This window comes from Bos taurus, chromosome 29 (assembly GCF_002263795.3).
Source record: "Bos taurus isolate L1 Dominette 01449 registration number 42190680 breed Hereford chromosome 29, ARS-UCD2.0, whole genome shotgun sequence".
NCBI classification, from domain to species: Eukaryota; Metazoa; Chordata; class Mammalia; order Artiodactyla; family Bovidae; genus Bos; species Bos taurus.
This window is the reverse complement of record NC_037356.1, coordinates 7,901,243-7,973,331: the sequence shown is the minus strand read 5'-3', so window position 1 is coordinate 7,973,331 and position 72,089 is coordinate 7,901,243. Positions and strand designations below refer to the sequence as shown.

At 41.0% G+C, this 72,089-nt stretch overlaps 1 long non-coding RNA gene across 1 annotated transcript; it reads right to left on the bottom strand.

The window, feature by feature from the left end:
• Positions 1-21,250: 21,250 nt before the first annotated feature.
• On the bottom strand, positions 21,251-64,566 carry LOC132344240 (uncharacterized). The gene is made up of 6 exons (XR_009493420.1): positions 64,419-64,566; positions 63,880-63,992; positions 59,735-59,946; positions 32,027-32,210; positions 24,621-24,694; positions 21,251-21,411 (listed from the first exon to the last, which is right to left on the bottom strand). It is a non-coding gene; the product is annotated as an uncharacterized lncRNA (long non-coding RNA).
• Between the last annotated feature and the right edge of the window lie 7,523 nt (positions 64,567-72,089).

Sequence of the window (72,089 nt, the reverse complement as noted above, 5' to 3'; positions counted from 1 at the left end):
ACTGATCTCCAGTAGCATATTGGGCACCTACTGACCTGGGGAGTTCATCTTTCAGTGTCATCTCTTTTTGCCTTTTCATACTGTTCGTGGGGTTCTCAAGGCAAGAATACTGAAGTGGTTTGTCATTCCCTTCTCCAGTGGACCACATTCTATCCGACCTTTCCACCATGACCCATTAGTCTTGGGTGGCCCTACACAGCATGGCTTAGAGTTACATTGAGTTAAACAAGGCTGAGGTCCATGTGATCAGATTGGTTAGTTTTCTGTGACTGTGGTTTTCAGTCTGTCTGCCCTCTTATGGAGAAGGATAAGAGGCTTATGGAAGCTTCCTGATGGGAGAGACTGACTGAGGGGTAAACTGAGTCTTGTTCTGATGGGCGTGAGCATGCTCAGTAAATCTTTAATCCAATTTTCTGTTGACGGGTGGAACTGTGTTCCCTCCCTGCTATTTACCTGGGGCCAAACTATGGTGGACGTAATGATAATGGTGACCTCCTTCAAAAGATCCCATGCATGTACTGCTACACTCACTGCCTCCAATCCCCCCCCCCAACCCCCCACCCCACAAAAGATCTTCATGACCTAGATAATCACGATGGCATGATCACTCACCTACAGCCAGACATTCTGGAATGTGAAGTCAAGTGGGCCTTAAGAAGCTTCACTAAGAACAAAGCTAGTGGAGGTGACAGAATTCCAGTTAAGCTATTTCAAATCCTAAAAGATGATGCTGTGAAAGTGCTGCACTCCATATGCCAGCAAATTTGGAAAATGCAGCAGTGGCCACAGGACTGGAAAAGTCAGTTTTCATGTCAATCCCAAAGAAAGGCAATGTCAAAGACTGGTCAAACTACCACACAATTGCACTCATCTCACAAGGTAGTAAAGTAATGCTCAAAATTCTCCAAACCAGGCTTCAACAGTATGTGAACTGTGAACTTCCAGATGTTCAAGCTGGTTTTAGGAAAAGCAGAGTAACAACAGATCATATTGCTGACATCCATTGGATTATCAAAAAAGCAAGAGAGTTCCAGAAAAAATCTATTTCTGTAGATTCCTGTGAGATCTACATCTATTTCTCCTTTATTTACTATGCCAAAGTCTTTGACTGTGTGGACCACAATGAACTGTGGAAAATTCTTAAAAAGATGGGAATACCAGGCCACCTGACCTTCTTGAGAAATCTGTGTGCAGATCAGGAAGCAACAGTTAGAACTGGACATGGAACAGTTAGAACAACAGACTGGTTCCAAATTGGGTAAGGAGTACATCAAGGCTGTATATTGTCACCCTGCTTATTTAACTTATATGCAGAGTACATTATGAGAAACACTGGGCTGGATGAAGCAAAAGCTGGAATCAAGATTTCCAGGAGAAATATCAATATCCTCAGATATGCACCTCAGATGACACCACCCTTGTGGCAGAAAGTGAAGCAGAGCTAAAAAGTCTCTTGATGAAAGTGAAAGAAGAGAGTGAAAAAGTTGGCTTAAAGCTCAACATTCAGAAAACTAAGATCATGGCATCTGGTCACATTCAGTTCAGTTCAGTCGTTCAGTCGTGTCTGACTCTTTGTGACCATTTATCGCAGCACGCCAGGCCTCCCTGTCCATCACCAACTCCTGGAGTTTACTCAAACTCATGTCCATCGAGTCGGTGATGCCATCCAGCCATCTCATCCTCTGTCGTCCCCTTCTCCTCCTGCCCCAATCCGTCCCAGCATCAGACTATTTTCCAATGAGTCAACTCTTTGCATGAGGTGGCCAAAGTACTGGAGTTTCAGCTTCAGCATCAGTCCTTCCAAAGAAATCCCAGGGCTGATCTCCTTCAGAATGGACTGGTTGGATCTCCTTGCAGTCCAAGGGACTCTCAAGAGTCTCCTGCAACACCACAGTTCAAAAGCATCAATTCTTCAGCACACAGCTTTCTTCACAGTCCAACTCTCACATCCATACATGACCACTGGAAAAACCATAGCCTTGACTAGACGGACCTTTGTTGGCAAAGTAATGTCTCTGCTTTTGAATATGCTATCTAGGTTGGTCATAACTTTCCTTCCAAGGAGTAAGCGTCTTTTAATTTCATGGCTGCAATCACCATCTGCCGTGATTTTAGAGCCCCCCAAAATAAAGTCTGACAGTTTCCATTGTTTCCCCATCTATTTCCCATGAAGTGATGGGACCAGATGTCATGATCTTAGTTTTCTGAATGTTGAGCTTTAAGCCAACTTTTTCACTCTCCTCTTTCATTTTCATCAAGAGGCTCTTTAGTTCCTCTTCACTTTCTGCCATAAGGGTGGTGTCATCTGCATATCTGAGGTGATTGATATTTCTCCCGGCAATCTTGATTCCAGCTTGTGCTTCTTCCAGCCCAGTGTTTCTCATGATGTACTCTGCATATAAGTTAAATAAGCAGGGTGACAATATACAGCCTTGACGTACTCCTTTTCCTATTTGGAACCAGTCTGTTGTTTCAGTGGTCATGTATGGATGTGAGAGTTGGACTATAAAGAAAGCTGAGCGCTGAAGAATTGATGCTTTTGAGCTGTGGTGTTGGAGAAGACTGTTGAGTCCCTTGCACTGCGAGGACATCCTACCAGTCCATCCTAAAGGAAATCAGTCCTGAGTATTGATTGGAAGGACTGATGTTGAAGCTGAAACTCTGATAGTCTGGCCCCCTGATGTGAAGAAATGACTCATTTGAAAAGACCCTGAAGCTGGGAAAGTTTGAAGGCGGGAGGAGAAGGGGGTGGCAGAGGATGAGATGGTTGGATGGTCTCACTGACTCAATGGACATGAGTTCGAGTAAACTTCATGAGTTCGTGATGGACAGGGAGGCCTGGTGTGCTGGAGTCCATGGGGTTGCAAAGAGTTGGACAGGACTGAGCAACTGAACTGAACTGAACTGAAGTTAAGTGGTTAAGTTCACACACTTGGTAAGTCATAAAGCTAAAGAGTCTTTCTTCTTTACTTTGCTCTTCCATCACATTGGGCTGCCTCTGTCAATCAATTAGACTGGACTATGGGTTAGGGGCAGCTAAGAAGGAACTTCTATGCATAATCCATTGCCATTATGTGGCCTTAAACTAGCAATCACTCTGTTACTAGGCAGCACTAAGAACTTTACATGGATTAATGCATTTTATTTTTGTGAGATAATTGCTACTGGTATCTGCACTATATAAAAACGAACTCACAAACAATACTCAAAGGGAAATAAAATTTGACTCTTTTTTTTTTTTAAGATTTTTGTTTGTTTGTTCCATGTGGACCATTTTTAAAGTCTTTATTCAGTCTATTGCAACACTGTTGTCTTCTGTTTTGTTTTTTTCGTAGCTACCATGTGGGATCTTACCTCCCAAGCTGGGATTCAACCTGTATCCCCTGCATTGGAAGGCGAAGTCTTAACCACTGAGTCACCTTGATTGATTGACTGGGAATTCACCACTGGAAGTCACCGTGATTGACTGATTCAAGGGGAAGTCTCATTGGTTCTTAATTATACCCAGTAGAGACATAACCTGTTGGGAGATAGTTCCAAACCATCTTCCATGTGTTTGTTCATCTTAGGAGAAGAGGCACCGATCACCTCTGTTTTGGACTATCTTTTCCAGCATGTCTGTATGGGGAAGAGTCTTGAAAGCTAGGAATTGTGTCCTCTGAAACAAAAGTCAGGCAGGCTTATTATCTAGCATAGTAAAGTGAGTAAGACAGTGTTTCCCTTTGGATGGAGGGCCAGACAAGCTTACTGCACATTATAAAAGATTTGGGTTCCCACACCCAGAGTCCCTCTCCCGAAACACAACCTGTTGTGTATTCAGGTGTGAACTGACCCTTTTTGAATCACCCCATGGGAATTTGGGCTTAGAGAACTGACAAAAATGTTAATACTCTAACAATTGCTGTTGCTGTGAGTAGTAAATTGGCCTTTGTCTTTGACACAGGAGTCTTATGTGTCATACCAATATCCATTAAACTGTGACCAGCAAACTTACTAGCTTACAAGTAGAGTACAAATCTCTGAACCTTCAGAGCTATATCAAATTCAATTCAGTCTGAGTCCAAAACCCATAGTCTTTACCATTGCACTTTTGTGCTAGCCGTCGTGTGCTCAGAGGTAAAGTGATATAAGCTGAATGATATTATCTTTTCTCCTTCCTCATTGAGCCATCTTTTTCATTCAAAATACTTCCTGAGGAAAACGGCAGTTTTGACTTGTAAGCCAGCTCTGATTCTGTTTTCTTGTCCTTTATACCACTTTTAGAAGATGTTTTAGACTCTGACAGTGAACCCTCTTCAGTAACTAGGTTTGGGGTATGGAGGAAGGAGTCTGTGGTCTTCTGACTCTGTGGGGATAAAATAGGGAACTTAATCTGGGGTCAAGGTGGGGGCAAATACCAAGCAACTTGACACCGTTTTTCCTCATCTTACTTGTCCTTTCAACACACACACACACACACACACACACACACACACACACACACAGAAGGCTCTAAATTACAGTTACTGGCTTATATACCCAGTAGTTTGCAGTTTACTGGCCTATCTCAACTCATCCTATGAGCTGAATTTACCACAGTAGCCTTCATATATATATATATATATATATATATATATATATATATAATTCTTCACCATTAACCAATTACAAAAATTCAAGCATTAGTTGCCTATTTGAGTACAGCAATCATTTTGTAAGGTTCAGAGAGGTTAGGTGACTTACCAAGAGTCATACTGTTCTAGAATTAGAACTTGAACCAGATCTACTGACTTCCTGCTCAGTGTCTTCTCTGCAAAGATTTCTCTCACTGAATTTTTCTTCAGTTCAAATTGGCCTTCATACCCTTTGTAAGGATGTCCATGCTTTAACAAGAAATGAGCCCTCAGCTAATCTCAAATGAGCAACAAACTAGATAATTTCAGTCTACAGGGAAGTGATCAAAATCTTGCCTCTCCAATATTCCAAACTAAAGGAAAGCATGAAAGTGCAATTTGGAGGTCAAGGAGCACACGGTAAGTATTCAATTTGTATTGATTGAGTCACAAATTAATGGAATTTCTCTCCATAGAATAATACATACCATCTCCGTCTTCCACCTTCTTATTATGAGATAAGTATGGATTCCCAGGTGGCTCAGTGGCAAAGAATCTGCCTGCCAATGCAGGCGAGGCAGAAGATGCAATTTCAATACCTGGGTCAGGAAGAATCCCTGGAGGAGGAAGTGGCAACCCACTCTAGTATTCTTTTTTTCCCCCCAAGTTCTGATAGGAAATTCTTCAGTTTAGTTCAGTCGCTCAGTCGTGTCTGACTCTTCGAGACCGCATGAATCGCAGCACACCAGGCCTCCCTGTCCATCACCAACTTCCAAAGTTCACTCAGACTCACGTCCATCGAGTCAGTGATGCCATCCAGCCATCTCATCCTCTATCATCCCCTTCTCCTCTTGCCGCAATCCCTCCCAGCATCAGAGTCTTTTCCAATGAGTCAACTCTTCACATGAGGTGGCCAAAGTATTGGAGTTTCAGCTTCAGCATCAGTCCTTCCAAAGAAATCCCAGGGCTGATCTCCTTCAGAATGGACTGGTTGGATCTCCTTGCAGTCCAAGGGACTCTCAAGAGTCTTCTCCAACACCACAGTTCAAAAGCATCAATTCTTTGGAGCCCAGCTTTCTTCACAGTCCAACTCTCACATCCATACATGACCACTGGAGAAACCATAGCCTTGACTAGATGGACCTTTGTTGGCAAAGTAATGTCTCTGCTTTTGAATATACTATCTAGGTTGGTCATAACTTTTCTTCCAAGGAAATTCTTAGATAACTTAAAACATAGAGACCCATGCACTTCCAACTTAAAATGATTCCAAAGTTACAAAATTTATAAGTAAATCACGGGCAAGCTCTGAACCCCATGTACCATGAGTTCACTCCAGATACAGACCAAAATACCATTAAAGCTGATTCACAGCAACGGACTAGATGACACGTGACAAACGACACCAGCAGAAGACGCAAGAGATGACCTAACTGCATAAGGTGAAGCAACTTCGATAAAAACTGTTGGGTTGCATCACACTGAGCGTCTTCAAGTGCCAGGGCCCAGTTTACATGGTCACGGCCCTTGGTGCAGGTGCACGGTCAGGACAGTGGCTGCAGGGCACAACACTGTCCCCTGCCCTGACAGGGTTGGGAAGTTTTCTTTGGAGTCAGTTCCTGCGAGTCCTGCCAGCTCCACCCTCGGGCTCCTTGGCACCAGCCTGGGAGAAGCAGGTAAATGGACAGGCTCCAAAGGGCTGCCTGCTGATGCGCCCTCGCAGGGTCACATACGTAATCCAGGAACAAGACATTTCTGCCTGGACATGACGCTGGCTCCAGACCCAGAAAAAGATGCTCTTGGGTGGGCACGGACTAGTTCCAGGGCCTAGGAGTTGTCCACCACTGCTTGGCGTCTGCTCAGAAGCCCATGGTCCCCAGGTCAACCAGGTCCTCTTGAAAGCCAGCTTCACACTGAGGACCCTGCAGAAGGTGTCAGCTTTGCCTGTGGAAGGCCGATGGAAAGCCTCCCACCACCGCCTTGCGCCGGGTCGAGACCCCAGCGTCCCAGGGGCGTGTGGGCCGACTAGGCTGTCAGGGGATGGACGCCCTCCTTCCTCTGGCGGCAAGGCAAGGGCGGCGGCTGCACCTCCCGCAGTCACAGGCGGCCCTAGCGCGTCAGGTCCGGGGCTTCTCCAGCTTGTCCCCCGGGCTCTGCCTGTGCCTCACCAGGGCGCGGCCACGGCAGCTGTGGGACGTGCATTCGGCGTCGAGGTGCAGGTCGTGCTTGCACGGCACGTTGACCGGAGCCAGTCAGGCGCCCGACGACGCGTCCTCACCGTGTAGGCACGCAGGTCCTCTCGGCACAGGTGCAGGTGGTGCGCCAGGTCGGGCAGGAGCACACGGCTGCCGCCAAGTGCATACGGGAGGGAGTGGTGGCACAGCTGCCTGTGGTCCCGGGCCGGCCACGGCCACAGCCCCTGAAGAAGCCCCGGTAGAAGCGGCGGCAGCGGTGGTGGTGGTGGAAGCGGGGCGTGGGGAGGGGTGGGGTTGGGGGGTGGGGTTGCGGGCTCGCGAACGCGTCGTTGTCTGCTTTGAGTGGGAACTCGAAGGCCACGTACTCTTCTAGCCAGGCCAGTACGGCCGGCTCCTTGGCCGTGAGGCCCTAGGCGTCATGCAGCCTGGGCGGCAGCAGGTCACCACGCTGGCCTGCTCTGGCTCCAGGGAGTGCCGCTCCTCGTCGCCCAGCCACACACACACGCACGCACTCACACACACACACGTCATTAGAAATTTTATTCCTACCTCATAGGAATGTCAATCAGATAATTTTCAGAGCAAAACTTCCTCCAGATGTGCCAGTGTCTTAAGAAGTTTTCTTTTCTTTTCTTTCTAAATTCCTCAAAACTTTTATGTGAAGGTACTGTTTCAGTGATTGAGGAAATGAGAATGATGAATTAAAAAACCACCTCTTTCATTGAATATTTTGCATTCCTGAGGTGATTTCAGAAATATATGCAACCAGCTCCACCCCTCCCCCCCGCCAAAAAAAAGCATGGAAGATGACCGTTGTAGAGAAAAGGTCAAGTCGTTGTATGGGAACAGATAAATGGAGTCCAGTTAGCACTACTGGTAATGGCTTTATTACAAAGATGTGTTTGAACCAACCGAGTCTTCCAGGGTGGGTAGGGTTTTGGTAGACAGAAGAGACCATTCCTGGCAGAAGGAATAGCATAGACATAAGGGATGGAAAATAAAAGTGAAAACTAAATGAGAGGGAAAAGTAGAATTATGGGGTTTGGGGAAAAATATAATGGACAGTGAAGACAGGAAAGTAGGAGAGGGTTAGAGTGAAGAGTGTTCAATGACGTTTGTGGACACAATGCACGTTGATTTATAGTCTTTGCCGAGTCATTGAAGTTATCTGGGGAGAGATGTAGCATGAATCATACTCTCCACAACACGAATTACATGTGTTGGCTGCATTTTCTAGAAACAGAAATGGAAACTTAGAAAAATAACCTTCCCTATGTCACCATATTGGTGACAAAGGAAAGCTTACAGCCCAAGTCTTTTTCTTACGTGGCAGCCTCCAGCATGGAAAATGACCACTTTTGTAGTCCTTTCCATTACTACTAAGGAACAAAAACAGAATGCTGAAGGTAAATGGCTTGGTATAATTGCAGTGGGGAAAACTGGCAGTCCCTTTTCATTTTCTAATTCAAGGATTCTTAAATTTTAGAGTGCGTACAAATGACCTGGGATTCAGATTCAGGAGGTGTGGGAAATCACCTGAAATTCTGAATATCTAATAAGTTTCCTGGGAATCCTGATGCCTTTGATTCTGGAACCAAATTTTGCACAGCAGGGCTCCCCAATGTGCCTCTTGCCTCCTAGCCCTATATTGAAGACACACATGTACTTTAAATTTCACGCACCTTCCCCAAAATGAGCTCAGTAACATTTCCTTTTGTGTGTTACCCTGCGTGGGTTGTGTCTCTGGCTTGTGAAGGAGAATTGAATTTGTGAAGGAGAATTGACTTTGCAAGAGCCTGGCTTGGCTTGGCTATCCATGTTCTTATTGGAAATCCCTCCTTTCTTTTATAAGGGAGGTCCCCAGCCTTTTTGGCATGAGGGACCAGTTTTGTGGAAATCAATTTTTCCACAGACTGAGGGGCAGGATGGAGCATGCAGCGTAGATCCCTCATGTGGGCAGTTCACAGTAGGGTTCCGTGCTTCTAGATCTGACTGGAGGCAGAGCTCAGGCAGTAATATGAGCTCTGGGAATGGCTGTAAATATAGAAGAAGCTTTGTTGGCTCCCCACCTGCTCACCTCCTGCTGAGTGGCCAGCTCCTAACAGGCCACGGACTGGTACCTGGAGCTGGGGACCCCGGCTCTATTACGTCTACAGCTCACTCTCTTCTCTCAGTGATTCTTTCCAAGTGAAAATATAGATTAATTATTTTAGGGGAAAAAAATCAATGAAAAATTAGGATTTTATTTCTTGTGAAAGAAAGTTCAAATTTAAAGAACTTTATGAATTACCATTTCTAAGCTAAAATCACTTGGTGATTTAGAAGTTCAGAAATTAAGCTATGATGCTTTAGGCAGCTTCTGCTTTGGAAGATCTGAGCCCTGTTCAGAGGAGCCCTGGCCCCCGCAGGTTTCTCTCCACCCTGTATCGTCTCTATGAATTCTGAGAAGCAGGTCTCTGGGCTGACCGTGCCAAGAGCATCACGGGTCTCAGCCTTATTTGCTCTCTGCCGTTAGACTCCATTTCTTCTCCAGTGCCCTTTCTTTTTTCCTCTGTCTCTCTCTCTCTCTGCACTTTGAAGCCCGTCTCATTATTTTTCTTTGATCTCTAGTTTCTCTGACTTCTTTCTATTGTCTTTTTGTTAGTTGTCACGGGAATAGTATTAGTTGAAAGGGCCAAATCACGAGGCTACAGGCAGACCTAGTCTGTACTCAAACATCCATGGAATACTTGTTGCATCTGGAGAAAACTAAGTGATCCCTCATCACTTCTTAAGGCAGAGAACAACAACAATAGCAAAACCCCAAGACTTAGTGAGAAACTGACTTTTTCAGCGAATCTGTCTCCTGACTGATTAGACACATGAACCTTAGCTTATGCACGTTCCTTTATCTTCACTGATACGGAGACGAGGAAGAGCTGACAACCATGGATTCCTTAGAGTGCACCAGATGCTGTGCAAGGTAACTTCCATCTATAACTCCTTTTAGCCTCACAAAAGCTATGTAAAGTGGGAATCACTGTCTCTGTGGTACAGAGGAAGAGACTTAAGTTTCAGAGAGGGTAAGCAGGTTTCTTAGAGCTGCTCAAACTAACCAGTGGCAGAACTAAAATGAAAACTCAAGGCTCTGTAATAACAAATCCATAGGAATGATAAAGACTAAGAGTGGAGATTAATGAAGAACAAGGGAACAAAAAGCAGAAAATATCAACAAAAGAAAAAGTTCGTTCATTAAAAAAAATCAGTGAAATCGGTAAGCTTCAAGCTGGGTGAATCATGAAAAAATAAGAGAAAACACAAATGATTAATATCAGTAATGAAAGAACAGGCATCACTAACAATGCTACATAGACAGTGAATGCATAGTAAGAGACTAGCATACATAGAATGCCCACAAACTGGATACATTAGATGGAACTGCTAAGTCCCTGAGATACAAATTATCCAAACTGACACCAAAATAAGTCCTAAAATTGCCCTGTACTTACTAAAAAATTGATTTCATAGTTAACAATCTTCCCACCAACAAACTCAAGGGCCAAATGGTTTCACTGGTGAATTCCATTGAACATATAAGGAAGAAATAATACCAGTCTTATATGAACTCTTTTAGAAAATATAAAAAGAGGTCCACATTAACCTGATACCAAAACCAACAAAGATTAGAAGAACAAAAGCTACAGACCAATATAACTCATGAATAGGGATGCAGAAATCCTCAAAAATATGTTACCAAATAAAATTTAGTAATATATCAAAGTGATAATACATTAGGAAGAAAATCATTTTATTATGGAAATTCAGGTTTGTTTAATATTTGTAAATAAATCATTGCCATTCAATACATTAAGAATAAAAGACAAAATATCCTATGACCCTGCAATTCCATTTCTAGGTGTTTACCAAACAACAACAACAAAAACTAAAATCACATGATAGGTCAAAATAAAAGCCTTTTGTGCACACAAAAGAATTTGTATATATATGTTTGAAATAGCTTTCTTCATAAGAGCTGAAAGCTGGAAAAAGCCAAGATGTCCATTAATAGGTGGACAGATGAACATGTTGTTGTATATTCATACAATGAGATACGACTCGGTTATAAAATGAAGCAATGTCTGATAAATTCAAGACTGCAGGTGAGTTTCAAACATACACAAAGAGAAGCCAGCTCAAAAAAGAGTACATATGCTTCCATTTCTTTAAAATTCCTGAGTAGGTAAAACCAAGTTACATTGATAGAAATCAGAGCAGCTGTTGCTTCCAGAGAGATATAGTGATTTGCTTGAAGTGACAGGAGGGATCGTTCTGAGATAATGGGATGTTCTCTTTCGATAGGTGTGTTTGTTATAAAAGTATATGTCTCTATCAAAACCTTCCAACCCACATACTTAGGATGTGTGTATTTCACTGTTTGTAATTGATGCCTCAGGAAAAAACCAAATCAAGTTATTGTCAGCTGAAACATGTCACTGGCTATGCAGACCACATCAAACCTGTTAAGGAAAACTCTTACTTTGCTGAAAGGATGAAATACAGTGTAGACTCAATGATAAGCAGATCTATTGAGAGAATTGCTTCCAAAGGTATGAGAAATATGGATGAAAGGGAAGAACTGAGGGAATGGGGGAAAGTTAGACTGCAAAGAGGGAGAAAAGCACATAGTACATGGGACTGAGTAAAGGGCAACTCTAACTGTGGAGAAATTTAACCTTCTTGTTAAATCTAGTCACTCTGGTGACTCAGATGGTAAAGTATCTGAGTTTGATCCCTGGGTTGGGAAGACCCCCTGCAGGAGGGCATGGTAACCCACTCCAGTATTCTTGCCTGGAGAATCCCCATGGACAGAGGTGCCTGGCAAGTTGCAGTCCAGGGGTTGCAAAGAGTTAGACATGACTGAACGATTAAGGCCTTGGACTGCAAGGAGATCCAACCAGTCCATTCTGAAGGAGATCAGCCCTGGGATTTCTTTGGAAGGAATGATGCTAAAGCTGAAACTCCAGTACTTTGGCCACCTCATGTGAAGAGTTGACTCATCGGAAAAGATTCTGATGCTGGGAGGGATTGGGGGCAGGAGGAGAAGGGGACGACAGAGGATAAGATGGCTGGATGGCATCACTGACTCGATGGACGTGAGTCTGAGTGAACTCCGGGAGTTGGTGATGGACAGGGAGGCCTGGTGTGCTGCAATTCATGGGGTCGCAAAGAGTCGGACATGACTGAGTGACTGAACTGAATTGAGCGATTAAGCACACACACACACACCCTCCTCAGGGCTTGCTTCCCAGGTGGCTCAGATGGTAAAGACACCACCTGTCAATGCAGGAGACACAGGTTCAATCCATGGGTTGGGAAGATACCCTGGTGAAGGCAATGACAACCCACTCCAGTATTCTTGCCTGGGAAATCCCATGGACAGAGGGGCCATGGGGTTGCAAACAGTCAGACTCAATGACTAAACAACAACATCCACCACCTCAGGGCTCAGTGACCTGTCTATAAATATAGCATGCTGGGACAGGTGAATCTCCTTTCTCTACTGCGAATCTCATCGTCAAGAAGGAAAGAGGTGATTCATGGGTTCCTCTTGCTCTACAGGCTGGGGGGGTCCTCCCCCAAGATTGTGTTTATTGACGAAGACATATTATAGAGAAGGACATCTACTCACTTAGTAGATGCTTATTGAGCTGCTGGTATATACACAGTGCTTGTCAAGGAGCTGTGGATACAACAAAAACAAATGAGGGAAAGTCCCTGTTCTCATGCTGTGATTCATGGGGTCGCAGAGAGTCAGACACGACTTAGCGACTGATCTGATCTGGATACTCCACTGTGTATATGTACCACAGCTTTCTTATCCATTCATCTGCTGATGGACATCTAGGTTGGTTCCATGTCCTGGCTATTATAAACAGTGCTGCGATGAACATTGGGGTACACGTGTCTCTTTCAATTCTGGTTGCCTCGGTGTGTATGCCCAGCAGTGGGATTGCTGGGTCTTCCGGAAGTTCTATTTCCAGTTTTTTAAGGAATCTCCACACTGTTCTCCGTAGTGGCTGAACTAGTTTGCATTCCCATCAACAGTGTAAAAGGGTTCCCTTTTCTCCACACCCTCTACAGCATTTACTGCTTGTAGACTTTTGGATAATTGCCATTCTGACTGGCATGAAATGGTACCTCATTGTGGTTTTGATTTTCATTTCTCTGATGATGAGTGATGATGAGCATCTTTTCATGTGTTTGTTAGCCATCTGTATGTCTTCTTTAGAGAAATGTCTATTTAGTTCTTTGGCCCATTTTTTGATTGGGTCATTTATTTTTCTGGAATTGAGCTGCAGGAGTTGCTTGTATATTTTTGAGATTAGTTGTTTCTCAGTTGCTTCATTTGCTATTATTTTCTCCCATTCTGAAGGCTGTCTTTTCACCTTGCTTATAGTTTCCTTTGTGGTGCAGAAGCTTTTAATTTTAATTAGGTCCCATTTGTTTATTTTTGCTTTTATTTCCAATATTCTTGGAGGTGGGTCATAGAGGATCCTGCTGTGATTTATGTCAGAGAGTCTTTTGCCTATGTTCTCCTCTAGGAGTTTTATATTTTCTGGTCTTACGTTTAGATCTTTAATCCATTTTGAGTTTATTTTTGTGTATGGTGTTAGAAAGTGTTCTAGTTTCATTCTTTTACAAGTGGTTGACCAGTTTTCCCACCACCACTTGTTAAAGAGATTGTTTTTTCTCCATTGTATATTCTTGCCTCCTTTGTCAAAGATAAGGTGTCCATAGGTGCGTGGGTTTATCTCTGGGCTTTCTATTTTGTTCCATTGATCTATATTTCTGTCTTTGTGCCAGTACCATACTGTCTTGATGACTGTGGCTTTGTAGTAGAGCCTGAAGTCAGGCAGGTTGATTCCTCCAGTTCCATTCTTCTTTCTCAAGATTGCTTTGGCTATTCGAGGTTTTCTGTATTTCCATACAAGTTGTGAAATTATTTGTTCTAGCTCTGTGAAAAATACCGGTGGTAGCTTGATAGGGATTGCATTGAATCTAAAGGTTGCTTTGGGTAGTATACTCATTTTCACTATATTGATTCTTCAGATCCATGAACATGGTATATTTCTCCATCTATTAGTGTCCTCTTTGATTTCTTTCACCAGTGTTTTATAGTTTTCTATATATAGGTATTTAGTTTCTTTAGGTAGACACATTCCTGAGTATTTTATTCTTTTCGTTGCAATGGTGAATGGAATTGTTCTCTTAATTTCTCTTTCTATTTTCTCATTATTAGTGTATAGGAATGCAAGGGATTTCTGTGTGTTGATTTTATATCCTGCAACTTTACTATATTCATTGATGAGCTCTAGTAATTTTCTGGTGGAGTCTTTAGGGTTTTCTATGTAGGGACCATGTCATCTGCAAACAGTGAGAGTTTTACTTCTTCTTTTCCAATTTGCTCTGATTGCTGTGGCCAAAACTTCCAAAACTATGTTGAATAGTACTGGCGAGAATGGGCACCCTTGTCTTGTTCCTGACTTTAGGGGAAATGTTTTCAGTTTTTCACCATTGAGGATAATGTTTGCTGTGGGTTTGTCATATATAGCTTTTATTACACTGAGGTATGTTTCTTCTATTCCTGCTTTCTGGAGAGATTTTTTTTTTTTTTAATAATAAATGGATGATGAATTTTGTCAAAGGCTTTCTCTCCATCTATTGAGATAATCATATGGCTTTCATTTTTCCATTTGTTAATGTGGTGTATTACATTGATTGATTTGTGGATATTGAAGAATCCTTGCATCCCTGGGATAAAGCCCACTTGGTCATTGTGTATGATCTTTTTAATGTATTGTTGGATTCTGATTGCTAAAATTTTGTTAAGGATTTTTGCATCTATGGTCATCAGTGATATTGGCCTGTAGTTTTCTTTTTTTGTGGCATCTTTGTCAGGTTTTGGTATTAGGGTGATGGTGGCCTCATAGAATGAGTATGGAAGTTTACCTTCCTCTGCAATTTTCTGGAAGAGTTTGGGTAGGATAGGTATTAGCTCTTCTCTAATTTTTGGTAGAATTCAGCTGTGAAGCTGTCTGGACCTGGGCTTTTGTTTGCTGGAAGATTTCTGATTACAGTTTCAATTTCTGTGCTTGTGATGGGTTCTGTTAAGATTTTCTATTTCTTTCTGGTTCAGTTTGGGAAAGTTGTACTTTTCTAAGAATTTGTCCATTTTTTCCACGTTGTCCATTTTATTGGCATATAATTGCTGATAGCAGTCTCTTATGATCCTTTGTATTTCTGTGTTGTCTGTTGTGATGTCTCCATTTTCATTTCTAATTTTATTGATTTGATTTTTCTCCCTTTGTTTCTTGATGAGTCTGGCTAATGGATTGTCAATTTTATTTATCCTTTCAAAGAACCAGCTTTTGGCTTTGTTGATTTTTGCTATGGTCTCTTGTTTCTTTTGCATTTATTTCTGCCCTAATTTGTAAGATTTCTTTCCTTCTACTCACCCTGGGGTTCTTCATTTCTTCCTTTTCTAGTTGCTGTAGGTGTAGAGTTAGGTTATTTATTTGACTTTTTTCTTGTTTCTTGAGGTGTGCCTGTATTGCTATGAACTTTCCCCTTAGCACTGCTTTTACAGTGTCCCACAGGTTTTGATTTGTTGTGTTTTCACTTTCATTCATTTCTATGCATATTTTGATTTCTTTTTTGATTTTTTCTGTGATTTGTTGGTTATTCAGCAGCATGTTGTTCAGCCTCCATATTTTGGAATTTTTAATAGTTTTTCTCCTGTAATTGAGATCTAATCTTACTGCATTGTGGTCAGAAAAGATGCTTGGAATGATTTAAATTTTTTTGAATTTACCAAGGCTAGATTTATGGCCCAGGATGTGATCTATCCTGGGGAAGGTTCCGTGTGCACTTGAGAAAAATGTGAAATTCATTATTTTGGGGTGAAATGTCGTATAGATATCAATTAGGTCTAACTGGTCTATTGTTTCATTTAAAGTTTGTGTTTCCTTTTAATTTTCTGTTTAGTTGATCTATCCACGGGTGTGAGTGGGGTATTAAAGCCTCCCACTATTACTGTGTTACTGTTAATTTCCCCTTTCATACTTGTTAGCATTTGTCTTACATATTGCAGTGCTCCTATGTTGGGTGCATATATATTTATAATTGTTATATGTTCTTGGATTGATCCTTTGATCATTATGTAGTGTCCTTCTTTGTCTCTTTTCACAGCCTTTTTTTTAAAGTCTATTTTATCTGATATGAGTACTGCTACTCCTGCTTTCTTTTGGTCCCTATTTGCATGGAAAATCTTTTCCAGCCCTTCACTTTCAGTCTGTATGTGTCCCCTGTTTTGAGGTGGGTCTCTTGTAGACAACATATATAGGGGTCTTGTTTTTGTATCCATTCAGCCAGTCTTTGTCTTTTGGTTCGGGCATTCAACCCATTTACGTTTAAGGTAATTATTGATAAGTATAATCCCATTGCCATTTACTTTATTCTTTTGGGTTCGAGTTTATACACCCTTTTTGTGTTTCCTGTCTAGAGAATCTCCTTTAGCATTTGTTGGAGAGCCAGTTTGGTGGTGCTGAATTCTCTCAGCTTTTGCTTGTCTGTAAAGCTTTTGATTTCTCCTTCATATTTGAATGAGATCCTTGCTGGGTACAGTAATCTGGGCTGTAGGTTATTTTCTTTCATCACTTTGAGTATGTCTTGTCATTCCCTCCTGGCCTGAAGAGTTTCTATTGAAAGATCAGCTGCTATCCTTATGGGAATCCTCTTGTGTGTTATTTATTGTTTTTCCCTTGCTGCTTTTAATATTTGTTCTTTGTGCTTTATCTTTGTTAATTTGATTAATATGTGTCTTGGGGTGTTTCGCCTTGGGTTTATCCTGTTTGGGACTCTCTGGGTTTCTTGGACTTGGGTGATTATTTCCTTCGCAATTTTAGGGAAGTTTATAACAATTATCTCCTCAAGTATTTTCTCATGGTCTTTCTTTTTGTCTTCTTCTTCTGGGACTCCTATGATTCAAATGTTGGGGCATTTAACACTGTCCTAGAGGTCTCTGAGATTGTCCTTATTTCTTTTTATTCGTTTTTCTTTTTTCCTCTCTGATTCATTTATTTCTACCATTCTATCTTCTAATTCACTAATCCTATCTTCTGCCTCTGTTATTCTACTATTTGTTGCCTCCAGAGTGTTTTTGATTTCATTTATTGCATTATTCATTATATATTGACTCTTTTTTATTTCTTCTAGGTCCTTGTTAAACCTTTCTTGCATCTTCTCAATCCTTGTCTCCAGGCTATTTATCTGTGATTCCATTTTGATTTCAAGATTTTGGATCAATTTCACTATTATTATTCGGAATTCTTTATCAGGTAGATTCCCTATCTCTTCCTCTTTTGTTTGGTTTGCTGCGCATTTATCCTGTTCCTTTACCTGCTGGGTATCCCTCTGTCTCTTCATCTTGTTTATATCGCTGAGTTTGGGGTGGCCTTTCTGTATTCTGGCAGTTTGTGGAGTTCTCTTTATTGCGGAGTTTCCTCACTGTGGGTGGGGTTGTACAGGTGGCTTGTCAAGATTTCTTGGTTAGGGAAGCTTGTGTCGGTGTTCTGGTGTGTGGAGCTGGATTTCTTCTCTCTGGAGTGCAATGAAGTGTCCAGTAATGAGTTATGAGATGTCAGTGGTTTTGGAGTGACTTTGGGCAGCCTGTATATTGGAGCTCAGGGCTGTGTTCCTGTGTTGCTGGAGATTTTGCATTGTATGTCTTGCTCTGGAACTTGTTGTCCCTTGGGTGGTGCTTGGTTTCAGTGTAGGTATGGACGCGTTTGATGAACTCCTGTCAATTAATGTTCCCTGGAGTCAGGAGTTCTCTAGTGTTCTCAGGGTTTGGACTTAAGCCTCCTGCTTCTGGTTTTCAGCCTTATTTTTACAGTAATCTCAAGACTTCTCCGTCTATACAGCACCATTGATAAAATATCTAGGTTAAAGATGAAAAGTTTCTCCACAGTGAGGGACATCCAGAGAGGTTCACAGAGTTACATGGAGAAGAGAAGAGGGAGGAGGGAGTTAGAGGTGACCTGAATGAAATGAGGTGGAATCAATAGAGGAGAGAGCAAGCTATCCAGTAATCACTTCCTTATGTGCACTCTACAACTGGACCGCTCAGAGATGTTCATGGAGTTATACAGAGAAGAGAAGAGGGAGGAAGGAGACAGAGGTGGCCAGGAGGATAAAAGGGGGGAATCAAAAGGAGAGAGACAGATCCAGCCAGTAATCAGTTCCCTAAGTGTTCTCCACCGTCTGGAACACACAGAGATTCACAGGGGGTAGGGAGGAGACAGAGGCAACCTGGTGGAGAAAAAGGAGAGTCCAAAGGGGGAGAGAGAGGTCAAGCCAGTAACTTGCTCCCAAGTAAAAATGGGTACTGAAGATTGGGTTCTTAAAGGTACAAAATTGATAACAAATACCAAAAAGCACAGATTAAAAATCTAGAGTAGAGTTTGGAATTTCAAAAATACAATATTAAAGAAAAGAAGAAAAAAAAAAGAAAGAGAAAAAAATCACAAAAATGATAATATATATATATATATATATAAAATTTGCTTTTAAAAAATAGGGTCTTTTTTTTTTTGCAAAGTAATAGTAGGTTATAAAAGTGAAAATTAAAGGAGTAATAGAGGACTTAAAATTAAAAAAATTTAAAAAAAGAATGATCATAAAAATAATAAAAATATATCTAGGACTTTCTCTGGTGTTGTTGTGGGTATTGTGGGGCCAATTCATTTTCAGATAGTTCCTTGGTCCAGCTTATATTTCTCAAATCTATAGGCTCCTTCCCATGTAGTCGGTACTAACGACAGGGTTTTAATCTATTGCACCTGTCACTTCCAAGGGGGTTCCCTCTGTTTTAGCTTCTTCTGTTTGCTGGTCTCTTCAGTGTCTGATTTCCACCCTGACACAAAGGGGGCGGTAGTGGACACTCTTTTAGGCTCACTTGTTCAGTTGTGCTGTGGGGAGGGAGGGACACTTCTTTCAAAGACAATGGGCTGCTTTTCTGGGTGCCTGATGTCCTCTGCTGGCATTCAGAAGTTGTTTGTGGAATTTACTCAGTGTTTAAATGTTCTTTTGATGAATTTGTGGGGGAGAAAATGGTCTCCCCCTCCTATTCTTCTGCCATCTTAGGACCACCCCCTCAATTCCCAATTTTTTTTTTAAAAAGTACTATGATATTTACATTCAAAGCTTTGTTATTTCCTCATTTTCATTGCTGTAGTTATTCTAGGGGGTTGTATTTGTGGAAGGGCAGAAGCTGGCAGGATCCTCTAACAGGTAAGGGCTCTATTAGCAGTGACAAGATAGGAAAACATCCAGGGAGGCTGTCTGGAATATGAAAGGTGAGTATGATAGATGACAAGCTCCTGAGTCTTCGCCAAACATCACTGAGAGGTGGCTGCGGAAGTCAGGGCGAGGTGAGGTCCCCGGGCCATCCATGTCCCTGCTAAATCAATAACTGTCAGGGCCGGGCAAGAAGGATGGAGGTGCTGCAAGGAGGTCGAACTTCTCAAGGTTCCCTGAAGTTTGCAGGCGGAGCTCTCAGCGGCAAGGATGCGTTTTACAACACAAGGACTCAAGGATGCTGGGGAGGGAAGCAGGCAGCATTACGACTTCCTTTCCACCTCCACAGTGGGCTGTAAATGGAGAGAAATGGGGAAAGTGTCCAGGACAATCGCCTCTCCCAGCAGCAAATGTCTAGCCTGGGAAGGGCGGCGGCTGACGACCAGGAGGCTCACATCTGCCTGAGGATGTCCCTCATGGTAACCGCGATTCTCAGATGGGGGAGGGACTTCATCAGGGTGTGGGGTAAGAGGTCAGGTAAAGCCGGAAAACCACACAAGAAAATGACTCCCCCATCCCACTTTCCTGCCCCCTTTCACTTCTTCTCTCCCTTCCCAGCCAAAGGCTTCTCAACACAGTGTTTTCCCAGCCATGCTCTGCATTGCCCTGGGCATCCCCCACTTTGTCTCCATGGCCGTAGGAGTGACAAGTGAAGCACGGGGAGAAGCCAGGATGGCTCCACCATCACCTATCACCAAACAGAGAAGCTTCTTTTTGGTTGGTTTGTGTTACCTATTATGGGTTACGGTTCTGAGGTTTCATTTGCAAAAATGCCTTTTGTTCTTCAACACCCATCTCCCAACAAATCCAAACCAATCATGTGGGTTATTTTGGGGGATAATTTTGTTTATTTAGTGAGTTTTGGTTGTGCTGTATCTTGGTTGCTGCACGGACTTTTCCTAGTTGCGGTGAGTGGGGTCTCCTCTTTGCTGCGGTGTGGGGGCTTCTCATTACGGTGGCTTCTCTTGGGGAGCACAGGCTCTAAGAACATGGGCTTCAGTAGCTGCAGCACGTAGGCTCAGGAGTTGTGACACATGGGCTTAGGTACTCCACAGTGTGTGGGCTCTTCCAGGACTAGGCATCGAACCCATGTCCCCTGCACTGGAAGGTGGGTTCTTCTCCATTGTACCATCAGGGAAGTCCCATGTGGGTTATTTCTGCCTTTTTGAGGGCATAGCACCTGATGGGTACTTGGTACATAGTAGCCATTATTCAGGGCTTCCCTGGTGGCTCAGACAGCAAAGAATCCGCCTGCAATATGGGAGACCTGGGTTCGATCCTTGTCTTGGGAAGATCCCCTGGAGAAAGGAATGTCTACCCACTCCAGTATTCTTGCCTGCAGAATCCCATGGACAGAGGAACCTGACGGGTTGTAGTCCATGGGGTCGAAAAGAGTTGGACATGACTGAATGACTAAGCACCACACAGCATGTAGCACAGCCATTATTAATCACGATGCCTCACAGCATCTGCCCTCTGGCGTGCTGGCATTCGAGGACACAGACGATGCGTTCCTCTTCCTGTTTCAGGAGAAGCTGTGCTAGGCTGTGCTAGGCTGTGCTCACACCACACCCTCCCTAATCTCTTCCCGGAAGATGGGTTATACCCCTGCTTGTTCTCTGTAGCCTGAATTCCAAACTGAGTCTCTCCTATCCAGGAGCAAACAGCCTAGGATAAAGACAAGACTCATGTCAAAGTGCTCCTTCAGTTGTAAAAGGCTGTAAAAATACGTGCCGTTGTCCTCTTATTGTATTTCTAGGAGGAAACAGACTCACAATGAATACTACTAGTGGGCAGTTTGAATTCCCCCAGCAGACCTGCTCCAGTTCTCAAAAGCAGCCTATGTTCCCCAGGCACTTCACTCTGGAACACTGACAGAGATGCTAAGAAGCTCGTGGGACAGGGTCATTGCCTCTAGAGCCCCAGCTGGAAAGCCGCAATTAACCAGACCCTACCCGGCTGTGTCTTCAATTAAATAGAATGACAGTACTTTTTTAAAAAACACTTTTATGAAAAAGGTAAATGCCAAAACGACAAAATTACATTATTGCTTATTTTTATGTTTGTAAAAGTTTATTTTGCAAGGGTAAATTTAGGGTATGCCCCGTAGTAATTCACTGAGTGCATGTTTATGAAGCTGTACTCTGACCAGGGCGTGGAGACCGGAGGGAGACTGTAGGGTAAGGACTGACCTCAGACCCTGGTGCAGTCTTCGGGATAACACAGACCTGCAGGAAGATGGTCGAGTGCAAAAGGATGACAAGTGACATAAAAGCAGTACAGAAATCATATATTAATTTTTAAAGTAGGAATCAGAGTCATGCAGAGAATGACTTTAGGATGTTGCAACAGTGAGGGGTGAAATAGCTACTTTAGATACGCTGGTCAGGAGAGACCTCTACGAGGAGGGAACATCTGAGCAAAGACCTGCGTATAGGGATGTAGGTCCAGTGTTCCAGAAACAGGGGATGTGCAAGGACCTTGAGGCAGAAGTGTTTAAAGTTTGAGGAGCAGAAAGAAAGGCAGTTGTTACAGAGGAGTGCCTGAGAGAGAAAGCACCAAGGCAGGAAGTTAGACAGGCAGATGGGATTTTGAACTTTGATCTTAGTGTGATTAACAACAAAAAAAATCTCTATCTATTCATCATCTATGTATCCATCTATCCAAAACAGTCTTTGAATCCAACCTCAGATCCCAGTACCATTCCAGGTACATAGTAAGTGCTCAATAAATAATTGTGTCTGTTGACTATGCAAGGGTCAGATCATAAACCAAAGTTATAAAGTCCTGATGGTAAATGAAGAGGCATTTCTGCCAGGAGGTAGAAGACTGGAGGGGTCCTCCAAGTGTCCCAAGGAATATCCTGTGAAATGGCCACTGTCCACAGACCCCAAAGACATTCACCTTCTCCCCCAGCCCTCTTTTTTGATCCCATGGATTGTATCCCACCAGGTTCCTCTGTCCACTGGATTCTCCAGGCAAGAATACTAGAGTCTGTTGCCATGCCCTCCTCCAGAGGATCTTCCCAACCCAGGTATAGATGCCTTGTCTCTTAGGTCTTGCATTGGCAGGCAGGTTCTTTGCCACTAGAGCCACCTGGGAAGCAGATTATGACTACGCTAAGACATGATAGATTTCTAAAACATTCAGCACTGGTTCACACCCCATATGTAACCAGGAAATTGGACTCTACTTTTTGGAAAGATTTTTCTTTTCCAGCTAGAGCGTTACCAAAAGGGGTGGGGGATTTCTGCCTATTGATATGTTAATCTGAATATCCAATTCCAGGACAATTTCATTTGATTAAATTTCATTCCATTTAGGAAGGGAGGGAGGAAGAGCACCTTAAGAGTTTGGGTAAGTTCTTTTCTCAGTCTGCCAGGTTTCCCTGGATGAGACTGTTCCAGTCCCCCAGCTTGTGGGGGCAGCGGGAGAAAGGCTCATAGGCGTGAATCTGAAGTTTACAATGGCCCAAGCTAACCACATCTCTGGCATGCGATTGACCATTTGAAAGCAGATCTTCTGATCATTTTAATATTGTAGAAACTGTTGGCTGGCTTACTTCTGAGCTATAGGTAAGTGTACATTGATTTTAAACCTTAGTAAGAACATGAATTCTGGCAAAGAGGCTGTTGTTCCCACAGGGATGTTCAAGGCTTCAGAGGAACAGATGAACATTTGCATAACCTTCAATGTGAAGACAGCAGCCAGCACTAATTTTTTATTTTCCCCCAGAGTAAGTATCTCTTGGTAACTCTTGGTCAGCTAGACAATAAGGGTTTGGTAAAATTGTTTAAAAGTCAGAAGGAGAAAAAAATTCCAAAGATGCTGAAGGTGGGAGGGGAGTTCAGGATGGGGAACGTGTGTACACCCGTGATGGATTCATGTTGATGTATGGCAAAACCAATACAATATTGTAAAGTAATTAGTCTCCAATTAAAATAAATAAATTTATATTAAAAAAATAAATAGCAGATCATGCTAAACAAAAAAAATAAAAATAAAAAAATAAATGTACACACACACACAAAACAAAGGTGCTGAAGGTGAAGGGAAAATAAATACTCATGGATGGACTGTTTTGCTTCTAAACTCAAGTGTATAAAAATGAAAGTTGCTGAGTCGTGTCCGACTCAGCAATCCCATGGGCTGCAGACCATGGAGTTCTCCAGGCCAGAACACTGGAGTGGGTAGCCTTTCCCTTCTCCAGGGGATCTTCCCAACCCAGGGATCGAACCCAGGTCTCCTGCATTGCAGGCAGATTCTTTACCAGCTGAGCCATCAGGGAAGCCTGAGGTGTATAAATGGTATAGAATCTGGTTTGCACTGTAGACTTTATGGAGTGACACTGTATGTTTGAATTTGCTGAGTTTTCTCTCTTGCTTTGGTATAACATGATTTGTTATGGACTGAGTGTTTATGTCCCCCCTGCCCCCAAATTCATATGTTGAAATGTAATCCCTAATGTGATGGTATTTGGAGGTAAGGCCTTTGGGAGGTGACTAGGTCAGGAGGATGGAGCCCTTGTTCAGGACTGATGCCCTTATGAGAGGGCAGAGAGCTAGCTTGCTTTTTCCTGCCATTCAAGGATACAATGAGCAGTCTGCAGTCTGTACCCTAGAAGAGGATTCTCACAGGGAGCTGACCATGCTGACACTCTGATCTCAGACTGCCAGCCTCCACGATTGTGAGAAATAAATATCTGTTGGTTATAACTCAGTCTTATGAGACTTTTTATAGCAACCTGAACTGACTTGGACATTATTCCATGGCCCATTTAATTAAAAGAAAAGAACTATAATGATTGGTATAAAATGACTATAATGAGGATGAGATGGTTGGATAGCATCACTGATTCAATGAATGTGAACTTGGACAAACTCTGGGAGATGCTGAGGGACAGGGAAGCCTGGCGTGCTGCAGTCATGAACGCAATGAGTCAGACACGACTTAGTGACTGAACAACAAGAAGTATAATGATAGGTTTTTAATTACTTGAAGGATACTTTTGGTGATCTTTCCTATCTCTTATTACGGAAATTGTTTCAGATTTTTAAAATAGAATGAAGGATCATAAGACTCATGGTTTTGGCTCCTGGGTCTGTGCAAATAACTGTTCTGGGGAGGAAAGGTGGTATATCTTAGCTTTTATCCCAGGAAATTTCAACCAACCACCATCTCACCACCAACCAAGTAATAAGTCCTGTCAACAGGGCCATGCAAATATTAATGACAAATATTTGCTTAGCATTTATCATTTAGAGTATACATTTGTTTATGGTATCCAACCTCAGTAACACTTTCAGAAAACATCATCACATGTTGAGGAAATAATAATAGCAATGAAAGTAATGATAATAATAATAATAATGAGGAGAAAGAAGAGGAGGAGGAGGAGAAGGAAAGAAGACTGTGGCTTGCCCTAAATCATACAGACCTGAGGACACAGCGAGGCTCCAGACTTCTTTCTTCTGATTCCAAATGTAATATTCTTTCCACAGTGTTTGTTTTCTAGAATCAAGGGTAAATGTGTGAGACTGATTACAGAATTTCAGAATTTTGATTCACAGAGTTGAAAGAAACCTTAGGGACCTAGAAAAACATAACCATCTTCCTACCTTAGGAAGATGGAGATGAAAAGAATCACTACTTGCGCATGGACCTTTGGTGGGAAAGCCTAGTCGTCAAGCAAAGCTTCTGGCATCTGGTTTCGTCTTCTCATTGCACTCTCTCCTTCTCCCAATTCATGGCACATGGCAATACATGTAGGCATGCACTTACTAGTTATTTTTGTGCTTGCTTATTTATTTATTTTTCTTCATTACAGTAAGTGCTCTACACATGACAAGTTCCATTCCAAGAGTATGTTTGTAAGTCCAATTTGTTTCTAAGCCCAACAAACTTAGCCTGCATGCCCAACTAACACAGTCAGCTTTATAACACTGTACTCTAATAGGTTTATCGTACTTTTCACATAAATAATACATAAAAGTAAACACAAAAATAAAACAGTTGAATCTTATAGTATAGTACCTTGAAAAGTATAGTAGTACAGCTGGCATACAGGGGCTGGCATCGAGTGAACAGGCAAGAACAGTTACTAACTGGAGGAAGGAGAGTAGGTGGGAGATGGTAGAGCTGAAGGATCATCCGCAACAGAGATGGAGGGCAAGCTGAGATTTCACTCATGCCAGTTGATGCATTGATGCATTTCAATACTGATGGAATGCAGGTTCGAATCTGTGAAAGTCCAATACTTGAAGGATTGTAGGAGACTTATGGTACTGTTTTACTTCTCAGTTGGTCAGGAAGCCAGAATGACATTTTCCAATAGAAGAGAAGGCCTTATTTTTTTTATCTTATATACTTAACGTGGTACAGATTTAGGTTTTAGGTTGGGATAGGCATCATTTTCCTATTTTGGCTAAGAAAATGAGATGTCAGAGTTCTCTAGAAATTATTTCCTTTATTCCTGCCCCCTCCCTTTCCCTCTTGTATCCCTGCTCAACTTTTATTCTGCTGAGGTTTCTAGTATTTTCACGTAGATCATGCAGAGTGCCAAGTGTGAGTCAGTAAATAAGAAAAAAAATACATGGAAAACTGGCCAATTTGTGGAGTAAACAAACAGCAAAATACTTTTTCTTTTTTTCTTTTGGTGTTTGGATCAACCTGAATGCACTCCAAAGCTGGCTGTGACTTCTTTTCCCAGCCAAGTGAGTCAGTACATTAGTCAAGGTGGGAATGATGATTTACTGGAGTGGACATGTTTCAAAATCAGTTTGGCTTTAGAAAATGTTGCTGTCCTGTACTGTCATAAAACACACTGTGAAAATTATTAAGCTTGGTCCTGCAGAGATTTGAAGAAGGTGCAATGTGAGGTAGTCATTTCTACCATAGCCAGGGACCCTCGGGGCTGAAGAGTTACTGCAAATCCTTCACATTTCCACAGACTGAAAATATAGAAGTTGTTTATCAAGATGACAGGCTCACAATAAACTCAGGCTGCTTCACCTACCCCAGCTTTCTCAGGTAAAAATTCATGTATTTTGGTCTGCTGACCCTGGTCATGGTTCTGCTCAGGGAAGTAGAGAGAGCTTCAGCCCAGAAAGGGACCGTGTCGAGAATCGATTTGGGGAAAGAGAAAGGGAGGTAGCCTGTGATATTGAGCAACAAGGGCAGAGACAAATATAGCCCCTGAGGCTGAGTTTGGAGCAAATTTGGGAAGTATAGAGACTGAGACTAGAGAGCTAAGGCAAGATATAAACAGTGAAGACAAAGCTGAGGAGAAAGGGATTTTTAAGATGACTTGCTGTGTGTAATTAATGGCTCTCCTTTGGCTCGTCTTATGGAGACTTTAGACAAAATTTAAATTGCTTTTAACAGATTCTATATTTTTCAAGCTATAATACCTGTGTTTTGAATCTGACAACGTCCTTGAATGTATCACTCAATGTGCAGATCATGACGCACCCGACACTTTCCGGAAGTATGTAGTTATTCTTGTAATTAATAACATAAAGTCCATTTAAAAGTGATCTTAAAATCATAATAGTCCAATATCACTATGCATTTGCTGAATCAGTGTGTACTATACTTCTACCATGAGGGGAGGCGATGTTTTTTTTTTTTTTGTCAAGAGTCCTCCTGCTCAAAAAGTTTTTAAAAGCAACTATGATAATGGCCATGAGATCAAGTTTGCAAATCTGCAGAGCTGTTTGTAAATGCAAAGCCTTCTTATCATCAATCTTGATAATATTTACTCCCTTACAGTAAATTCAGATGCTAGAACCCATGTTTAAGAAAAGTTGTCTAATTAATCCTCAACAGTGAATAACTATAAAATGGGTATAAAATACTGTGGAAGGAAGAGTCATTCTGTCAGAGGTGGTCTCACCTTCAGAGAAGAGACAAGATGAGAGTGTGGTCAAGTGTGTGGTGGATTCGGAAAGCAGACAAGATAAGTGGATGGTCTAGGAGAAAAGGTATAAGCAAACATGGAGAAATTTACCCAGGAGGAACACTATTTTTGCCATGTGGACTACTGAATAACAATGCAAAATCCTACCTAGAGGCTGTCATACAAAGTGAACTAAACCAGGAAAACAAATATCTTATATTAACATATGTATGTGGAATCTAGAAAAATGGCATCGCTGATCTTATTAAACAGAAATAGAGACACAGACAATAGAGAACAAACATATGGACACCAAGTGGGCAGCTGGAGTACATTGGGAGATTGGGATTGCTATATATGCACTATTACACTATGTATAAAATAGATGACTAGTGAGAACCTACTGTGTAGCACAGGGAACGCGACTCAGTGCTCTGTGGTGACCTAATGGGAAGGAAATCCAAAAAAGAGGGGATATATGTGTGTATACAGCTGATTCATCTGGACATCTGGCCCTTTAAAACCATTTTGCTGTTGTTACTTGCTCAATTGTGGCAGACTCTTGTTGATACCCATGGACTGTAGTTCACCAGGATCCTCTGTTCATGGGATTTTTCAGGCAAGAAGGCTGGAATGGTTTGTCATTTCCTTCTCCAGGGGATCTTGCTGATCCAGAGATTGAACCCATGTCTCCTGCATTGCAGTAGGATTCATTACCCACTGAGACATCTGGGGAGCCTTAGACAGTGTATTAAAAGGCAGAGACATCACTTTGCCAACACAGGTCCATATAGTCAAAGCCAGGGTTTTTCCAGTACTCATGTACATTTATGAAAGTTGGTCCATGAAGGCTAAGTGCCAAAGAATTGATGCTTTTGAGTTGTGGTGTTGGAGAAGACTCTTAAGAGTCCCTTGGAGAGCAAGAAGGTCAAACCAGCCAATCCTAAATGAAATCAACCCTGAGTATTCATTGGAAGGACTGATGACTGATGGCATCACTGAGTCAAAGGACACGAGTTTGAGCAAGCTCCAGGAGTTGGTGATGGACAGGGAAGCCTGGTATGTGCAGTCCATGGGTTGGCAAAGAGTTGGACATGACTGAGTGACTGAACTGAACTGATACTAATGCTGAAGCTCCAATACTTTGGCCACTGAAGAGCCTGCTCATTGGAAAAGACCCTGATGTTGGGAAAGATTGAAGGCAAAAGGAGAAGGTTGCAACAGAAGACACGATGATTAGATTACATCACCAACTGAATGGACATGAATTTGAGCAAACTCTGGGAGATGGTGGAGGACAGAAGAGCCTGGTGTGCTGCAGTCCATGGGGTCATAGAGTCAGACATGCTTTGCGACTGAAAAACAATAACATAGCTGATTCCCTTTGCTGTGCAGTAGAAATTAACACAATATTGTAAAGCAACTATACTCCAGTAAAAATTAATTTTTTTAAAAAAGCAACATCCTCAGCAGAAATGACTGTCTTAATGAAACGCACGCAGGTATTCTAAGGAGCTGAAGCTGTCAATAGGGAGCTTTGGTGATGATTGGAGCAACTGAATTTTCACACTATCCTTGGGGTAGGGACAGGAGACATATATTGTTGGAATCACTGTGAACAGCTCATTTGGTTATATTTAGTAAATTTAAATATATTCAAACCCTGTGTTATGCAGGTCTACTTCATTTTTCCAGAGGACACAATATAAGAATGTTTACTACACTATTCATGCTAATACTGAAAACCTGGAAACAATTCAAATGTCTATCAACAGGAGGACAAGGAGATAAACTGTGCTATCTTCTTTCGGTTAAACATAGGTCAGTTCAGTTCAGTCGCTCAGTCGTGTCCAGCTCTTTGTGACCCCATGGACTTGAGCACGCCAGGCTTCCTGTCCGTCACCGACTCCCAGAGCTTAATCAAACTCATGTCTATCGAGTCAGTGATGCCATCCAACCATCTCATCCTCTGTCATCCCCTTCTCCACTTGCTTTCAATCTTGCCCAGCATCAGGGTCTTTTCGAATGAGTCAGCTCTTCCCATCAGGTGGCCAAAATATTGGAGTTTCAGCTTCAGCAACCATCCTTCCAATGAATATTCAGGACTGACTTCCTTTAGGATTGACTGGTTTGATCTCCTTGCAGTCCAAGGGACTCTCAAGAGTCTTCTCCAACACCACAGTTCAAAAGCATCAATTCTTTGGTGATTGGTGATTTGGTGATTTGGTGATTCTCCCAGCAATCTTGATTCCAGCTTGTGCTTCAACGAGCCCAGCATTCACATGATGTACTCTGCATATAAGTTAAATAGCAGGGTGACAATATACAGCCTTGACGTACTCCTTTCCCAATTTGGAACCAGTCTGTTGTTCCATGTCTGGTACAAACTGTTGCTTCTTGACCTGCATACAGATTTCTCAGGAGGCATTTGGTTGAATATAGACAGCAGTTAAATGATCTAAAACTACTATCATCATAGTTAAATCTCAGGAACATAGTATGTAATGAAAAAGCAAATTGCAAAATGAGATGTACAATATGATGTTGTTTCTATAAGTCTGAAAACAGTGTAACATTTTATTTTTACATGATGATGGTATAAAAATATACAAAGGTTTGCAGTGTAGCAATTTTTCCAGGGAGGGAAAGAGTAGGAATGGGATTAGAAAGTATCCCCAAACTTCAACAATATATTTTTAAAAATCTGCCACACACAATTATATGAATTTAATATATGAATTCTCTACCTTTATATGTATGATTGAAATAATTTAGAAAACAAAATTAGAAAACATTAAATACTGTAACATAATTATTGAAATAATAAAAAATTAGAAAACATTAAATAATACAAAATGATTATTAAAATAAGCAGTCCTTGGTCTTTCTCCTTCACACCCCTATTTCTATTCCCCAGAAGTAATTGCTCTGAAATTGTTTTGGTATTCATGTCCATATTTTTTAATCATATGCTTTTCCTGCCATTTTTTCTTTATAAGATGTAGGCACTATCTACTGTTGTCTTATCTGTGATTGAAATTTAGCTTCCCCATTCAGGTTTGCTCCTCCATTCTTTTAAAATAAATACGTGCTTCACAGTTTGGGATTAAATCATTAGTCAATGTTTATTTTATTGCGATCACATAATTAGTGTTTACGGCTGAGCCCTATAGTATTCCTCTATGCTATGCTATGCTAAGTCGCTTCAGTCGTGTCCGACTCTGTGCGACCCCATAGACGGCAGCCCACCAGGCTCCCCCATCCCTGGGATTCTCCAGGCAAGAACACTGGAGTGGGTTGCCATTTCTTTCTCCAGTGCATGAAAAGAGAAAAGTGAAAGTGAAGTCGCTCAGTCGTGTCCGACTCCCAGCGACCCCATGGACTGCAGCCCACCAGGCTCCTCCGTCCATGGGATTTTCCAGGCAAGAGTACTGGAGTGGGGTGCCATTACCTTCTCCATACTATCTTTTATCTTGAGCAAAAAGTGACTCTCATTGACATATTATTTGCCAGTTTTCTATATACCTACTGGTAATTTTCTCTATAGACTTATAGAGTGCCTCTTCATAAATTTTCCAAATGCTCTAACAGACAAAATAATTTAAAAAAAATTTTTTCCCTGGAGACCCTAGTTCTATAAGTCTGTATTCTCTGTTCTACTGGGGATGGAACCCAGGTCTCCTGCATTGCAGGTAGATTTTTTACCATCTGAGCGCACCAGGGAAGCCCCATTAGGAACTAGTGTATCTCTAAGCCTGGTTCATACCTCCCTAAAAGGGACTTCCCCAAGCCAAAACTTTCATTGGAGCTCTTGTGTCCTGGTTCTTCTGTTCTCCTTCTAGATTCATCCTTCTGATTTGGTGTAGCGACTTTTTACTAGTTTCCCGAGTAAAGATACTTACTCATTGATTGACAGTTAGCTGGGTAGAAAACACCTGTGAGAAATCGTTTCTCTTAGTATACTTTTTAAAGTTATTGTTCAGTAGTCTTACAGTTACCATGTTTGCTGCTGGAATATCCACTGCAATTTTGTTTTTATATTTGTGTGTGTGATTGCTTAACCTTGCGGAAAGATTTTAGGATCAATTCCTTACTCCTGGTTCTGTAAACATAAATGAATAGTGTCCATATTGAGCAGCATCATGATGCTGCTCAATATGGACACTATTCATTTATGTCAGATGCTTGCGGGCACTTTCGGCTGCAGACAAGGGAAACTTGTGTTTTTTGTTTTTATAATTTTGTCTCCTCTATTTTCTCTTTCCTTTCCTTCTGGAACTCCTGTTCATTGGATAGTGGGCATCCTGGATCAGTTGTCTGGTTTTCTTAACTTTATTTTTCTCTTTTGTACACTATTTTATGTTTGCTATTCTTCCTGCAGATTGTCTCAATTTTATCTCCCAATACTTGTTTTATTCCTAGTATTATTATTATTGTTTCCAAGAGTTACTTTTCATTTTTTTTAGGTATCTTTTACTTGTTTCATAATGTAGTCTATCTCTGAAGAAGATAATTTGTCTTATCATTCCTGTATTATCTTCTCTTCCTAACCAGTCAGCCTTTTTTTCTTTTTCCCTTGGTCTTTCGTGTTGATAACTGGTGATACAAAATATTCTTACTAAAAAAAAGAGACACCCAAAAGTTATGAGAATGCCTCCAAATGTGGGGAAGATTTACTAACAAGTGGGTTCACGAGGCGGTGGCTGGACGGCCTGCCCACCTTCCCAGGTGGAGGCCCCTGAATGGCGGCATCTAGAGATCTCTTCCTCGGCAGGGCTGCGTTTCTCCTGGCTCTTTCCTTGGGCATTCAGTCTTATAAACACTCCGGCGTCAGGATGTGAGCGGGAGTCAGTGGCCTGTTTCTGTCCGCCAGCCCTACTTCTTGCTCGTGTGTCTGACTCCAGCTACTGGGGCCTGCTCGTTCTCCTCCCTGATCTGGAACTTACCCGTGCAGCTGAGAAAAGGCGCGGACGGGGGCCCGGTGTCCTGTTCTCAGGCTCAGCCTTTACCACTTCACTGATATTTGGTGCCTCCAACTCCGGAGTGGCCAAGTTCTGCTGGGGGTTTCAGCTTCTTTCTGTATTATGCTTAGGAGTCCACATCCTCTGCCTCACAGTCAGTCGCCTCTCCCTTGTTGGGAAAAAAAAAAAAGAAAGAAAGACTTGACATCTCCTATCAGCTGTTCTGTCTTTCCCCTTTTTCTTTGTCATTAGAAATTTATACTTTTTTCTTTTTTTTTCAGTGGGGTTTCTGGAGGGAATGAAGATAAATTCATATGTTTAATAACAGAAGTGAGTAAAGCAACTTACTGTTCCTCAGTATCCTTTTGTACAGGATGGGAATATAACATCTACCTCAGAGCTGTGAGGAATAAATGAGTTGCAAGTGTGCATGCTAGGTTGCTTCAATAGTGTCTGACTCTTTGCGACACTATGGACTCTAGCCCACCAGGCTCCTCTGTCCATGCGATTCTCCAAAGCAAAAATATTGGAGTGGGTTGCCACTGCCTTCTCTAGGGGATCTTCCTGACCCAGGAATCAAACCCACATCTCTTATGTCTCCTGTTGGCAGGTGGGTTCTTTACCACTGTGCCACCTAGGAAGCCCAATAAATGACTTACTACATGTCAAATGCTCAGAACAGTGTTAGCACATGGAACATTCTCAGTATTTGCTACCATATTTTTATTAGTATTATTATTCAAAATGGCAACCCACTCCAGTGTTCCTGCCTGGAGAATCCCAGGGGCTGGGGGGGCCTCGTGGGCTGCCGTCCCTGGGGTCCCACAGAGTCGGACACGACTGAATCGACTTAGCAGCAGCAGCAGCAGCAGTGCCTTTCTCAGCTAACAGTTTCTTAGTTGGCTCTTGGCACCTCTCTTGTAGCACACATGACTAAAAAGCAAAACCGATGCATTGAGAATTAGAATATTTGATAAAAAAAACTAGAGCAGTATAGAACACATAGTAGGTTCTCAATAAATGTTAGTAATTCTGGATCTGTATCTTTGTTTTCTCATCCCAGACTCCGAGAACCTTTGTATATCCCAAGGGCCCGATTTAGTACTTAAGCTTATAAGCTGTTTCCATGGCTATATCAAGTTGAACGAAACTAAATTTGTATTGGCACCTGTTTTGGGAAACATAGATATACTACAAAGCTTGATTTAGATGTCAATAAGTTGAGTTAAATACAGATATTTTTAACCAAAATTTTAGTAATGCTGCCTCAAAAATCAACATATTTTGAGGGAACGTTTTTATTACTTTATTTCCACTCCATGAATGTCATAAAAAAATTCAGCCAGCAAAACGTTGCCTTGTGTACACTGCGTTCTTTGTTTACATTTATGTATTTCTTTGGATGGATTTGTTTCAATGCTGCTTACCCATCATAATGTTGAATTTTCCCTCTTAATTATCTTTAGCAAATTGGAGTCTGCGACAGTGCTGAAATATTTCCTTCTAAGTTTTCCTGATTTGGGACATTAAATCAACATTCCTTCTTCACGTATTCTTAGACAGATACTGTTTGAAATCCCAGCTCAGACTTCCCAGCCCGTCCAGTGGGTAAGACTTTGCCTTCCAGTGCAGGAGTGTGGGCTCAATCCCTGGTCCAGAAGCTAGGATCCCACATGTCTTGTGGCAAAAAAAACCCAAAACCCAAAACAGAAGCAATATGGTAGCGAATTCAATAAAGACTTAAAAAAAAGAATGAGTCTCAGCTTAGTTCCCAAGAAGACTGTTACTATGTCCTGAGTGTTTTGCAGAGCGAGCATGCAGTATATACTAGGGCCGAGGTGGATCCTGCCCTTCGGACTCTCACTAGGGATGCTGTGGTATAATGTCAGACAATCCAAGGATGTGGGCTCTGCCATCTCAAGAGCCAACAGAGGAAGGGAACCTAAGGCTATGTGCTACCGTCCTCGAAGGTCACCACAGTGACACAGGGAAAGATCTCACATGGGCCTCTGTTTCCCTCACCGAGTGACAGGCTTGGTATGCCTTTTAATTCCTCTCCCAGATGTATGCAAAATATAAACCAAGATATAAAATTCTCTTTTTATAGCTATTTTCAAAATGCTTGGACATACTTGCACATCGTTCCCTCTGTGGAATTGTATTTGAAAGTTGTTTTGTTGTTTGTTTTAGTTGCTAACTCCTATCTGACTCTTCTGCAACTCAATGGACTGTAGCCCTCTAGGTTCCTCTATCCATGGTATTCTCCAGGCAAGAGTACTGGAGTGGGTTAGCATTTTCTCTTCCAGAGGACCTTCCTGACCCAGGGATCAAACTCGAGTCTCCTGCATTGCACATGGGTTCTTTACCACCAATCCACCATGGAAAGCCTGAAAGTTATCTTAAATTGCTTTAAAAAAATAGTCCTCTTGTCTTGACTGCTTTACATGTCAAGTAAGGTTTAGGGCAACTGATGCCACAGAAGCTCATATTTGGGACAAAAAGAAATAAGACTCTAGAAGCTAAATTCTGCAGTTTAAAAGGAGTCCAACCTGAGACTTTCTCTGCCTGCATTTGAAAACTGTACCAAAATATGGCGCTCTTCTGCACAGGGAAGCTCTCTGTTACTGGGCTCAAGCCTGCCTGAGCAAACCATCTGCATGACACAGGCGGCCAAGCTGCCTAGTGCTTTTGACAGATCCTCTAACAGATATGCTCTCACGTGGATCCTCCTTTCCTCTGCTCTGAGGGTAGCTTTAGGCTGCAGGAAATAAAGCCTGAAATGATATAACTGGAATATTGGTTGTGAGACTCTTTGATCTAACAAAGTCCCTTTGTAGTCAAATAAAACAACTCAGGCTCATTTTAAGTGAGAGGAACCTAAGCTTTCTCATGCACTCTGTAACTCTCACCTATCCCAGTGAGATGCTAGAAATATTTTCACTTTGAGTTTCTGGAACCAATCCTGACTTTAAGACGAGGTAACCTCATGGTAGAGACCTGGCAAAGAATGACTGTGCTTGTAATTTCCTGGATCTTTCCCTGGAAAGATTTTTTCCCTTGGTTGATAAGTTTGGGAGAGTAAACTAGAAACCTGAACAACTAGGCCACATGGGATGCACTTATGAAGGTTTAATATTTATCTTTAGGCCCAGACAGTTATGCAAACGCTTGGTGCTATATTCTCCCCACATAAAAATAGACATCAAAGATAAGTTATGGCACATTTCAAAACAGTGCACCATCAGATATTACTAGTCGGGTGACATTGGCACACAAACCTCTGCCCATCATGAACCCATGGCTTGAACTGGCAGGGCGGGTGCTCAGAGGGAAGGCTGACCTGTTTTTATTACTCAGAAGAAATGAACTGTTACCTTTTACAGACACATGTTTTAACGGGCTCAACGGAGTGGCAGACCTACGCACTGAAGTGGAGGCAGCACTCCACAACCCCAATAAAGGATACAGCTATATGTACCCGCATTTATCTTCTGACTTCGCTTTCTTCAAAGACTGAGGATCCTCAACATTATAAATTACATTAATATTTCTGAACAAACATAAGATTGATCGGTGTGTGGGATTTACACATATTTTCTTATGACCTAAAGGGGTTGAATGCTCCATGTTAAATACAAACTACTAAAGTATGAGAGATGTATCCAAACAATACATGTCTAATGAAGACTATCCATCACATTTCAGATCAAAATTAATGTCTGTGCAACCAATCTGCAAGCCTGTAATATTTTAGAATCCCTTTCAATGCTAAGCCCTACTTCACTCTAGGATTTGTTCTTATTTACTATAGTCTTAATAAGCAGTACTTCATTCTTTGTGTTTCAAATAATCACTAATGGAAAAAGAAAAAAAAAAACCCATAACAGTTTACTCTGTAACTCAAGGATAGGCAAGGGACAGTGTCTTTCTTCCTCTGAAGAGGTGTTTCATGCTAATATCCAAAGATTACTCAGCAATCCCACGGACCTTCCAAGCACTAAGAGCAAATGTTCATGTACTCGATACTCATATTCAGTGTGACACTTGAATTAAGCTAATTTATTCAGCACAAACATGACCTTGAATTATAGCATAATATTTTAATGTTGTGCTTAGGAACTTAAATCCTTGGGAAGAATTTTAATTAGGGGATAAGAAAAGGCACTTAGTTTGGTTCATTGACTTGTTGCTGTTCAGGAAATAATTGGCACTGTTTGCACACTGTGTGGAGGGTTTCACATTAAAGAATCATTTGGACAAATTTATCAAGCTATATTTTAGAGTGGGAGTAAGTGAGTCTGAGATTCTTAGTTCTCTTGCTCATCCATGAATGAAATTAAACAATGCCGAAGGTTTAAAAAACCCTCTTTTGAAAGCATATCTTTGGTAGAGATCCAATATTTTGCTGCTGTTTTTTTTCCCTTCTATAATAGTCAGGACATTCACATTCAATAAACTATCGAAAAGGAGTCCACAGGTCTCACTGTTATTTTCAGCCTACCCATTCATTCAGAAATATTTTAAAGCTGTTTTGGGTCTCCTCGGTACTGTCAGCAGAGTTTTATTGTTTTGGAGCATGGTAGTTATCCAGACCATCTTACCTGTCTCCTGAGAAACCTATATGCAGGCCAAGAAGTAATAGAATTGGACATGGAACAACAGACTAGTTCAAAATGGGGAGAGGGGTATCACAAGGCTGTATATTGTCGCCATGCTTATTTAACTTCAATGCAGAGTACGTCATGTGGAATTCTGGGCTCTAGAATCACAAGTTGGAATCAAGATTGTTGGGAGAGAAATCAACAACCTAAGATATGCGGATGTGCAGATGATACCACATTAATGGCAGAAAGCAAAAAGGAACTAAAGAGCCTTTTGATGAAAGTGAAACAGGAGAGTGAAAAGGCTGACTTGAAATTCAGCATTCCAAAAGCTAAGATCATGGCATCCAATCCCATCACTTCATGGCAAATAGATGGGGAAAAGGTGGAAACAGTGACAGATTTCATTTTCTTAGGCTTCAAAATCACTGCAGATGTTGACTGCAGCCATGAAACTAAAAGACACTTGCTCCTTGGAGGGAAAGCTATGACAAACCTAAACAGTGTATTTAAAAAGCAGAGACAACTCTTTGCTGACAAAGGTCCATAATAGTGAAAGCTGTGATTTTCCCAGTAGTCATGTGTGGATGTGAGAGCTGGATCACAAGGGACACTGAGCACCCAAGTACTGATGCTTCTGAACTGTGCTGTTGAAGAAGACTCTTGAGAGTCCCTGGGACCTCAAGGAGATCCAACCAGTCCATCCTAAAGGAGATCAAACCCTGAATATCCAGTGGAAGGTTTTTGTTAAAGCTGAAGTCCCTATACTTTGGCCACCTGATTCAAAGAGCTGACTCACTGGAAAAACCCTGATGGTGGGAAAGATTGAAGGGAGGAGAAGGGGATGACAGAGGATGAGATGGTTGGATGGCATCACCGACTCAATGGTCATGAGTTTGAACAGACTCTGGGAGATGGTGGAGGACAGAGGAGCCTGGCGTGCTGCAGTCTATGGGATCACAGAGTTGGACAGGACATAGCGACTGAACAAGTGAGCAAGGCATACCCCAGTCTGCCAGAGGCTTTCAGCCTATAGGGAGAAACTGACGTAAACAGGCATTAAAAAGCAGTGTCACATCTGCGATAATGGGTGAGCCAGCTTGCTGTGTTCATCTCAATATATCCCAAATAAGGTAAAGTAGTGCATCCAAGATTATTTCAAATATCCTACTGATTGTGGGTTTTAAAATAATTATTAAAACTATGTTTATTATAGAATAAAGTATAAATCTAGAAAAACACTGGAGAAGGCAATGGCAACCCACTCCAGTACTCTTGCCTGGAAAATCCCATGGACGAAGGAGCTTGGTAGGCTGCAGTCCATGAGGTCGCGAAGAGTCAGACATGACTGAGCGACATCACTTTCACTTTTCACTTTCCTGCATTGGAAAAGGAAATGGTAACCCACTCCAGTGTTCTTGCCTGGAGAATCCCAGGGACAGGGGAACCTGGTGGGCTGCTGTCTATGGGGTCGCACAGAGTTGGACACGACTGAAACGACTTAGCAGAAGCAGCAGCAGCAGCTAGAAAAACACTGGAGCTGCATCATAAATGTAGATAACTCATATAAATTCAACCATTCCTTTTTACCATCCTTTTTAGGTCTCACAAATATTTCCTTTGACTTTCAATCTAGAGGGAGAAAGCAGACTCTTCAAAAGGCCTCATTCCCAACACTATGAAACCTCTCTTTCAGTGCTTTTGCTATTGAGATAGTTTTACTTTAATCTGTGAGATTATTTGATTAATGTCTACTCCCTATGCTATGTTATCAAGCAGGGGCCCAGTCTTTTTTCAATTTACTTTTGTGTTCAGAGTGCCTTGCAAAGTGCTTGTCTCATAGTGACTATTTAGTATTTATTGGTGGGTGGATAAACAAATATATAAAACAGGGGTACAGAGGTAGAACCCTGGCGCAGAAATCATGGTGACCTAGACTAGAGAAGTGACATTGGAACTGTGGGAACATGGATGGATTTAAGAGATTGGAAGGTAATGCAGAACTTGGTTATTGATTAAATGTATGCAGTGAAGGAGAAAAAGGCGACAAGGACGACAGGCAGATATCTGGTCTGAGTAATTGGTAGATGGTAGTGCCCTTCCTCGAGACAGACGGATAAATCATATCCCAGTGCACTAAAGGACTTGCAGATGTAATCAAAGAACAACTGTCAGTAACTGGTGAGAAATGAAAGAAAATGAGAACCGCACTGAAACACAGGGATCAGATATGTTTTGAAGAGCCTCTGGGAGAATTACTAAGAAACTCTGCAGCTTGATTTAGTTAGACATTTAATAAATCCACTTGTATTAATTTCCTAGGGCTGCCATAACAAATGACCACAAACTTAGTAGCTTAAAACAACAGAAACTTATTCTCCCACAGTTCCAGAGGCTAGAAGTCTGAAATCAAGGTGTTGGCAGAATCGTTGTCACTCTGCAGGCTTTAGGGAGAACCTTTCCGTGCCTTTTCCTGCTCTGGAGCCTTGTGGCAGTGTGACTCCAATCTCAGGCTCTACATGCATCTCCTTTCTCTAAGTGTCTTCTTAGAAAGACACCAGTCATTGGATTTGGTCTGGACAAAGACACCAGTCATTGGATTAGAGCTCTAAGCTCTGATACTTTGGCCACCTGATGTGAAGAGCTGACTCACCCGAAAAGGCCCTGATGCTGGGAAAGATTGAGGGCAAAAGAGAAGGGGGCAGTGGAGGATGAGATGGTTAAATAGCATCATCAACTCAACAGACATGAGTTTGAGCATAATTAGGGAGATAGTAAAGGGTAGGGAATCCTAGCATGATGCAGTTCATGGGGTCTCAAAGAGTTGCATACAACTTAGCAACTGAACAAAAATCCAATATGACCTCATCTTGACATAATGACATCTGCAAAGATCCTATCTACAAATTAGGTCACATTCTCAGGTTTTGCACGGACAGAGATTCTGTGGGGACAGAATTTAGTCTACTGCATCATTCAACCTATTTCTGTGAACTGGAATTATTAACTGATGTATTTGTCAATTATTTTTAGTGATAATTCAATCACAAATGTTTATTATTTTTACCTGACAGGTGGAAAAAGAATGTGAGTGTAGTAAAATGTAAGGAAGCCTCTTTAAAAGCTCTTTATTGACTATGTGGCTTGGGCAAGATACACATTCAAATTTCAGACTGCTGCTGCTGCTAAATCGCTTCAGTCGTGTCCAACTCTGTGCGACCCCATAGACAGCAGCCCACCAGGCTCCCCGTCCACGGGACTCTCCAGGCAAGAGTACTGGAGTAGGTTGCCATTTCCTTCTCCTCAAATTTCAGACTAGGTAACTATAAATCTCTGCATTCAAATACCTAGAGATTCTGAACTATATATAACAAAGAGCATTTTAACTACATAGCTGAATTCATAAACAGGAGAAATTGCATGGGGCCATAAATGAAGAGGAAAGTGAAAGAGGTTAAGTAGGTGAGCCCAGAAGCCCAGGGTGTGGTAATCTGAACCAAGCAGATAATCAAGCTTGGTAATAGAAGGGCTTAGAAAAGAAGATGAAACTTTCAGGCACAGGAGGCAGGCTGTTAAAACTGAGACCTCTCCCTGCCCTCTACCTCCATTCATCTCAGGTCATCAAAGCTCTGCCACACTTTAACTGAAAAGGTGGATTTAAAAAAAGAAAAAAGAAAAAAAAACCCTCAACAAAGCCTCCATTTGGGGTAGCAAAAAAGTGTCCCTGAGAATTTACAATAACAACCCTAAATCTTCTGTGGGTTGAAGAGGTCTGAGAAATTGATATGGAATTGGTCAGTGATGACCTTCAGGTGCCTAGAAGAGGCAATAAAAAACATATTCTGTACAGACAGTATTTCAGTGCAGGCTATGAAGACGTCCCCAAGATAAAGTCTTACTGAAGATTAATTTATAATAAAAAAATGTGAAACTATGAGGGAAAAAGTCAAATATGAATAAGAATGAAAAGACACTCAAAAAATGACATTAGACACCTAAACCCTTTAGATAATGACATACTGCAATAGAAGCTATAAAATACATATTCTATAGATACAATTTGAAATTTAAGAACAATTTTAGAATATATAAAAATTGTGAGTATACTATAGAGAATTCCCATAGACTGTATACTATATCCTCTACTAACAATATCTTACATATCATCAGTGGTGATGTTGACCTTGATCACTTGGCTGAGACAGTGTCTGTCGGGTTTTTCCAACTGGAAAATTGTAAAACTCTTTTTTTTCTCCTTTTCATGCTCTCCTCTTTAGAAGAATATAATTGTATACAGAGCACATTAAGAAGTGAAAAGTTACATTCTACCCCTATAAGAGCAGATCACTCTTTTGCATGGAAAATTTGTTCTCCCTCATTTACTTATTTATTCATTAAATTATATCAGTCTTGACTCACAGATATTTTTATTTTATTCTATAATTTATGTTATAAACAAATATGGTTTTATTTCTTCTTTTGCTCTAATTCTTCTAGCTTTGGCAATTGGAAGCTCTTTCAGCTGACTCTGTGTCCCTTTGGCATACTCCTATCATTGTGGGTCTCTGTTAATTTTCTTAAAGCAAGTTCTTCATTTTTGGTACTACAAATGCTCCAGTATTTCTTATGTTTTTCCTGTCCCAGTCCTAGAATCAGCCCTTTCTCTGAGAAGCCTTGGTTTCTTCAGTTGCAAATGACACTAGAAATCAAGATCTTGATGCTAGGTGGGTTCATTACTCTGGGGCCGTCTTTGCTTCTAGATTTTTCAGTTAACAGAACAAAGAAATGCATGTACACTTACCTGTGCGCAGACACTACCAACAAATATTTATATGTTAATCTCTGCAACCACATAAAGCTAACAATGCGCTCACATTGATGCCTCCACCTCTAATCCATTGCCACAGAGATCACTCTAGTCTCCTCCTTTCAAATAGTTATCCATATCTGGTGGGCATACATATGGTGCTATCAGAATTGTTAACCTGTATCCCCCTGGGAAACAATTTTATCAAGTAAGATTCAAGGCTCATGTAGTTTCTTTAGCTAAAATACATACTTTAAATGTCTATATAAGTAAATATATTAACATATAATAAAAGAACAGGACATCATAAAATAATACACTGTTTTGAAAATAATCAAATACAAATTCTAGAAATTAAAAATATAGTCAATGAAATTAAAAACCTATTATGTGCACTCAACAGTATAGTAAACTCAGATGAAAAGAGAATTAGAAATGAAAAATAAAAGAGAAGTTCAATGACATCATGGATGGAATAAGAAAATTCACTATATGTTTATTAGGAGCTTCAGAAAGAAAGTACAGTGAGAACAAGAAAGAGAAAATACTTTACATTATAGTAAAGACTTTATCCAGGATTTATGAAATAGATGACTTCTCAGAAAACGTAAGCACATTGCAAGCAAAATTCATAAAAAGTAAGCTTCACCTTGACACATCATTGTAAAACTGAGAAATACCTAGAGGAAAAAACCCTAAATGCAATCAGAGAAAAATACAATTTACTTAAGAAAGAAAAGAATTGTCCATCAGCCATCTTTTCAACAACAGTGATAGAAATCAAAATACAATGGAAAAGATTTTCAAAGTGCTGAGATGAATAACTGTCAATGCAAAACTCTACACTTCAATGTGAGGTCAAAATAAATACTTTTTCAAATAAAAACGGAAGTGGCTCCCCATGAATAGATTATTGTTGGAAATGAGTCTACAAAATTTACTTCTTTTAAGTGAATTTACAAAATGTACTTCAGGAAGAAAGAAATTGAACCCAGAATGAGGAATAGTGAATAATGAGGAATAAGTGTGGGCATGCACAACACAAACATTAAGCTGCCAGCCTCCTCTGTCTTCCGGTGGAGGAGGTCTTCCCGGGTGGCACAGTGGTAAAGAACCCGCCTGCCGATGCAGGAGACAGAAGAGACAAGGGTTCAATCCCTGGGTCAGGAAGATCCACTGGAGGAGGGCATTGGCAACACGCTCCAGGATAGACGAGCCTGGTGGTTACCGTCCATTGGGTAGCAAAGAGTCAGACACCACTGAAGCGACTTAGCACCCAAGGACGCATGTCAAATAGAGAAGAAGATTGTCTAACATTCAAACATTGAGAAAAAGAGAGGAATAAAGTAAATGTGATCTATGCAATAGGAGATTAAGAAGAAACAGTAAGTAAATAAGACACAAAATAAGATGGTATAATTACAAGTATACAGTGGTAACACTACAATTAAAAGGATTTAAATTAACAGTTAAACAATATAGATTATCAGAGTGAAATTAAAGAAAAGCTACTACTTATAGCTTACAGGAGACTCATCTAACTCATAAGGATACAAAAGAAAATGAAATTTAAATGATGGAAAACTTAAACCATAAAAATACCATCCCCTGTATCTGAGGGCTCTGCATGTGTGGATTCATGGAGCTGACTGTACTATAGCATTTTATATAAGGGACTTGACCATCTGCAGGTATCGGTATCCATGGTGAGTCCTGGAACCAAAACCCTGAAGATACTGAGGGAGATGGATGACCATACTACCTGAAAGAAAGCTGATACAACTATATAAATGCTAGACAAAATCTGTTATAGCAAAGAGGGAATATTCAGGATAAGGAATGATGAATCATTCCTTATGAGCATATCTAATTTAAAAATACAAAGTGTGTTGTGTATAAAATATTATACATATATTTAATATATTTTACTTACATTTTAATACACATACATTATATATATATGTATATATATATATATGAGTGAGATATAAAATTTGATAAATCCATCATCATACTAGATTTCTCTCATAATTGGTAGTAACAGGTAACATTTATTAAGATTTTACTGTCATATACTGTTCTAATTGCTTAATATGGGTCAATATATTCAATAGCCATAACTTCATAGACATATGTTGTTTTATAATAACTTTGTACTACTTTAAAGTAATACTTTTATACAGTAGATATTAGCACTTCGCTTTGTAGATAAGGAACTTGAGGTATATAGGGGTTAATATAGACCATGTTATATGACATGATTAAATTAAAAGTCAATAATTAAAAACTGGGCTTCCCTGCTGGCGCACTGGTAACTATCTGCCTGCCAATACAGGAGGCATGGGTTTGATCCCTGGGTCAGGAAGACCCCCTGGAGAAAGAAATGGTAACCCATTCCAGTATTCTTGCCTGGGAAATCTCATGGACAGAGGAGCCTGAGGACTAGAGTCCATGGGGTCACAAAAAGAGTTAGACACAAATTAGCAACTAAACAACAACAAATTAAAAACCATTGCCAATACAATTGAGTTTTTAAAATACATATTGCTAAGAAATATGTAGATTAAAGAAGGAATCATAGAATTTAAAAATATTTAGATGGAAATGAAAATGCTATCAAAATATATATGAATACATATACTATATGTAAAACTGTTACATTTAGAGATATTATACATCAAAACTGATTGCAGAAAAACATTCTAAGAAAATCACTGAAACACTTCATATAAAAGAAAAAAACCTAAAAATTAAATAAGCTGGAAAATATCCAACAAACTAAACTGAAGAATTAATGACATAAAATAGAGCATGTCAAGAAACCCAAAAGCTTTAAAGACAAATAAAATGGTTAAAACTGTCAAGATTGATCAAGAAAAAAAGGAAAGATATTTAGATATTTTAAAAAATGGTTAGAAAAGGTATTAACAATTTAGCACAATAACTTGGAAATTTGGATGTAATGGGTAATGTCATAAAAATATTAATATTAAATATATTTAATGATAAATAGAAAACCAAAATAGACCTCTGATAATTAAAGAAAATATGTAAGTTTTAAAAAATTCTCCAATCATCTTCCTTTCAAAATGCACCAGATCTAGATGCATTTTTCAGTGAGTTTTCCCAAAGATTCAATCTCAAACTCATATACAGTTTTCCCCAGAGGTTAGAAGAAGAAACACTCTTATTTATGAAGTAATATGTCATTAATAATTTGGTTCTCTTCCTTTTGGAAACATGAGAAATTTTTAAAAAAGATTTTAATAGAAAAGAATTTAGTAAAAATTATAAACATACAATTATATGACATTAATTGGGTTTTAAACACATCACAACAAATAAACAAAACATATAATCTGTGAAACAACCAAAACTATTTTTTAAAAATCTAGGATTCTATCTAAAAAACATTTGTAAGGCTCTTAAAAAAAAAGTATGGCATTCATGAAATAGACAAAAATAAGCCATATTAAATTTAGAGAGAAAGCACTGAAGAATTGATCCTTTTGAACTGTGGGGTTGGAGGAGACTCTTGAGAGTCCCTTGCACTGCAAGGAGATCCAACCAGTCAGTCCTAAAGGAATATTCATTGGAAGGACTGATGCTGAAGCTGAAGCTCCAATACTTTGGCCACCTGATGGTAGAAGAACTGACTAACTGAAAAAGACCCTGATGCTGGGAAAGGTTGAAGGCAGGAGGAGAAGTGGGTGACAGAGATGAGATGGTTGGATGGCATCACTGATGCAATGGACATGAGTTTGAGCAAGCTCCGGGAGTTGGTGATGGACTGGGAAGCCTGGCGTGCTGCAGCCATGGGGTCGCAGAGTCAGACACGACTGAGTGACTGAACTGAACTGAATTGATCATATTCATGGGTAGGGAGACAGTATTATGAATTGAATATTCTTAAAATTAAATTAGAACATTAAGTACAATTTCAGTAAAAACATACAAAGGATTGAGTTCTTTGAAATCAAGTCAGTAAATATAAGGAAGAATAAATGTAAAGATTAGTCACGGCAAATGTGATGGGTCTTGCTTATGTATGTGGATATATATGGCACCCCACTCCAGTACTCTTGCCTGGAAAATCCCATGGACGGAGGAGCCTGGTAGGCTGCAGTTCATGGGGTCGCTGAGGGTCAGACACGACTGAGTGACTTCACTTTTACTTTTCACTTTCATGCATTGGAGAAGGAAATGACAACCCACTCCAGTGTTCTTGCCTGGAGAATCCCAGGGACGGGGGAGCCTGGTGGGTTGCCGTCTATGGGGTCGCACAGAGTCGGACACGACTGAAGTGACTTAGCATTAGCATATATATATGTAACTGTGACATGTACGGAAAGATAAATAGATGACTTTAGGAGAATAAAGAGCACAGAAACAGACCCATCATGTATGAAAACTTCGATTATAACATAGGTTGCCTACAAAGCAGTGGGAAGAAAATAGATTATTTAATAAATGGCTATGAAAACACTGGAAAGGAAGTCAACAAACTGGAAAGACATGAAATTAGAACTCTACTTTTTGCCCTCTGTACAAATGACTTCCAGGTAGACTGAGGACATAATGAAAAGCCAAACATAATAAATAGAACTCTTGGGGTACAAGATATAATTTCTTGATAAACCACTAGAACGGAACATTTAAAATAATGATAAATTTGACTCCATTAAAATTTAAATTCTATGTGGCCAAGACCTACAAAGTGAAAGATAAACCACAGATTTGGAGAAAATATTTATAATGCATATAACCAAGAATTAATATTTAAATGCATATGTAATGACTGTAAGTAAAAATTTTTGAAAGACAAACAACCAGAAGGAAATTAGTAAAAGGGATAGAACATTTCTTAAAGAGAAGAACCAATGTCTGATAAGCAATAATAGTCAGGGAAGGACAAAGGAAACCATGAAGTTATACCATGTTACTCCAACAGATTGGCAAATATTAAAAGACTAAACATACAAAGTGGTGGCAAGAATACGGAATAATGGGAGCTCTCAAACTTTACTAGTGGGTGTATAAAAATGTATACCACTTTGGATTTGGCAATATCTAGGAGTTAACAGTAGGGCTTCCCTGATGGCTCAGATGGTAAAGGATCTACCTACCATGCTGGAGACCCGGGTTTTATCCCTGGGTAGGGAAGATCCTTCGGAGGAGGAAATGGCAACCCACTCCAGTATTTTTGCCTGGAGAATTCCATGGACAGAGGAGCCTGGCAGGCTACAGTCATGGGTCACATACAGTCAAATACGACTGAGTGACTAATACACACACACAGGAGTTAACAGTGGTGTATATTCTTCAACAAAGTCATTCCTCTAGGTCTATATTTTAGATTAGAACCATTCACACATGTGTAATGTGATACTTGCATAAGAATATTCACTGCAGCATCATTTGCAAAAACACAATATTGAATGCAACCTAAGTACCCATTACCAGAAAAATAGAAAGACAAAGTTAAGATACTGCATACGAAGTCATATTAAAATTATATGGATATGCCAATGTTCCATGTATTAGAAGATGTATTTCAAAGATCTAATGTTTGGTGAAAACAAAGAAAGTTGAAAAATGGCATTTAGTTTGAATATGTGCAAAACTCATTTTATGTTATCCATTATGCTGACTTACATAATCAGTTCACATAAATATGCCTGGCAATAATACAAATCAAATTCAGGATACTTTTTGGATTTAAAGGGGAATTAATCACATCTGTTATATTTTACTTTTTAATGAAAATATATCAACTCATGTTCTTACAAAGCTATGAACCATATGTAACATATATATTTTTTTGGTAAAGAAATACTTTGTAAAAAGGTAAAAAAATATTCTTTGAGTATTTCACAATAAAGTATTTTAAGGGAAAAAATGATGCTTATTAAATGAATATCGGAGAAGGCAATGGCACCCCACTCCAGTACTCTTGCCTGGAAAATCCCAGGGGTGGAGGAGCCTGATAGGCTGCTGTCCATGGCGTTGCGAAGAGTCGGACACGACTGAGCAACTTCACTCTCACTCTTCACTTTCACGCATTGGAGAAGGAAATGGCAACCCACTCCAGTGTTCTTGCCTGGAGAATCCCAGGGACGGGGGAGCCTGGTGGGCTGCCGTCTATGGAGTCGCACAGAGTCGGACAGGACTGAAGCGACTTAGCAGCAGCAGCAGCATTAAATGAATATAACAGTGAATAATGCAGGCTTGGAGTATGGATGGGATTTTTTTTTTTTTTAAATAGAAAATGCTTTAATTTTCCTGAGTCCTTGGCAGACAAAAAAACAGTTTTTAAAATTTTCAAAGTATTCCTGTTTGCTTTTTCTTGGGTACCCTCACAGTTCGGAACGGCACGTGTCTCACTGTTAGTTGTTACATATCCAGGTGAACAGATACCACTGGTGCCAATTTCCAACGACTAATCAAATATGGCGATTGAAAAAAAACACCCATCATCTACGAAATTGCTCAAAATGAACATTTCTTGACATTGTTATAAATGCAGTATCAATTTGATTTTCTGACCATACAAAAGTATGAATTTCTATTCCATTAATGATACTGAATGATTAACATCATAACAGTGATAAAAATTTTAAAACATTTAAAAAATACATAGGATCCCGTTTTTACATCATAATTCTGATGTGCTGTTGTGCCTTCTATTTTGTCTGCAAAACTTCTATAGGGTACAGTGCACTGATGTGATAAAACCAAGGCACAAGAATACAGCTACAATAATTGTATATAAACCTTTAGCACTCTGTGCCAATTTTGGAAAAATTTAGAGAGGAGATCAAAAAGCTTGAAAATTTTTCACATCCCATATGATTAATGAACAATCAATTATGAGAGGGAGAAAGAATTTGGATGAGAATCTGAACAAAGGCGAAGGCACAGTGGCAGGGACAAGCAGGGTGACAGGAGAACTCCCAAGCTCTGAGAGTGTGTGCAGTGGCGGAGGGCAGGGCCTTTAGAGTCGGGGACAGGCTTGCTTCTGCTCCCAGCTCTAGCGTCCACATCGTGTGGTCGTGTGGAAATTGAATCTGATGCACAGGAAAGGTCTAAGCCTCATGCTCGGCCCTGAATTCCCCCCACAAGTGGCCATTCTTGTGGCCACGGGGAGGGCGGGGGAGGGTGGAGGAGGGAGGCAAAGGCAGCTTGGGGCCAGATCCGCAGCCTTGATCCTGAAGACAGTGGAAAGCCACTGGCAGCATCTCAGTAAGAAAAGAAGCCAAGGACACCGTGGTGGACACGCAGGCGTGAGGGGATAGGGGACAGGAGACCTTCCTCAAGGGGGCAGTCAGAGTTTCACGACAGAAAGGGAGACGGGGAGGCTGGCCAAGGATGCTGGCATTTTAAGCCTGAGTGAACGAAAGGTATGGTGCTTTTAGCACGGATAGAAAGCAGCATGGAAAGTTAGTTTCGATGTAAAATCTGTTTCACAAGACATGAAAGAGTTCCACTGGTCCAGTCCAGCCATCAGTAAAGCCTCTGAGTACTCTCTATCTTTTCAGCTTTCCATGGTAGGCAGTGTGTCCCTGTGAATGGTGTATGACTTAAGTAGAGAATATCTGGATTTTAAATCTTGACTCTGCTAACATAGTACCAATCTCAACATGTTCATCTGTTGAATGGGGATAATAACACCTAATTTGCAGGAAAGATGAAGTGCATTTTGTTCCAGGCCCATGATTCTGCTTAGAAATGTGCACTGGGTCTTAAATCAGAGAGGAGGATGAACTGTTGCCAAAAACTCTAAAGTGAATGGGCTCCCAGCTGATTGCAGGTTTACAGAAAAATGATGAAAATTTCTGGCTTAGACAGTAATGAAGAGGTTCAAAACAGCAATTCTTCTTTCACACAAGGTAGTAATTTAGCTTGAGTAAGTTAAAGCACCGGTGAATAATTGATTGCAAAATATGCATTATGATGTGCATAATTTAGTCAAATAAAAGCTCATGAAAAAGTCAACTTCAAAAAGAGGCACATTAACTCAGGCTATAGGCACAGTGTTTCTATCTAGAACATCCTTTGAAATTTTACAACATAAGTGGATTCAGGGAAATTGTCAATACTTATTTGAGAAGAAACAGTTTTGTGTGCATGTGAAAATATGTATGCTACATAATTAAATACTATTATATATTAGCATAGACACCACATGTCCAATATATTATATTGAAGAGTTACCTTATAGTCAGTAGAAATCATATTTTTGTAAATACTATATGTGATGTGCATGAGTGCCAAGTGCCTCAGTCATGTCTGACTCTTTGCAACCCCATGAACTTCGGCCCACCAGGCTCCTCCAGGTGATTCTCCATGGAGGAGTCCATGGGATTCTCCAGGTGGAGTGGGCTGCCATGCCCTCCTCCAGGGGATCTTCCTGCCCCAGGGAACAAACCTGTGTCTATTATGTCTCCTGCATTGGCAGGAGTGCCACCTGGGAAGCCCACTATATGTGATATAGAAATAGAAATATACTTAAAATAGGCACCGTATATATTATATATTAACCAGATATTATATATATAACCAGATGGAGTACATACATTAGGAAGTACTTATACACAGGCTAATGAATCTATAAGTTATATATATCCTTATATCAATATCTCTGTAGGTGTGCTGTGCTGTGCTTAGTCACTCGGTCGTGTCTGACTCGTTGTGACCCCATAGACTGTAGCCCAACAGGCTCCTTTGTCCATGGGGATTCTCCAGGCAAGAATACTGAAGTTGGTTGCCAAGCCCTCCTCCAGGGGATTTTCCCAGCCCAGGGATCAAACCCAGGTCTCCCACATTGCGGGTGGATTCTTTACCACCTGAGCCACCAGAGAAGCCCATCAATACTGGAGTGGGTAGCCTATCCCTTCTCCAGGGGATCTTCCCAAGCAGATTTTTACCAGCTGAGCTACCAGGGAAGCCCCATCTCTATAGATACTATACATTAAAATATCTACTTGGTATATAGAAACCAGTGAAAACATATAAGTAAAAGCATTTTACATGCTTTAAGACATTATATCCACCTTACCATGCATACAAATCCCAATCTGCCAAAAGATTGTAATAGGGAAGAACAAATCTGAATCTGTATTAAATCTGTTTCTTTTTCTTTAACCTTTCTGCTCTGTTGCCTGGGCTTAGTCATGCTGACTCTGCACCCTTTGTAAAAGAATGTTGCCTATTGCCTGAAATACACAAGATAGCCCATTTTCAAGCTCTGACCTTTAAAGGTATAACACTTTTCCATTCATATAGAGATAAAAAGTTGGAGAAGAGAGAATAACATTTGTCTTGCTGGAGGTTTACAGGAACATCATGACCTGATCTACCTGGACATCTACCAGACTAAAGGATTCTGACGTCAGGAAGTTTGCAGGCACTTACAATACACACTCAAAGAGATAGGAATACCAGACCACCTTACATGCCTCATGAGAAATCTATATGCAACAGTGAGAACCAAACATGGAACAATAGACTGGTTCCAAATTGGGAAAGGAGTATGTCAAGGCTGTATATTGTCGCCCTGCTTATTTAACTTATATGCAGAGTACATCATGAGAAAGGCTAGACTGGATGAAGCACAAGCTGGAATCAAGATTGCTGGGAGAAATATCAATAACCTCATATATGCAGATAACACCACCCTTATGGCAGAAAGTGAAGAGGAACTGAAGAGCCTCTTGATGAAAGTGAAAGAGGAGAGTGAAAAAGCTGGCTTAAAACTCAACATTCAAGAAATGAAGATCATGGCATCTGGTCCCATCACTTCATGGCAAACAGATGGGGAAACAGTGGAAACAGTGAGAGACTATTTTCTTGTGCTCCAAAATCACTGCAGATGGTGACTGCAGCCATGAAATTAAAAGATGCTTGCTCCTTGGAAGAAAAGCTATGACCATCCTAGAGAGCATACTGAAAAGCAGACATTACTTTGCCAACAAAGGTCCATCTAGTCAAGGCTATGGTTTTTCCAGTGGTTATGTATGGATGTGAGAGTTGGACTATAAAGAAAGCTGAGCACTGAAGAATTGATGCTTTTGAACTGTGGTGTTGGAGAAGACTCTTGAGAGTCCCTTGGACTGCAAGGAGATCCAACCAGTCCATCCTAGAGGAAATCAGTCCTGAGTATTGATTGGAAGGACTGATGCTGAAGCTGAAACTCCAGTATTTTGGCCACCTGATGCAAAGAACCAACTCATTGGAAAAGACCCTGATGCTGGGAAAAATTGAAGGCAGGAGAAGGGGACGACAGAGGATGAGATGGTTGGATGGCATCACCAACTCGATGGACATGAGTTTGAGCAAACTTTGGGAGTTGGTGATGGACAGGGAAGCCTGGTGTGCGCAGTCCATGGGGTTGCAAAAAGTCAGACACGACTGAGCAACTGAACTGAACCACACCACTTCCCCTTTTACTATAAAAGAAGCCTGAATTCTAACTTGGGTAACAGGGTTCTTTGAAACATTGGTCTGCTATCTTCTTGGTCTGCTGGCTTTCAAATAAAGTAATTATTCCTTGCACCAACAACTCCTCTCCTGATTTACTGGCCTGTTGTGTGGTGAGCAGAATGAGTTTGGACTTGGTAGCAAGACCAGAAATATATAGAAGAATTACATACTAGGGCTTTTAGTGTTAGTTGCTCAGTCATGTCTGACTCTGTGATCTCGTGGACTGTTAGTCCGCCAGGTTCCTCTGTCCATGGGATTCTCTAGGCAAGAATACTGCAGTGGGTTGCCATTTCCTTCTCCACAGGATCTTCCTAACCCAGGAATTGAACCCCAGTCTCCCGCAGTGCAGGCAGATTCTTTATCTTCTGAGTCACCAGGGAAGCCCTTTTAACACATTCCTAATATAAAACTGATCTACTCCCCTCTTCACAATTATTAATTTGCCATGGTTCAAAATCTCCAGTGAACCCCACCTATGGATCACAAATATTCTGATCAAAACCAAATAATTTTTTTAAAAGAATGTTCACCGAAATGAGACTTTAAAATTTTTTTTTAGTTTATAGATTTTTTTGTTTATAAAGGTTTATTAAACATCAGTAATTTTACAAAGAAAATATTAATAGAGGTTGTTAGAAAATTTTTGCCAAATATGTACAAATGTAAAAAGCCTTGATGACTAGCAACTCATTTTATCAAATCAAACCATCCTTTCTACTTTCAGACCTCCTGGAGAAATAATTTACTACCAATCCTGAACCAAAGCATTGACAGAAAAAAACAAATTTACAACAGTATCAGATAATGTGCTCAGTTCCTGGAAAGTTATAAAAAGATATATGTATAAAAAATCCTAAGCCACAAATACTTTCATATAGAGCTAATATAAATCATGTTTTGTTAGTTATAGTATCTAGGAGGTTGTTCAAACTTTCATATTCTTTTATATTTTCTAAAATATCTAAGCCAAAAGAGGCCTTCTCAGATTATTAAAATGCATGAGCTACTGCATATGGTACACATTCCTGGGTCATCATAACCTCCAGAGTGTTCCAAAGTCCTTTCAGTGGGGGCTCTACTTCCCTTCACCTGCACTCTGCTTCTCGGGCTCTGGACCCATGTGGACACAGAGTCTGGCTTTCTGATGGGTCAAACGTTAATGGTGCTGCAGGGTTTCTGTATTCATGGGTTTCGATGACAGGATCTCTGAATAAGAGACCATAGTAGCTATGCCTTATGCATGGATTGTCAGGTAGAACCACCCAGGTGGAGAAGGCTGAGACCCTTCACCTTGAGCCCCAGACTACTCCTTCTATGGCAGCATGCAGTCTTGTTTTCTAGACTTGGGTTTGCCGTGGAAACTCAGATGATCAACATTCTTAAGAGTCAATGGATGGCAAGGGATGGTTAGCAGCACTTCCCCACTTTACTGTAACTGACATCATGTCACAAATACCAATATTGTGTGTTTCAAGGTCTTTTCGCTCTCCTCCAGGCGCCTGAGTACTTGAATTTGCAGCACTCCAGTACATGAACAATTACATTTTTGGGTAAGTGGCTAGCAATTAGTGAACACTGGCATTGCAGTAGACAGGGTGGTAAACCCTGGGAATACAAAGATCAATACCATATACAGACTGTGTGAAATTAAAAAAAAACTCATAATGTAGAGAGGGAATTAATGCAGAGCTAACTACAATGTAAATGTGACATATACAATACTAATGTTGCAAGGAGCATAATCAAGCACCAAGGGAGCCCCAAGGAGGTCACCATGGGAGAGAAGGCGAGAGAGCACGCCACGGGAGCATCAAGGAGAGTAATCAAGTCTATCTGGAAGCCTTCGCAGCTTCCCTGAAGGACAGGTCAGGTTTTGATGAGTTAAGAAGGGAGAAGTGATTATGAAGGGCAGTGTGAGTGAAGCGTCTGATAGACTTACAGGGCTGGACTGCAGCAGGCATGGAGAAGGGGCAAAAGATGAGTTGAACAGGTTGCAGGAGACAAGAGCCTAGATGAGTATTTTGTGAAGGAAGATGGCAGGAATGGAATTCCAGCTTCCCTGGTGTGCTTTCATTTTGAAAGCAAGCTGTACTCGTCCCCGACAGACACCAAATATGCAGGCAGTCCTGCACAACAGCACCCTTTGGATTTGTAGCTTCAAATAAGAGGAGCCATAGAAAGGAGCTGCCGGCAACCCCGACATTGCCTGTCTAGAAAGCTGTGGACTCCTGTCGGGCCTCGGAAAGTAATCACTTTGATGTTAATTGATGCCAACTGGAGAGTATTTACAGTGATTTGGAAGATCAAAGAAGACATTTTAAAAGTAATTTTTGAGATAAGACCACATGACAGTTGTAAGGAAGAAATCATTGCGCTTGGATTTAATACCTATCACTATTACTCTTACGGTGGGGCTTCCCTGATGGCTCAGTTGGTAAAGAATCCACCTGCAATGCAGGAGACCTGGGTTCTATGCCTGGGTGGGAAAGATCCCCTGGAGGAGGGCATGGCAACCCACTCCAGTATTCTTACCCGGAGAATCCCCATGGATTCTCCCCAGAGGAGACTGGCGGGCTAGAGTCCCTGGGGTCGCAAAGAGTCAGACACGACTGAGCGACCAAACACAGCACTCCTACTGTGGGGTCTGACAGTCACTGAGGTCGTCTCCTCTCAGGGCCCCTCGGTCAGCAGGCAGACGCAGCCCAAGACTCACAGAGGACACAGAGAACCCTGCTTCTAAAGTCAGGGAGCCAAAGAAACCCCGTGACAGAAAAAACCAGAAGCCCCCTCTCATCCTGTTTCACACAGAGGCCTGCAACCAAAGGCTTCAAGGGAAAGAAGGCTTAATTTTCTTGCCAGAAAGCCAGTGATAGCGGCGGCAAACTGTAAGACAGCTCTATCCTCTCACACTGCATTTTCCAAATGAAAAAGCCAGGACTCATCAGCACCATCTTTCCAGAGTCTGTACATATGCATTCCTATACGATGTATGTCTTTTTCCTTCTGACTTACTTCACTCTGTGTAACAGGCTGTAGGTTCATCGACCTCATGAGAACTGACTCAAACGTATTCCTTTTTGTGGGCGAGTAATATTCCATTATGTATATGTGCCACACTTCTTTATCCATTCATCCGTCGATGATGAACCTGTCTGCAGGGAAGCAATGGAGAAGCAGATATGGAGAACAGAACTGTGGACACAGTGGGGGAAGCAGAGTGTGGGATGGATGGAGAGTGGCCGGGAAACATGCACATTACCATGCGTAGAGTGACAGCCAGTGGGGATTTTTCGTATGACTCCGGGCACTCAAACCAGTGTCCTGTGTCAACCTGGAGTGGGTGGGGTAGAGTGAGAGGTGAGACAGAGGTTCAAGACAGAGGGGATGTATGTCTGCCTATGCCTGATTCATGTTGATAGATGGCAGAAGCCAACACAATATTGTAAAGAGATTATCCTTCAATTGAAAAGAAAAAAAAGGTCAGGGCGTGTACTCTGACAAAGAAGATATTCCAACTTGTGATTAATTTTCACGGGAAAACAAAGGGATAAAACATTTGCAGTGTAAATAGTCCTAAAAAACCCACGTGGAAAAGGAATGCATTGTCTTAGGAGGACACGGATCTGGCCTCTGCAGCTGTTTCGAGTTGCAGCCCCACTGTTAGAAGGCATCGGAGTGCCAGCCACAGCACGACAAAGGTGAGAGGGGGATACTGCCTAAGGAATGCGTTTACTACATACTTATTACTGAATACATTAATAGCTACAGTCTGTGGACCGTCTAGTCAAGGCTATGGTTTTTCCAGTAGTCATGTATGGATGTGAGAGTTGGACTATAAAGAAAGCTGAGCGCCAAAGAATTGATGCTTTTGACCTGTAGTGTTGGAGAAGATTCTTGAGAGTCCCTTGGACGGCAAGGAGATCCAAGCAGTCCATCCCAAAGGAAATCAGTCCTGAATATTCACTGGAAGGACTGATGTTGAAGCTGAAACTCCAATACTTTGGCCACCTAATGGGAAGAGCTGACTCATTGGAAAAGACCCTGATGCTGGGAAAGATTGAAGGTGGGAGGAGAAGGGGACGACAGAGGATGAGATGGTTGGATGGCATCACCGACTCAATGGACGTGAGTCTGAGTGGACTCCAAGAGTGGGTGATGGACAGGGAGGCCTGACGAGCTGCAGTCCATAGGGTTGCAAAGAGTCGGACTTAACTGGGCGACTGAACTGAACTGACCGACTGTGGAAGGCAATAGGTAATGGGAAGAACAGATAAACAAGCCTGTCCTCAGGCCGTGGAAAGAACTGCAGTCCTGCTCTCAGGCCTTCCTACTTAAAATGTGGGCCCTAAACACCAGCAATGGCCTGCTCGGGGAACTTGTTAGAAATTCAGAAGCTCCAGCCCCACACAGACCTATTAAGTTGTTATCTACATTTTAACCAGCTCCCCAGGTGATTGCATGTCCAGTCAGAGTCATGAGAAAGGAGAGACGCACGGGACACAGAGTCATCTGAAGCTGACCAATCACTGTCTGCAGGCTGTGAGGACAGGTCGTCACAAATCACAGGTTTCACAAGGAATAAACACACAGAATAGGGACAGACAGAAGCAATCACAGGCTAGAAGAGATGATCACAGTCAGAGACGATGTGAGAGACAGAGCAGGCATAGGAACAGAATAAATGAGAACTGGCTAATGTAAGGGTATATGGACTTCCCTGGTGGCTCAACTGGTAAAGAATTTGCCTGCAATGCAAGGGTATACACAAATATTTTCTTAAAAATTTGAATTAAACATTTCCCCTGGGACTTCCCTGGCCCATTTAAGATGCCAGGCTTCCGCAGTAGGGGGCGCAGTTTCCATCTCTGGTCAGGGAATTAAGATCCCGCTTGCCATGTGGGCTTCCCCAGTGTCTCAGATGGCAAAGAATCTGCCTGCCAATGCAGGAGACCCAGGTTCGAGCCCTGTGTTGGGAAGATACTATGGTAAAGGGAACGGCAACCCACTCCAGGATTTTTGCCTGAAGAATCCCACGGACAGAGAAGCCTGGCGGGCTATAGTTCATGGGGGTGCAAAGAGTCAGACACAACTGAGTGACTAACACTTTCACACGCCATGCTGTGCAGCCAAAAATAACTGAAATCAATAAATGACTTCATGGGAAAAAACAAAAACAAAAACACAAAACATTTCCCCTGGTGCAAAAATCGAAAGAGAATTCCTCCTCCCTTTTCTTTTAGCATTCTTTTTAGAAAACTTGACATTGGAAATGCTTTCTCTGTCTATTTCAGATGTATTATATATGTAAATCTTTTTAAAAGCTAAGTAAGCCTATGGTCAGTTTTATCTCCCAAGAATGTCTTCCTTCAATGCCTCCTGGCATGTCTTTGCAATGTAAGCAAGGGGAGGATGGTACCCTTTCCCAGTCTGTGTGGGAGTTTAGCTTAGACACCCAGCTCCAGGTTGTAACTAGCTGCTTTGTCATAAAGTTAAAGCTTTATTTTTCCTTGGGATAAAGATAATTGATACGTATGTAATGGGTTGTATTTGCCTGGCTATATACAAAGATGGGGTTTATTTCTGTCTTTGCAACTGTTTCATTCTTTTCTATGCTTTTGCAGAGGATTCTTTTGGGCTGGCAGGAGGTTTTATTTTTAAATTATTTCTCCATCACCAATCACAAAAGGCATGAGGACTGGGAGTGTCTTCATCACCAACTGTGACAGGTAAAATGACTCCCATCACAGTCGCAGGGAAAGGCAAGAGAATCAAGGGTGGATTGTTATTTGATTTGTATTTGACAGCTTAGAATGTATAGTGGTAAGTGCTTATTATGTGTTCGTGCTCAGTCGCTCAGTCATGTCCAACTCTTTACGACCCCATGGACTGTAGCCCGCCAGGCTCCTCGTGTCCATGGCCTTTTCAGGCAATACCGGAATGGGTTGCTATTTTCCTCCTCCACGGGATTTTCTCAACCCAGCGACTGGACCTCATCTCTTACGTCTCCTGCGTTGACAGGCATATTTTTTACCACTAGTGCCACCTGGGGTGTTCATTACATATCTTAAAATGGAATTAAGACGGTGTGACAGTGGAGAAACACGAACTGTTTTTAAAGCTGACGTGCAAAATCCTGAAAGCATAAATTTCTTAAAACCCTTTTCCTTAAACTGGCAGAGAAAAAGTGGTCCATCTAGTTCTAAACATCACAAATGATGATGGTGTGAGAGGAAAACCTGAGCAGCTTGCCTGTCCCACCAGAGAGACCCTGGCTCTGAAGGCCTAGAATCACTGACTTTCCCAGAGGGAACTGGAGCCCAGAGGAGTATAACTGCTTCCACAGCAGGTCCGTCTCCTTTAGAAGATCCCAACAAGCCCACTTACTTCTTCATTCATTCCTATCCCTTACACTTACTGAACATCCTAGGGGAAAAGTTTCAGCCCCTAGAGCTGGATATATAATCTGATTAAAGCTCAGGTCTTACTTTCAAGGAGCTTATGGTTTGTTGAGGAAGAAAAGACCCATAAAGGAAAAGGATTATAGTAGAGGGTGATAAAGGCTGCGACTGGAATCTGTACAAGAAGTGAAAATTCTGAGGATAACCGAGAGCCTGGGGGAGGTCTGGGAAGTCTCGGGGAAGCTGGGAGTCCAACTTCTGTAAATGTGGCTCTCACATTTCTTCCATTTGGACTGGCAAATTCCTAAAACCTAGATCCTGCAGGTCTCCTCTTATGTGGCCTCCACTAGGGAGGCTTCAGGGGCCTTGCGAGGCCAGGATCGGGACCCTCCTTCGTGACCCAGTACAGCATTAGTCTTCACTGTTATGCCCATTTACCGGTCTCAGCACGCTGCAAGCCCCTTTAGGGCAAGGGCTGTGTCATATCACCTCTGCATCTCCAGCACCTGGCATGGTGCCTGGTGCACAGGTTGTACTTAATAAATACCTGTGACATGAATAAAAGTTAGGCGAAAGGCAGTCCTCAAGGTAGGAGAGAGAGGGAGTGGGAGGCGGGGAGAGGCATTACTGACAGTCCCAGTAGAGAGACTGCAGAAGGGAATGGCAACACACTCCAGTGTTCTTGCCTGGAGAATCCCATGAACAGAGGAGTTGGCAGGAAACAGTCCATGGAGCTGCAAAGAGTCGGATGCGACTGAGCGACTAAGCACTAGTATGGAGAAGAGCATGGACACATGAAGGCAGAAAACAGCTAAGTATTGTGATTACAAAATGACAAATATTTTGAAGTTGCTGGACCATACATTGCAAAGGAGAATGGCAGGAGATAAAAGTGCAAAGCTAAGCAGAGACCCTGCTTCAGTCTCAAGGTAAACGGAGTCAAGTGCCCTTTCCACTGATCTCTGTTTCCCTTTGGCAGGGTCTCAAGGACTGCTCACTGAAATCGACGTTTGTCTAATATGAACATGGTACAGACAATTCTCCCTGCTACGGGATCCACAGAGATGCAGTGTTTATAGCAGTGGGATTCCAAAACAAATACAACCCTAACTACAGCCTACTGTGAACCTCCTCTGGCGGACCCTTCTCCAGAAGAAGAGCTAGCCACCTGAGAGGGAATCCTCACACAAACTGGATCCAGGAATTGGGAACGACAGGCAAGCACAAACATCCAATTAGTACCTGACGTGTGTCAAGTTGAAGAACGTCTAAGAACTTGCATGGCCCCTAGGGGTTTTCAACACAAGCTTGTCAATGGGTTAGGTCCACCGTGGTGGAGGATAGGAGGCCAGCTGTGCTTTAGTATCTTTGTATCCCAGTCTGACTCAGTTTTGGGGCTCAGTACCTTATAATCCTTACTGAGACCAGTGCTGACCTCAGAGATGGTCTTGAGAGAACGATGGAAATCAGCCAGCTCGCTGCACTGGGATGAGGTTTGGATGGAAGGTCAGAGGACCTGAGTTCTGTCCTGTGCTGTGTCTCAAACATTTTCTGTGTTCGCTAGCAAGTTATTTACTCCGGCTTTTGAGAATGCAAGGAGAGCTGGGATGCAGAACTCTAGAATAATAAACAATTATAGCACTTTATTACTTATAGAAATCAGTGTTGAAACTTATCAAGTAGTCACTACAAGCTTATTTAAATACAAAGGCAGGAGGGAATACAGCAAAGAAAACTTTCTGTTCCTACCCTCAAGGTTTTTTTTTTTTTTTTACTTTAACAGGCAAAGACAGAACTGACACACACACAATAGAGAACAATTAGCACTGATCCTTAAAGCAATCTGAGTTCAGACAAGAGGAATCTGAACAAAAGAATTTTTGAGGTAGGCTTCAAACTGAACGGGACAGAATGAATTTATCCTCTCTATCTCGTTTCTTACTCTTTCCCATTCCTACATTAAAAAAAAAAGAACAACATTCTATACTTATTCATCATAAAAACTCTCAGTAAGCTAAGACTAGAAGGGAACTACCTTAATTTGCCAAAAGTCACTTATGAAAAACTGACAGCCAATATTATATCTACTGGTTAAATTCAAGGTTGTCTGCTCTTATCTTTTAATTCAATACTCCGCTAGAAGTTCTGAAAATGCAATGAGGCAATGGAAAGCTAATAAAAACAACTAACAGAACTATAATAATACGTAAATTCATCAAGGTTACAGGAGTCAAGATATAGAAATTAATTGTAGTTTTATGTATTAGCTGAAAACTTTTGGAAAATGAAAAAAATATTTATAGTAATGCAACAGAGGAATATAAACTATTTAGACATAATTTTAACAAATGTATTCAGCATCTATACACTAAAAATTGCTAAGACAAACAAAGACTCAACTAAAAGCAATACATACCATATTCAAGGTTTGGATACAACTCAATAGACAATTATTTTTAATTTATTTAGAGTTCCAAAATAGGAAATACTAATCTAGAGTTGAAAAAATTCAGAATACTCTGGAAAGGTAAGACTAAGAAAAGACACAAGGACATTTTCTAAAGCCGTGGAACTAGTTCATGTATTAATAAGAACGGGAATGATATAGAGGTACACACTTGCCAAAACTCGAGAAATTTTATATCCAAGATTTTCATGTTCACTGAATGTAAATTTTATCTGAGTGAATATGCAGTCATACTGAACTCTAGCAAGTGTGCTTTCCACTGTGGTGTGGGATAGCAATTCTAAAGCTACTCTTTGCATATTATAAGCTTGAACAAGTGAGTAAATGTAGTAAGAAAAAGGGAACCAGGTTTCTCACCAATATGGGTATTCTTACTACTACACATTTGTGTGTGTTTATACATATTTATATACTATTAAATAAATCACTGCAGATGGTGACTGCAGCCATGAAATTAAAAGACGCTTACTTCTTGGAAGGAACGTTATGACCAACCTAGACAGCATATTCAAAAGCAGAGACATTACTTTGCCAACAAAGGTCTGTCTAGTCAAGGCTATGGTTTTTCCTGTGGTCATGTATGGATGTGAGAGTTGGACTCTGAAGAAGACTGAGCGCCAAAGAATTGATGCTTTTGAACTATGGTGTTGGAGAAGACTCTTGAGAGTCCCTTGGACTGCAAGGAGATCCAACCAGTCCATTCTGAAGGAGATCAGTCCTGGGTGTTCTTTGGGAGGAATGATGCTAAAGCTGAAACTCCAGTACTTTAGCCACCTCATGCGAAGAGTTGACTCATCGGAAAAGACTCTGATGCTGGGAGGGATTGGGGGCAGGAGGAGAAGGGGATGACAGAGGATGAGATGGCTGGATGGTATCACTGACTCAATGGATGTGAGTCTGAGTGAACTCCGAGAGTTGGTGATGGACAGGGAGGCCTGGCGTGCTGCAATTCATGGGGTTGCAAAGAGTCGGACACGACTGAGCGACTGAACTGAACTGAATTGACTGATAATATGTATATGTACATATATGTATATCCCTGGATATGTCCATTGAGATAAAGCTGTAACACATCAGTAACCTTGAATCCAGACCTTGATTTATAAATATCGTTTTCCAGGACTTCCCTGGTGGTGCAATGGATAAGAATCTGCCTGCAAATGGAGGGGACACAGGTTCAATCCCTAGTCTGGGAAGATTGCCCATGCTGTGGAGCCACTAAGCCCGTGTAGCACAACTACTGAGCCCATGCTTGCAAATCCTCAAGTCACAACTATCGAGCCTGTGAGCTGCACCGACTGAAGCCTGGGGGCCCTAGAGCCCGGGCTCTGCAGCAAAGGAAGCCACTGCAGTGAGAAGCTCACACACCGTGACGAAGAGGAGGCCCTGCTCGCTGCAGCTAGAGAAAGCCCACCCAAAGCAACGAAAACCCAGTGGAGCCAAATATATATATATATATATATATATATATGTTTTCTATTAAATGGAGCCAAGACCTCTTAAAGAAGTAAATGACTCTAGGAATGAGGGAGGGGAATTACAAGTTGATCCTAGAATATCTTATTTTGCCAGAAAGTAAGGAATTATTCAAGGACATTATGCTGATTTTATAAAGGATCCCAGAGAGGGATTGAAGCAGCTCCCACTGAACAGATATGGGACAGTTTAGCCATCAGAATAAATACATAATATATATTTACGTATGACAGGATAAACCCAAATTAAGAGACATTCTACCAAATAACTGTCCTGCTTTCTTGAGAACTCTCAAGATCAAAAAAGATGAAAAAGAATGAAGAAATGATTCTATATGAAAGGAAACTACTAAAGGGGTGTGACAAATGAACGAAATGTATGATCATGGGTTGGCTCCTTAACTGGGGGGAAAAGGTTATAGGATATATTGGAGCAGCTGATAAAATTTTAAAATGGATTGTGGATTATAAAACAGATTCTGGGAGTATTAACTACATTTCTCAACTTTGGATAACTGTATTTGATTATATAAGAAAGCACCTTTGTTCTCAGGAAATACAGTGATCTTGTTCTTAGAAAATAGACATATTTAGGGGTAAATGAGAAAATTGTCTCCCAAGTTATCTCAAATGGTTCATAAAAGAGTTTATGTAATGATATAGCAAATGAATAAAATTTAAACAAATGGTAAATCTGGGTAGAAGTGTATATAGGATTTGTTTGTACTATTCTTGCAATTTTTTTGTAAGTTGAAATTATGTACAAATTAAAATTACTAAAACGGTGGCAGGATGACTAAAAGAAGTCAAGATGCTGGTTACATCTTAAGGGAAAGGGAAAATAGGGAGATCCTACTGGGGAAGAGCATGTTAGAACATATTGAGATTTATCATGTGCTTGGAATTTTCTGTTTCCTAGTCTGAATAATAGATCTATGGTTATTATTATGATTATTATTAAAACTCTGAATATGTATTTTATGCCTGTTTCTGTAGATATGATTCATTTAATAATAGAAAATGAGAATCTGAAAGGATAAATAAATAACCATCCAAAATGGTGCTATTTGTTTACACTGATGACAGGGTTAAAACCCAAATCTTGGATTCCCATCAGGTTCATTTCTCTGCCAGGTGACAGTGTTGGGAACCATGGTGGGGTTAATACATGCTGGGCTAGGGGACTCAAATCCCAACCTCACCTGCCATTCCTCTCCACGTGGTCCTGAAGGGAAATGTACACACAGAAAAATGTCCTGGTGACTGACAGAGCAAAACTTCAGCACTAAGTCCCTGATCCCTAAACTCAAGGCAATCTCTGGTGAGTAATTGGATCAAGTAGAGAACTTCTCTTTAGACTCCAGGTGGCCAGCCCATCACAGCAGGCTGAATGGCCTCTTTATCCACTCTCACTAAGTACACCCAAGTCTTAGACTGTGTATGAACTTATTGGTGACAAAAGATTTCACCAGGGCAGCCCAGCTGGTGAGTAGAAGAAAAAGCCTCTGTGTGTGTAAATACTTACTCATATCCTGCTCGGGTCCCATTTAGTAAAAGCTGCCCAATCAGTATTCTTGCCCTCAACCAAGTAAAAATGATACTACTTACCCTTGAGAATAGAGGGGAAAGTGATTTGTGAGCTTGTTCTGGTCAACAGACATTGTCGTCTGTTCTTATTTTAGGTTATCCTCACAGATTGATTCCTGGGTCGGGAAGATCCCCTGCAGAAGGAAATGGCAACTCACTCCAGTATTCTTGCCTGGGAAATCCCATGGACAGAGGAACCTGGCAAGCTGCAGTTCTTGGCTTGCAAAGAGTTGGATACGACTTAGCGACTAAACAACAACAACAGGGCCAGCAAGACCAGAGAGGCGGGTACATATTTGAGACCCACTTGCCTTGTGAATATAGACAACTAAAGGAATTCATGCCTGTGGCATCTTGTGAGCAAGACCAACCATAACATTTCTTGTCTGCTTTCCTATTACATGACTATAAAAAGATATCCAAAAGTACATTTAAATTTTCCTGTAGAGAGGAAATATGCAGATCATAATGGAGGTAAGAAAATGCTCATAACCATATGTTTGTTCTCACACAAAAAATGTGCCAATATAAGAAATGTTCCCTTTTGAAGTTTTTGGTACCATGTGGTGGAGGTGGGTTGAAACTTCCATGGTGGGTTCGTTTGGTTTTTCTCCGCCTCATATTATATATTTACATTGTACAATCTAAAGGTTCCTAAACACCACCTCCTCTGTGCCTCCTTCCTCCCCATCATCACCCTCTCCTTTGTATTAAGGTGCAGCCTGAAAACACATTCCAAACAATGTCACATTCCATATACTTAGAGACAAAGGATATGGTTGCTTAGCAACAAGGCCCTGGTAAAAAAAATTTTGAGCATTCTTTTACTTTCCAATTTAGGGCAATGCTCAGGAAGCTGTTTGCAAAGAGATCCAGGCTTAGTAGAACTCTGTCTGAAACAGAGGGAAATAGCAAAGGAGGAAGAGAAAGAGGAGGAGGAGGAGGAAGAGGAGAAGGATGGGTGAGAAGGAGGGGAAGGGAAAGGGGATAAGCATTAAGGTCCTTTCATCACAACCGAAGTGTTCGACAAATGGGAGCAGAAAGACTTGGCCAAAGAGGAATGGAGCACTTCAATTATCCCTGTCTCTTCTGGTTTCCCTGATGTTTCTAAACTTAATCCCAATCCATCAGCTGAGACTAGAAGGCACTCTGAGAAGGGCACCATCATTCTCTCAGCAATTCAAAGCTGTCTGATCTTGAGGACTCTAGGCCCTGCCTGGGAGGGGGAACAGCTGAACATTAGTTTTGTCTTTTACTAGCTCCCCTTCAGGGCTTCCCAAATGGTGCTAGTGGTAAAGAACCCACCTGCCAGTGCAGGAAGACCTAAGAGATGCAGGTTAGATCGCTGGGTTGGGAAGATCCCCTGGAGGAGGGCATGGCAACTAGCTCCAGTATTCTTTCCTGGAGAATCCCATGGACAGAGGAACCTGGTGGGCTACAGTCCATAGTGTTGCAAAGAGTCGGACACGACTGAAGCAACTTGGCAGGCACGCATGCAGGCCTCCTTAAAACAACTATCTGGCCTCTGTAGACTGACAACTGTTGTATTTCAATTGATTTTCTTTCAGGGATGTTTTCCCACATTATTAAGTATTTAATGAAAATGTGATTGTTTGGAAACTTCTGCTGTGGGTACCACATGATTGACCTATGCATCCCCTACTGTACATTTAGTTTACTCTGAGCAATCTGCTTCCATTAATGCTGTTTCTATGAATTTACTCTTCTATAACTATATATCTCAAAATTTCTGTAGGATGGATGACTAATAGAATTGGTAGATTTGAAACTATGTTAAATTCTTAAAAGTTTTGAATATTTCAAATAGTCTTGATATTTATAAACTAATTGCTTCTAGAAAACTTGTACTAACATACCAATAAGTGTTTTCTGAGTTGATGGGAATTAACACCTTGATACAGTGGCAACACACTCCAGTCCTCTTGCCTGGAAAATCCCATGGATGGAGGAGCCTGGTAGGCTGCAGTCCATGGGGTCACTAGGAGTCAGACATGACTGAGTGACTTCACTTTCACTTTTCACTTTCATGCATTGAAGGAAATGGCAACCCACTCCAGTGTTCTTGCCTGGAGAATCCCAAGGATGGGGGAGCCTGGTGGGCTGCCATCTATGGGGTCGCACAGAGTCGGACACGACTGAAGTGACTTAGCAGCAGCAGCAGCAACAGCAGCAACACCTTGATATCAGGTTTATTTAGCTATTACTTGGTTATTAGGTTGTGCATGTGTGCTAAAGGTTTTATATATACATATGAAAAACTTCGTTTATACATATATATGTATATTACATATATACATATGTATATATATGTATACACACATACATATACATAAATATATATTACTTGGTTAACATATATTATTAAGTATATATATATATATATAATATTTTTTATAGTCCATTTCTAAGTCTTTTTTCCTGAAACTTCTGATCATATTATTATCCATTTACTTCCTATTTGAGTGTTGTCTTTTTTCATTGATTTTTGAAAGCTCCTTAGATGAACACACACATAACACACTTACACACACATGCAAATATATTCTTAATATGATGACTACTGAAATAAGGATGGAGTAAAGAGAACTAATATAAAGGACATATCAGTTCAGTTCAGTTCAGTTCAGTCACTCGGTCATGTCTGACTTTTTGCAATCCCATGGACTGCATTGCCTTTCTTTGAGATTGGAATGAAAACTGACCTTTTCGCATCCTATGACCACTGTTGAGTTTTCCAAATTTGTTGACATATTGAATGCAGCGCTTTCATAGCATGAGCTTTTAGGATATGAAATAGCTGGAATTCCATCACATACACTAGCTTTGTGATGCTTCCTAAGGGCCACTTGACTCCACACTCTGTGGTCATATTTATTGAAAATACTTCTCTCAATTTGTTATTTGCCTTTTACTTAATGGGACTTAAAAAAAATATTATTATTTTTAACTTATTGCCATACTGAGAAAAAAGTCAATATAGTTTTAATATTTACTGGGTCAACTCTGACCTCATCATTTTCAAAATTCTCCTATTTTCCAGCTGTGAAGTTGACCAAGTGATTATATAAACCATTTTAATATGCTAAAAATGTCATTGGGATTTTGAATAAGGTTATAGCAATCTATAAATTGATTTGGGGAAACAGATACTTTATTTTGTTTCTTCTTTTACAAATCTTTCATATATCTCAATAGTTTTTTTTAAGTTTTTTCACAAAGTTTTCCACACGTTTCTTAATATTCTTAGCAGTTAACATCTTTTTTAATAATTATAAAAAGAATCTTCTCCCCTAGAACAACTAGATATAGGAAGAAAAAAGTAATAGTCATAGTTCTTGACTCAACCTGAACTTTTTCACCCACAGGTATATGTGGGTGTATACCTCTGTGTATACTTTTTGTAGGATATTTATCTGACTCAGGAACTACTTGCCAAATATCATTTAAATCTGAAATGAGAATGCTTGTTTCTAAAAGCTATTTTTTCCTAGTCTAACCAATTTTTATAGTGTCCGAAATGTATGTACGGTTTATTTGCAGACATAGGAATGATCTGTGTGATAGAACTGGCGTTAGAGAACTGATTTAATGGCGGCTGTGATAGGGACTAGGGAAAATGACTGGCGCTCAAGATAAGGGTCTAATTTGAAGTGTGATTTCCTATGGGACCACGGGAGGTGATCTCTAGAAAGTGACATTTGAGCTGAGCTCTGCGAGAAGAATAGGAATTAACTAGGCAACCTATGAATGCTTTTGACAGAGAAATAGACCAGCATGCAGGAAGCTCAAGGAATTAAGACAGGGTTTCTGTGGCTGTCACATGGAAATGGGGAGATAGGTGGGAAGTAACATTAGACCAGAGAAACCACTGGGGGTAGGTTCACAGTAAGGTTCTTAGCCCCAAGAGGAAAACAGAAATCATTTGTAAAAAGTTAAAAACAGAAAAACCATCAAAATTCGGAGTATCATGCATATTTTTAAAATAAAATCTTATATAAATATACACACTATTTATCTTTATGTATTCCCTTGGAAACCAGGGTTGTTCCCATGGTTATATTGCCATAGTCCCCGAGGAAATATCTCTGTGGCAATTACTGTTCTTTAGCCTGGAGGGAAGAAAGTCTAGCTTCTTCAAGATTTCCAGACAGAGTTTGTTGCCATAAACAAAGACCAACCAGGCCTCTGCCTGCCACGAGATGGAGAGGTATCGAGACATTACTGACTGACAGTCCTGTTCTCTCTGCAGTTCTCTTGTTAGTGTTGTTGTGAGAAAACCACCGCCCATTTTGTAAAAGTATTGGGATGGCCAAAACGTTCCTTCTGGACTTATGGCAAACCTGAACAAACTTTTTGGCCAACTCAAAAGTTTTTTGTGGAGTAATTGTATAGTCCCTTCTGTGAAGCTTCAGTCTGCTAAAATAGGCTTCCCAAATAGGCTTATGTAATGTTAAATCACCCGTAGGACCTGAAGAGTTTGACTGTAGTGTTTCTCGATTCTGGACTAGTAATTACTTGTCTGGGGGGCTGTTCAGTGCCTTGTAGAGGGTTTGGTAACAATGTGTTGGCCCATACCCACTAGGTGCCAGTAATACTCTCCTCTAGTTTTGACAAGCAAATGACATCTGAGGGGCAGAATTGCCCAGGTCAAGAATCACTAAGTTATAGAAAATATTAAAGTCATTCTTCCCAGTTAAAACTATTATACTCATTTTTGCTTTACCATGAATTCACTTAGACACTAACATTTAACAAATGAGATTCAGAATTATTATTAACAGTTCATTCATATACTGCATAAAGCACATAAAGAATATACTATATTCTTTATTCACTTATTTCGGCAAACATTTATAGAACACTTTCTCTTGAAGCCACTATGCTGATTGCTAGAGCCACAAGTTTCAATGAGACAACTTTGCAAGGAGTCTAGTCTACAGGGAAGACAAAAATAAGTGAATATATCATGGAAACCGGATAGAAATTCAACAGAAGTTTACTAAGGAGAAACCCAGGTGAGGGGAGGAGCTATCAGGGAATGGTAAGAATTAGGAAGTGACACCTGAAACATGATATTTTTCAGGCTAATGGATTTGGGAAGTGTTTGGAGAGCTGTAAGACTTACAATAATATTCTAAGACATATATTATGATCCTCTCTTTTAAGGATGAGAAAACCAAAAGGTTAAATATTTAGCTTAGGGTCATTTAGCTAGATAGCAGCAAAATTAACCTATGAATTTAACCATTATCTCAATTAATGGTATTTGTCTTATCAAGTTGAATACAATGGAATAAAAGAGATTTGGGGAACATTCTTGATGAATAGATCTCTTAAAACTACAGTGACAAAAATAATACTCCCTTATATGAATATGGGGCTTCCCTGATGGCTCAGAAGGTGAACAATATGCCTGTAATGCGGGAGACCGGGGTTCAATCCCTGGGTGGGGAAGATACCCTGGAGAAGGGAATGGCTACCCTCTCCAGTATTCTTGCCTGGAGAATTCCATGGACAGAGGAGCCTCGTGGGCCACAGTCCATGAGGTTGCCAAGTCAGACACCCACTGAGCAACTAGCACACTCACTTTCCCTTCACTGTATGAATGTATCTCACAAGGCACATTCACAGAAATGATTTCTTGTGATCCTTCCGTCAATCCTGTCAATTCAACAGTAGGCATGCATATCACCTCTGCTTTCTAGAGTGAAAGCAGAGACTTGGGGAGTTTGGTTATAGAGCTCACAGAGCGTGTTGCCCTTCTCAGCATGGACATAAGGTTCCCAGAGGGCAATGGAATGATCATTGTATTCCAGCTTGTCATTGTATTTTAGCACCAGGATGCTGCCATCTTTTTTTGCTATCCTTGAAAGCAGTTCAATTTCTGCAATTAGAGCTGAAATTGCAGTATCTCAAAGCTAAATTTAAAAGAGCAATTTACTGCAGTCCCCATGAAGAAACAGAACCAATCAATGTAATAAAAAAAAAAATTAAGATCATTCTGTACTTTGTATGGTTGCTATTGTGGTCATGCGAATCATAGGGAGCAGCAAAATGCCTGTCGTTATGGAATATTTAGAAAGCAGAACAGTGCTTGGCCTGAGGTAGGTACTCAAGAAGTGTATGTCAGAAGGATGAAAGTGAGAGTTATTTGGTCAGTTGTGTCCAACTCTTTGGTACCTCACGGACTGTAGTCCGCCAGGCTTCTCTGTCCATGAAATTCTCCAGGCAAGAATAATGGAGTGGGTTGATATTGCCTTCTCTAGGGAATCTTCCCCACTCATGGATCGAACCCATGTTTCCCACATAGTAGGCAGATTCTCTACCATCTGAGGCAGCAGGGAAGCCCTGTTAGAAGGATAAACAGTGGAAAAGTGAATGGATGGATGTGAAGGCAGATGGAAGGGTGGCCACTTCCAGAAATGAGAAATGGTGAGCTGCTGTCAACATCTACCTCCATTTTCTGTTAGGAACAATTTCCTTGTTGCTGGCTTCCACAGGGTTTCTAATCTCAGTTCTTATCTAAAAGAAGAACAAGAACAGGTAAAAAAAAAAAAAAAACGGAACTGTAGAGGAGCAAAACTTGCCACCCCCAAATAATCTCTTTGGCATGCAGATTACTTTGAGCTGTAAAACCAAACTCAAAAGACTTAGGAAAAACTTTGACCTCCCTCCAAGATCCCCTGGAGGAAAAAATGGCAACCCACTCCAGTTTTCTTGCCTGGAGAATTCTATGGACAGAGGAGACTGGCAGGCTACAGTCCATGGGGTCACAGAGTCGGACACGACTTGGCGACTAACACTTTCACTAACTGCCTAAAGAATGTCTATGGAGGACTTGCTCCCAAGAAGGGAGCTACCACCACAGATGTCTATAGGATCAACTAGGTGTCAGACAGGGATGGACCTAGCAAAACCTGTTTGTCAAAATGCTTCTCGACAGATCCCAGCAAATATTTGCTTACAAACGTTTGCTTTTCCAACTCCATGTCAGTTGCCTTCCTCTCCTCTGAAGTCCCAACCCATGACCCCCACATCCTCTTCAGTCTCCAGATGAAGACAGTATTCAAGGTAACCGGGGTCAGCTGTTTTGCTGAAGATATTCAGTCCTTTTGAGTATCTCCCATGTATACATTACTGAACCTTTACTTACTTGACTTCTGTTAATCCATCTCATGTCAATTTAATTCTTCTATTAATACCAGCCAGAAGAACCTACAAGGGTAAAGTTTCTTTGTCCCTGGCCAAATCAAGGGCAGCCTTTGAGTCTGGAAACCTCCTTCCTGAAGGAGACGTACTCAAGACATTTGAGTTGTTTTCCGTGAATACTGTAATGATCAGACTCAAACTTGGCCCCTCCCCCTTCTCTTCCTAGTTTTCTACCCTATCTCGTGAGTTACCGAGTCCTGTCATAACTTTCTCTCGCAGAGCATTTCAAAACTGTCCCTTAATTTCCATTTCTATTCTTGTTGTTTTAGCTTAGACCCCTATCACCTCATTTCTAGGCTGTTATTCTAATGTATCAACTACTCTGTCTTCACATTTTTCCATTCTCTCTTAAGCATTGTGTTAAACTAAAATTAAAATAATTCTTTTGTTATTTCTTTTGTCTTCAGTGACTATACATGATTATGTTCAATTTTCTTTTTCCAGCATACTAGACTTCCCATAATGAGGCCCTTCTTATTTAATCTCTGCATGAAGCTACTCAAACCTGAACGACCTTCACTGTACACAGAACATCTTTTACACGTCACCTCCCACAGTTAACATTGTTTTCTCCAGTATTTACTGAGAACCTTCTATGTAAGCTGCGTGTTAGATCATGAGTATTCAGAAAAGGACAAGAATATGAACTGGCAAACTCCTGCCCTCCAGGTCTCAGTTTCCTGGGATAGACAACTATTTTATTAGAGAGTGAATATGCTGCATTAGGATAAGAACAAGACTCTGGAGGAGTTCAGGGGAGGGACACCCCTAGACTAAGTCTCAGACTTCCTTCTGTGGGTCACTTCTGTATCTGTATTTCAATACTTCTTGTATTATAATTTTATATTTACCCTAACGTATAATTATTTACCCCTGAAATCAGAGATAGACTCTTACTTACCTCTGGCTTCTAGAAGCCCAGTTCGGTGCCAAACCACCACACATCAACATACACAACAGTTGCTAATTCTGTGAGAGGTGTCATGGTGAAAGCTTTGTTC